Source organism: Durio zibethinus, chromosome 11, assembly GCF_047325235.1.
Source record: "Durio zibethinus cultivar Kanyao isolate XHJ-2024 chromosome 11, ASM4732523v1, whole genome shotgun sequence".
NCBI lineage: Eukaryota > Viridiplantae > Streptophyta > Magnoliopsida > Malvales > Malvaceae > Durio > Durio zibethinus.
The window spans coordinates 22,967,737-23,039,825 of NC_143172.1; the positions used below are offsets into that span (position 1 = coordinate 22,967,737).

General features: G+C 27.9%; 4 protein-coding genes and 1 pseudogene across 5 annotated transcripts; 1 reads left to right on the top strand and 4 right to left on the bottom strand.

The window, feature by feature from the left end:
* Window positions 1-9,966: 9,966 nt before the first annotated feature.
* On the bottom strand, window positions 9,967-10,932 carry LOC111290784 (snakin-2-like). The gene is made up of 4 exons (XM_022882253.2): window positions 10,809-10,932; window positions 10,685-10,732; window positions 10,531-10,582; window positions 9,967-10,304 (listed from the first exon to the last, which is right to left on the bottom strand). The coding sequence occupies exons 1-4, from the start codon at window positions 10,860-10,862 to the stop codon at window positions 10,120-10,122; spliced, it is 339 nt and encodes a 112-aa protein (XP_022737988.1). The 5' UTR covers window positions 10,863-10,932; the 3' UTR covers window positions 9,967-10,119.
* A 14,907-nt stretch (window positions 10,933-25,839) lies between these two features.
* LOC111290518 (peroxidase 31 pseudogene) lies at window positions 25,840-27,145 on the top strand (annotated as a pseudogene). Its single transcript, XR_016346514.1, has one exon. The product of XR_016346514.1 is annotated as a peroxidase 31 pseudogene (transcript).
* A 965-nt stretch (window positions 27,146-28,110) lies between these two features.
* LOC111291096 (putative DNA glycosylase At3g47830) lies at window positions 28,111-34,957 on the bottom strand. Its single transcript, XM_022882679.2, has 4 exons — window positions 33,232-34,957; window positions 32,649-32,849; window positions 30,411-30,467; window positions 28,111-30,335 (listed from the first exon to the last, which is right to left on the bottom strand). The coding sequence occupies exons 1-4, from the start codon at window positions 33,703-33,705 to the stop codon at window positions 30,087-30,089; spliced, it is 981 nt and encodes a 326-aa protein (XP_022738414.2). The 5' UTR covers window positions 33,706-34,957; the 3' UTR covers window positions 28,111-30,086.
* Window positions 28,196-29,492, bottom strand: LOC149516194 (uncharacterized). The gene is made up of 3 exons (XM_089768734.1): window positions 29,370-29,492; window positions 28,954-29,031; window positions 28,196-28,855 (listed from the first exon to the last, which is right to left on the bottom strand). Exons 1-3 carry the CDS (start codon window positions 29,490-29,492, stop codon window positions 28,196-28,198), a joined length of 861 nt encoding a protein of 286 aa, XP_089624860.1.
* A 232-nt stretch (window positions 34,958-35,189) lies between the features above and the next one.
* LOC111291117 (U-box domain-containing protein 38-like) lies at window positions 35,190-37,455 on the bottom strand. The gene has a single exon (XM_022882708.2). It carries the CDS (start codon window positions 37,107-37,109, stop codon window positions 35,472-35,474), a length of 1,638 nt encoding a protein of 545 aa, XP_022738443.2. The 5' UTR covers window positions 37,110-37,455; the 3' UTR covers window positions 35,190-35,471.
* Window positions 37,456-72,089: the final 34,634 nt, after the last annotated feature.

Here is a 72,089-nt window from a genome sequence, read left to right on the forward strand (position 1 = left end):
TATATTAGAGTAATTTAAGAAAAATTTTTAATATTAAATTATTTGGTAAATTTTAAATATATTTTAAAGCTTGAATAATTTGAAATCAGATTGATACTATCTTTTGGATGGGTGCTGTGGGGGTATTGTAGCCTTTCTCATGTATAGTCGTACTCCTAGACTTAAATTTTAGTTTCGTGGACTAGAATATCCTATTTAAATATACCTAATTTAACTTTGAAACTCTTTTTTAAATGGGATAAATTCTGTCAGATGACCAATCACATCTTAACAAGAATATTGGTGATGACTCTTTTAGTTTATATATAGCGGTAAGTCCATAGATTTATACGTTGTAACAGTTTGGTGACTCCTCTGAGAAGATCAAAAGTAAAGTCAGTAAATGATTTCTTGTTATCCAAGCCTAATTTCTTATTTGTATTTTATTTATTTATTTATTCATTCATTTTATATATTTGTCATTTATTTATACATGCATAACATGAACTTTACACCCACATTCTATCCCTTATGAGGGAATAAAGTATCTATGCCTTCATGAAATTTTATGTTTTTGTATGAGGTAGCAAGAAACTTCCACTTAAATTAAACTCTTTCCGCTTGTAGCCTATAAGGAGTGAGGATTGAGATGCTTTACTAGTCTATAATGGATAATGACATAAGGAACAATTTGAAAATCTATAGATTGTCAAACATTTGAACCTAGCATGTAAATAAACCTTAAGAGTTTGAACCTAAATTAAAGCCATGCTTTCATTTGTGATAGAAATTCCTAAATAGGACATATGATGGAAAATTTATTCTATTTGTAATTTTATGTAATGTTTTTATATATCATTTGTATAATAACCCTTTATGTTGTTCTTTGCATTTATATATTATTCTTTGTATATATTATATGTCTACTAACCCCTTTTCTTTTACCATGCATACATTCAAATTATTAAGTTCATCATAAGGAGTAATTATCACAAAATAATTTTTAATAAGGAAAGTCTCAGTTACATCCATGAAAAGCCTAGCAAAGTCTTCTAATGGCTTGAAAAAGGGTGTTTGACTAGTTGAAGCTTGTAAACAAAAGGCTAAAAAGGGAAGTTCAAGCACTTGAATAGGAAGAAAATGAATGAAAGAGTTTGTTCATTGACCTTAACACAACATGGTGATCCATTAATCGAGAACTGACCCAACTTTTGAAAAAAAATGGACAATTGCAAGCAAAGTTACAAGAAAAAGAGGTGGTGCTCTCTAAAGTACAAAAGCACATCTAAAAGTTAAATGAAGTGGTGGTAGAAATTAGAACTTAAATAGAAGTTGTGAATGAAGAATATAAGCAATTAAAAAAGGCATATATAGGAAAACATAATCAGTTGGAGTCTCTACTTGACCAAATCATCGTGGTTGTTTATAAAGCCAAAAACCTGGTAGAAAAGGTTGAAGAATGGAAGATAAAGGTGCTACTAGTAGGAGCACATGGCCAAGAATTGCTAGATTTCCTTAATGAAGGGTAAAACTAGTATTGACAAATTAAAAATTTTTTTTCTCAATAAATTCTAGACATTTCGTGGATGTAATATTGGATTTGGTTAGAAATAACTTTAATTCAATAAAGATTTTTTTTAATAACAATTGTTATGTGATAAATTCTCTTTATTGCATTCATGTATTTTTCGCATTCATTATAAAGCACAAGCTAATGGTTCTTTAAATATCATTTTTAAATTTACACTCTAATTATGGAAAATCAAGGTTCAAGAATAGTTCAATATCAGTATTACACTCGAGTCCAAGCTAGAAAAATGAAATAAGATAATGCAAATCATGTTAAAAATTTAAAAAAGGCCCAAGAGAAGATTAAGGGAGAGCTAAACAAAATCCTTAAGGCATTGGACAAGTTGAATAAAAGAAATGTAGTAAAAGAATATGTTTCACATGATGTTGCTAATCCTCTATATCTTTTGGTTTATGACCCATATCAGGCCTAATCCATTATAAGCTTTCCATCACAATAGTTTGCATTTTTGACAAACTATACTTATTTAAAAAATGCCACCTGCACCTAACAAAGGAAATGTCTAAAGCTACAACAACCTTAGCCTTGTTGAAAAGGCAATTGAACAAGTCTAAGTTCCTAATTTGAAAGTCCCAAAAGAGAAATTGAAAATGAATGAGGCTTTAAAACATTCATAAGTTGACTATAAGATGAACATGCTAAAAAAAAGGTTACGAGCTATTGAAGGGATATATTTTTATAGCTCTATGGATGCTACTGGCTTTTGTTTGGTCTCAAATGTTGTGATTTTTTCAAAATTTAAAGTTTTAGAGTTTGATAAATACAATGATACTATGTATTTGATAACTTATGTTACTATATATTATCAAAAAATGACTACCTACAACAATGATGAAAAGCTATTGATGTATATATTCTAAGATAACCTTACTAGCTTATCTGTAAGGTGGTATATTCAACTAGATCAAACTTGCATCCGCTTTTGGAATGAACTTGCTCATGCATTTATCAACCAATATTGTCACATCATTGACTTGGTTCTCGATTGTCTTTTTTTACAAAGCATGGAGAAAAAGACAATAGAGTCCTTCAAAGAATATGCCTAAAGGTGGAAAAACATAGTTGCTCAAGTCTAGCTACCATTGATCGAAAAAAGACAAGAGTTCTGTTTGTATGTACTTTGAAGTCATTTTATTATGAAAAGATGATAGGGAATGCAACTAAAAATTTTATTGACATGGTAATCTCAAAAGAGATTATTAAAAATACCATTAAAAATGGCAAGCTTTAAGAAAGAGAAGTCAACAATAATAAAAGCGAGGGATGCCAAAAAAAGAAGAAGCTGAAATCCAAGTTGTAAGTTTTAAAAGGTAACAGTTTAGAGGTTATGCTCCATATCCACCATATGTTCATTTTGCTTATTACCCTGCAATCAATAATATTGTACAACTCCCTTACCAACCTCATTACCTAATCATGAATAACATCTTCCCAAAACTTTTATCAACCAACTTTTCAAGAACCTGTATATGGGTTTAGTTTTGTCTGTACACTAGTTTCAAAGCTTAATAATCAAGCGAGTGGTTTGAAAAGATCTAAAGGCAACTAAAAGAGAGCTTACATTATTTTATTCTCATAACATACATTAAGCTATTCCCAGAATTGGTTAAGAATGACTTGATATATCCAATTCTTTTAGAACCATTAAGGCCACCCTATCCCAAATAGTATAATGTTAATGCCATATGTGATTACCATAATAGAAATGTGGGTCACTTAATAGAAACCTATCATGTTTTCAAGCATAAGGTGTAAAGTTTGATCTGAGTAAGCTTAGTAAGCTTCAATGAATTAAGGGAATTGAATTTCAACAAAGGCCTTTTACCTAATCACCCAATGGCATAATTTTGAGAAGATTGATTTGAACTTCTTGTCATTTTAAGATTTTTTTAGAATAATGGACTTCTTTCATGCACTTGAATTTCATTTTATTTTTTATCATTTTAATAAAAGTGACAGATATGATACATTTTCATGACACGCCTTTTTTTGTGTGAATCATCATCATACGCTTTTGTCTTTTTACATATTTTCCTATTTCTTTTCCTAAATTTCAAATAATAAGGTTTAAACAATCATGACAATAATTCAGGATTTGATTTAAAAACATCACTCATGTTGATAAATTGAGATTGTTAATTCATTGGGATTGTTGAATAAACAAAGATAAATTTGGTAAAGAATTTTACTTATTGAAAGATGAAGTTGATACAGAATGCAATCTTTGTTTTGGTCAATGAATATTCTTCATTGAGAATATTCATATTTGAGATGAGAAATTGCTATCTTTTTTCTATTCTTCACTAAAAAAAAAGTAAAATTATCTCTTGCTACCTCATTTGAGCTTATTAAAATTTTCTTTTAAGGAACCTTAACCAAGGACACCTCCACACTTGGGGCATAGTTTGAGAAACTTGAAGAGTTAAGATCCTTAGTGATTTAAGGGGAAAAACCCTTTTGTGCTTAATTTTTTTTTTGAAAAATAATGAAAAATGAAAAAAAAATAAAAAAAGAAAAGAAATTGATGGGGTAAAATATCAAGGTGCTTTATATGAAAAGAAATGATCCTTGATTTGATTACCTTTTAAATAATTTTAGGCCTATTTTATCTATTTCTTTCATAACCCCTTATCCTAGCCTATATTATGTCTTTTAAAAATCTATTTTAATCGAATATGAACACTCGAATTGAAAAATCATGAATTGAACCAAGACAGGTTTGCTATTGGATTATTTGAAAATTTGATCAAAGTGACACTGATGGATAAAGGGAAAAGAGAAATGAAAAGAAAAGATGAGAAAAAATGTGCAAAAAAAAAAAAAAGCAAAAAAAAAAGAGAAAAAAAGAATACCTAAATAGAAAACCTGAAAGGGCAATTTAATTAAAAATAAAGATTTAAAAATTAGTTTCATTTGAAGATCTTAAGAATATGGATGATGATTGGCTCAAAGATTGAGAATATCGATAGAATGTGTTTTTGAGAAAAAATTTTGAGTTAAAGTTTTGAATTATTTAAACAATCATTATTATGAATGTTAATACTCTATTTCCATAGTATTTTACTTTTATTCATCCTTGATTTGTTCTTGACCAGATTTCTTTTAATGAATACTCATTTTTCTTATTTTTTACCAAGTTTGCATGCTCTGAATGAATTGAAAAAATGTATCATATTTGTCATGAATTAGAATGATGATAAATAAATGAATGACAATGTTCATAAAAGATTTTTTCATTCTTTTAAAAGAAATTCAAAATGAAAGAAGTGCAAGAAGCCTAAAAAAATGATTTGAAAAGGGTAAATAAGGTGATCCAATGGTGAATACAATAACAAATTCGTCGATAAAACCTATGAGTTAAGACGAGATAAGAAAAATAATATGGATCAGTTGATAGAATTTTGTTTGAAATGGATACTACTAAAAAGCTAAAAAGGAATAGTAGAGTCTTGAAAACGTTGTTATCACAATTGACATTTCATGGCATTAATGTAGTGACTTTTACATTACATACATTATATTTACATTGTATTTAAATCCTTGATAATTGTATTTGCATCATTATTAGGGCATGCATTTGCATCATGTAGGGAACATTTAAATAATTGTATGACATTTGCATTTACATCATTTAGTGAGACTATAGGTTGTTGATTTGCATCATTTAGAAGGCATTTGCATTATTAGCATGTCATTTATCTTTGTTGAGAGAAATGTTTGACTTTTAATTTCTCAAATGAAAAAAGATTTTTCATGTGGAGATTTTTGGATAAGGAAAACTTTTCAAACTTTTAAAATTATAAAGCTTTTATTTAAAAGAGCTTTTCAAATGAGAATCTTTAAAATTTTGGATGCAAAACCCTAAAATTTTTTTGAATGAGAATCTTTGAATAAGAAACCATAAAGTTTTTGAAAAAGGACCTTTGAAACCTTAGATGTGAATTTTTAAAATTTTTTGAATGAGAATTTTTGGATGGGAATTCCTAAAATTTTTGAATGTGAATATTTGAAATTTTGATGTAAAACCCTAAAATTTTTCAAATGAAAAATTTTTGAATTCTGAACGTGAGCCTTGAAACCTTTGATGTGAATTCGTAAAGTTTTCAAATACGAAAATTTAAATTTTAAATGTGAATCACTAACAAAAATCCTTTAAATGTGAATATTTGAATCTTACATTATAGTTTGTGAATCTTTATAATGACAAAGTTGAATTTATTACAAATCTAAAATTCTTGCGAATCTTAGATTCTTGCAAACCTTAAATTCTTGTGAATCTTAAATTCTTGCAAATCTGAAGTTCTTGCAAACATGAAATTCTTGAAAACTTGAAGCTCTTGTGAACTTGAAGTTATTGTGAATTTGAAGTTCTTATGAAACTTAGATCTTTACGAATATGAAAGTATTACGAATCTTTGAAATCTTGTGAATCGAATTCTTATAAATCTAAAAATTCTTGCAAATCTTTAGATTCTTGTAAAACTGAAAGTCTTGTAAATTTGAAACATTTGCTAAACTTGGAACTTTTACGAATTTGGAACCTCTGAAAAATTGAAATTCTTGTGAATCTAGAACCTCTGTGAAACTTGAAACCTTTACAAATTTAAAACCTCTAAAAATCTAGAAAATCTTGTGAATCTAAAACTTTTACGAATCTGAAACCTTTGAAAATTTGAAAAATCTTGCAAATCTGAAACCTCTGCAAAACTTAAAATTTTTATGAATCTGAAACTTTTATGAAACTTAAAATCTTTGTGAATCTAAAACTTCTGAGAATCTTGAATCATTTACAAATCTTTGAAATTTTTGCGAAACTTGGAATTCTTGCAAAAGTTTATGAACCTTGACTTTTGGTGAATTTTGAAATCATTACCAAGTTTTTACGAATCTTGGAGTACAAAAATTTTTTAATTTTTGTTATGAAACCTTGCAAATTTTTACAATTTGTGGACCCTTGAATTTTCAAATTGTGAATCATTGAATTTCAAGCTAAAATGTTTTTAAACCTGGGTGAATGGATGTCTTTTGACATTTCCTATTTAAAGTTTTTAAAGTTGTTAGCCTCTGTATAAAGAAGCTCATTTCTTACTTTAAAGTTGTTTAGTGTCTATATAAAAAAGCTTATTTCTTATTTTAAAGTTGTTTAGCCTTTATTTAAAAGAGCGCATTTTCTATTTTTAAGTTGTTTTAGCCTCTATATAAAAAAGCCCATTTATTAATTTTAAAGTTGTTTAGCCTTTGTATAGAGAAGCCTATTTCTTATTTTAAAATTATTTAGCCTCTTTATAGAAGAGTCTATTTCTCAATTTAATTTTTTTTGCCTCTGTATAGAGGAGTTTCATTTGTTGAACCTCTGTTTAGAGAAGTTGTCAAAGTTTTTAAGCTTTTATGCCTCTACTTAGAGGAACTCTTTAAAAATTTTTGAAAATCACATTCTTTTAAAATTGCTTGAGTTGAACCGAACTCAATAGTTGTCTATGTCTTTATATCATTTCTGTTTCATAGGAATGTGTAAAGAGGGATAATTATAGACATCCCATTTTGTCTGGGGTGTGCATTCAAGTTTTCGATTTGATTTCGTTGAGATTATTGGGCTTTGAGTCCAATGCATGTTACTTTGATGTGGGTTTTGCCTTAAGATATATTTTATTTTTATTTTTATTTGTTTGTTTATTCTTTAATAAAAATCAAATAAATAAAAAAAAGAAAGAAAAGAAAAGAAAATCAAATAGAATTTTTTGGCAATCCTGTACAAAAATTGGGTAAAGAGGAATTTTTGAGATTTTTTCTTAACCTGCATGATATAGGAAATCAAATAAAAAAGGATCAAAGAGCTTCAAAGCAAGGGTTTCTATTAAATTAATTTTACCTAAATTAAAGGATTTAAAAAATCTTTTTCACGCATTAACCGTACTCTTGGATCTAAATTTTAGTTTCGTAGATTATAATCTACTATTTAAAAATACCTAAGTTAATCTTAAGACTCCTTTTTAAATGGGATGAATTCTGTCAAATAATTAATCATACCTTAACAAAAAAGATTGATAATGACTCATTTAATATATGTCTAGTAGTAAGTCCGCGAATCTATACGTTATGATATTACCGACAGAATTATTATCGACATAATTTACCGACAAAAAATTTTATTAATAATTATCAATGAATTTTATCTATTACCGATAGATTACTATTATCGACTTGTCTAACAACAATGAAAATTTTCATCAATAAATTTTGTCGATAATACTATTATTGATAAAAATCATACTATTACTGACGTAAAATTTCATCGGTAAAAATTATTTTTTTATAATATTTTTATCCTAAAACTATATTTGATAAAAATAAATAATAAATAATAACTCATAAGGCAAGATCCAACTTATAAATAAATATGGTTTAAGTAAGAGCTTAGAAGCCACTTATTTTCTTGGCTAAATTTTTATCACAATAGTGGATTTTTCAATCAATTTATAGACGAGTTTATTTACTACAAAAGCAAAATTCAGGTTTTAACTTTAAAAAATTTAAAATTTTTAGATTATATGAGAAACAAATATAAACTTTTAGACAAAATTATAAATTAAATTTTTTTCAAAAAGTGCTAATTTTACTAAAATTTTTTTATATTCTCACTTGACTCTTCAATAATTTATAAAATTTTATGAAGGATTATATTATTCCAATTTTTTTCTATTCTCTCCAATTTTTCTTTTGATTTCATTTGTTTTTAAGTATAATTAAAAATATCTTTTTGTTTTATTTATTTTGGGTAAAAACTTGTGATTTAATTTAGTAAACTTTTTTTTGCGAAAGCATTTAGTAAAATTGACTATTTTATTTTTTTATTAAAATATACAAAATAAAATAATTTCTAATATTATACAACATTACTGTATAAAATTTATCAAAATTTATTTTAATTTTTCTTTACAACTTTTTAAAAACAACTCTGCTCCAACAACATTTCTTATAAAAACTCTTAAGGGACCTATCACACCTATACATGCAAATATGAGTTTATTTTTATTTTTTGAAGTTTGAAAAATCAACATGGTGGAAGGCAAGAGATAGGTGTTAGTTAACTCAGGTAGGTCCATTCGGTCCAAAGCTATCCTTATGGGCCTGATTTATTAACAAACCTATCCTATGCAAATTTAACATCGTTTATACCATGAAAATAAATGGGTAATGTACTATTTTATATTTTTATTACCAAAAAAAGTTCGTGCAAGTAATATGTTCAAAATAATATAATGGCAATAGACGTGTTAATTCTAATCTGAAGCCAAAAATCTATTCAACTTACCCAATTCAAAATGCAACCCAATTTAATCATAAAAAAATTTATAAAATTTTCAACTCGAAATCAAAATTAATCATAAAAACTTTTATAAAATTTTTAATTCAAACTCAAAATTACCTAATTCAAAATAACCCTAATCCAAAACAACTTAAAAAAAAGGTAAATTATTCTAATTTAAAATTAACTCAAAATTTTAAAATCTAAAATAACTCAATCTAAATCTATCTAAATCCAAATCACCGGATCAATTGACAAGTCTAATAGTATATTATGAAAGAATATCATATACAATTATTATAATATAATTAATCAATTATAATTTAATATTATGTAAGATCCTTAAAAAATTATGTAAAACCAACACTTTTAAGTGATGATCTTTTATATAATATTTTATTGTAATTAATTAATTATAGAATTACAATAATATAATTAATTATAAAATTATAATAAAAAATTATAGATGATATTCTCCTAAATATTACTCACTAAAAAAAATCTCTTTGTAAACCATAGTGATTAGATTTTTTTGAACAAGATAAAAAATTTTATTTATAGCAACTTAGATAATGTTTGGTATATTAAATTATGATAAGATAAAATAATATTATGAATAAAATTAAGTTACATAATATCATCTTATCTTATATTTGATATATATATATATATAAATTAAAATAAAATAATTTATTTACTAATCAAAATTATCTTTTTTTAAAATTTATACAATTTAAATAATTAATGTAATATTTAAAAATATAATAAAATATGTAAACTTAATCATATGAATTAAAAATAATCTGTCTTCATTTTTAAAAAATTGAATCAAATGATATTTCTCTTTATAATCCTATGCTTAAATATAAACTAATTATAGTACTATCTAATCCATCATCCATCAAACACATCTTTACTATTTTCGGTAAGAGTTTCAGTTTCCAATTAACCAAATGTGCAAAACCAATTTTAACACCGATACTTAGTATTGCTGTTTGTTAATCCCTGATTGCTTATGCATACACTTAAATTCTGTTTGGTTGATTTTTTTCTATTTAATATTTTTCATAAAAAAAGAAAAAAAAAAACGTATCAACTAAATGAAACTTGACTCATTATTTGATATACGGACAGATACATTGGCCGAACCAAAACATACATATTACACAAACGAACAATTTTTTTCCCTTAAAGCTGAATCACATTTTAGGCCCAGAAATATTAGGTCGCTGTAGGCAAGAAGCTAAGGGCACTTGGTGACATTTCCATGGGTGGTCATGCCAGTGTAGCATGTCCCACAGACCTCCCTGTTCCCTGAAGTCCCTGGTGGCACGCACTTGCACCTCATGCAGCAAGTCCCACACGCCCTGTTACATCTGTTTGGCCTTGAGTGCAGGCTGCATCTTTGCTTACACAATCCTCCACAATCTGCAGCCAACCGCACACAAATTATAAGATTGAATAAACAAAAAAATTTAGTACTACTAATCTTAGTTTCCCAGCTTGTTGACTGCCACTTATAACTGATTCCATGACATTCTTGGATTGGTACATCTAAAACAGTTTTTTTTGGGCTTTAGCTTGTCATACATGAAAAATGTATCGTCAGAACGAGAACGGTTAGTCAGAAAATCTGAGAAATAATTATACCCACCAATCTCTTGCATGAGCCTTCTGTTTCCACCTCTGACAAGCAAGGAAGCCTCCTGTAAGAGGTTTAAAACAAGAACATTTTCACTGAAAATACAGAAACAAGAAAGAAAAGAAGAAAAAATTTGTGAACATTTTCTCTGGTCTGTTACATATACCTCATCAATGGTGGTTATATCTTGTTCCGTCTTGACATTAGATGAAACCTACATTGAAGATGAAACCAAACTTCAAAACGAAAACCCAACATCTGAAACTTAACTGTAAGAAATCGATGCTTACCTCTGCAAGGCAGAGTAGAAGAACAGAAAATGCAAGAAGCACGCGGACTGCCATGACTGCCACTGTATTTTGTTTAATATAATCTTGGTACAAAGTTGCCTGAACATGGCATTGAACTTTATAGCGGTGTAGTTAGTGTGAGTTTACTTAACTGGGCACCAACTTTATTGTTATTACGACAGGACTTGTCATGTTGGGCTACCTTGGTCTTTGGATATCCAAGAACATAGAATAGTTAAGGCAACGTGAGAAATGGAGTTGGAAATATTTAAAGCCTCAAAGCTGACATGCTTGTCTAACCTGGAATAGTAGTGGTTGATACTGACTTGTTTGATAAACATTACTGCTACTCTTACATTATTATATCATGAATTTATGATTCATTAAATTTTGGATAAAACATATCACTAAGTCTTTTTTAATTATGATTATTATTTTAAAATGGTGATTTAATTATTAAATTTTTTATTTAATCATTAAAATTTAAGTAAATATTTTTTATTACCAAAATATTAATTTTTAACATATTGACGTGATTATCAAATACATTTAGTATTATCATGTTTATAATTCCATATTATTTATTAGATGATGAGATAATATTATATGATATTTAATAATTAATATAATATTATCATTATAATATATCATTAAAAATTATAATAAGATAAAAAACATTTATTAAAAATTTAATAACTAAATAATTATTTTAAAAATGCAATTATAATTAAATAATCAATTATATATTTTACCCTTTAATTGCTTTCATCATCAAAACATGGGTAGGAGGTAGGAGAAAAATATCTCCATAACTCTCATTTTCAAGCAAGGGAAGGAGCCGAATATATGTGTTAACCAAACAAAGCGCAGAGCAAATCGAGTTGGGTGTTATTATTGCAGACAGCTGTTTATGTTCTGTACTCCAACAAACATCATCTAAGTACTTTATGTAGTTTACATGAATGAATCCAGTAATAATATCTCACGTCATTGTCTGAGGAATCGGAGGACAGCTTCGCTTTGGCTTTAGCAGTGGACCCCTAACCAGCTGTCTACTACACTATTAACGAAACGGCTTCATCTTCTCATACAACTGGCGTGCATCGTTTTGGGGTAAGGGGCTAAGGCTAACAAATTACAGCCTCGGGTATTGATTGAGTTTAAATTAATATAATATTAAATTTAAATTTAATTAAATTTTATATTTAAATTTAAATTTAATTTAATATAAAATTTAAATTATTTAAATTTATTTAATTAAATTTGATTAATATATAAAAATAAATTTAATTTTTATATTTAATAAAAATTTAATTATTTATGTTTAAATTTAAATTTAAAATATTTTATCAATTAAAATATTTAAAATATATTAAAATATAAAAATTTAATTAAATTCGTAAGTTATTAAAATTGAGTATAAAAATATTTAAATTTGATTCGATTAATAAATCAAATTATTCGAACTTACACTCGATTTGATAATTTAATAAAATTTAAAATTTATTCTAACTTAATTCGAATAAATTATAAATATTAATGTATGATTTACATTTTTAAATTTGACACATATTAATTGAGATTAGCCTAAGTTTTGAGTTCTTTCTTTTTTATCTTTTATTTAGGTGACGTGTCCAATTCCGTCCAGTTTTTTTAATTAAAATTAGTATAAATGATTTGAATGAACGTTAAATTTAAAAGAAAGTATGCTTTAAATAATAATTTTAGAAAAAAAAAATTTGTTTTTAAGTTTACAAAGTGAGAATTATTTTTTACAAAAAATATTTTGTGTGATTTATTTTATTTGTGTCAATTTTATTTGATCCAATCACAAAAGTGAACTGTTTTAATATCAATCTTAAGTTGAGTTTTTTTTTTTTTTTATAATATGTATTATTAAAGTTTTAAAAATATTTGATAAATATAGCATTATTCTTAAATCGCTAAATTTTTATCACTTTAACAAGCTGAAAAAGAAAGTGATTGAAATTTAGGTATTTAAAAAAATACTAATAAAAAAAATTACATTTACAATTATCAATTAAAGCCCAATAAACCCCGTGATTCAAAAAACCGAAGGACTTACAAAACTGTCTAAAAAACGCTGACTGTCAATAGAAAAAGTGTTGAAAGATACTTTTAATTTATAATTTAATAGATTTTTAATGTACATATATAATCTTAGAACAAATATTTCAAATTTGAGAATTTTTATTTATTCAATACATTAAAAATCATCACATCAAAAATATGTAGATTTTTAATGTACATATATAGTCTTTTACATGGTGAAAAAATGTTCCTTTATGTAAGAGAATGAAAAGCAAACTTCAATAATTACTTCACCATAGCATTCACACGTGCAATGCCGCTACATAAACAAACAATCAAGCAATACTTTTGAGAAAATCATATTTTTCCAAAAGTAAGATAGAAGTAACCAAAAGTTTCTAATTTGAGACATCACCGACACGCTATGTTAAATTTTAATTCTAATAATTAAAATTAAAATATTATAATTTTAAATATAAACAAACATGCGATGAATTGATAATATTAAAGAGACACACATTAATTATTATGTGATATTAATTTTGTTGATATGATAAAATTTATTATTTAATTATTTAGATAGTGATTTTTTATGATGTAAATTTTTGTAACCTAAATGGACCAGATAGTGAAATTTTCTTTTATTTTTGCTTTCTTCCTAATTTTAATTTTATTTTTCTTCTTATTTTTTTTCTCTAAGTCTCACCTTTAGGCTTTAACAATTAACACTAAAGAACAACCATCCATCACCATTGTCTAACTCCATAATCTAGCATCCAACCTCCATTTACCGTCGTCACCCAACTCCAAATAATTTTAAGTTATAATCACTTCTAAATTTCTTTACCTCGTATTTGTTATCATATTCATGCAATAGTTCCCCTTATCTCTAGTAACGGCCTTTCTTTTTTGTACAAAATTCAAAAGAAAAATAAAAATAAAAATTCGTAACAAAGCCATGCTCTTTCTAGTTGTTTGTTTTTTGATTTGTAACGAGAAACCCAAAATTTAAAACTTTCTTTTCCTTCATTTTATGGTTTTCTTAGTTTTTTGTTCTTCTTTCTTTGATCTGATTTAATGGAGATTTCTAAATCTTGACTTGGGTCAAAGATTGTCAAATCAATTATCCAAATTGAGAGCTCCATAACTAAATTAATTCAACTCTAGATCAAAGCTTGTGTAATTGGATCCTTTTACCTATGAAACTTAAAACCAAACTATTATTTCAATTGATGTATCTTAGATCAATTTTCATTTGGGTTTTGTCGGATTTGGACCCGTTAAACTCTCTGTATTGTTGGTTTTTTTATGGGTAAACTTCATAAATATATATATATATATATATGTATGGTTAAAGGTAAATTGAAAGTGCCTAAAAAATTTTACACATAATCATCCTTCATTATTTTTTTTCCACCATATAAGTGAACTCAAATGTATTTTCTATAATCTACAAAAAATTAAAGATTGAATAGTAAAAAATTATGTTATTGTGGTGAGAATCACCAATAAAAATTTCTTCAACAAGTGGCAATTGTGGATAAAAATTACATGGTTGTGAAAAATTTGAGGTTAGATTTCATTAATTGTTGATATAATTTCTAGGTAAGAAAAAAGTTTAATATTTGGGGTTTTGTATTTATAGAGAGTACAAAAATATGAATTTTTTTTCAATAGGTTGATAAGATGCCATATAAGTGTTGTAAGAAATAGATGCTAAAATTGAAAGAAATAACGATAAAAATGATAAATGAGATTTCAAAATCAATTATAAGGAAACAACAATTAATTGAAAATTTGACAATATGTTAGTTAGAAAGTTGTTATTGCAACAATTGCTAGTCGAAGTAGAAAAGATAAATCTAAAATTGAATGAAGAACTTGTTGAAACTCGAAATAATGAACAAGAAATTCAGAATGAATTATTGGAATCTTATGTAAGAGAGTTACAATAAAGCACCGTTTATTCATATTTGACCTAAGAAAAGGTTATTTGCTTTATTTGTGGTAATGTTATGATATTGTTGATTTTGATTTTGTGTGATCCTTTTGGTAGAAAAAGCTTAAGAAATAATTTTCTTGAGTTAATGAATTAATGTTAGTAGTTTATTATGAATTTGTTATGGGCAAAAAACATGGTATTTTTTAGTTGTAGGGAATATTGTAATGGTTATTAAGATGTAATGTGTAATAGTATTAAGTGTTTGATGAAATGTCTATGTGAATTTGTTATAGTAACTATTGAATGAATGTTTGTTTGCCTTTTGTGAAACAAGCCTTGTAGTGGCATTTCTTTCTAAAATTTTTGTCTTGCAAATTAGCATTGTACTACTTTAAACCAAGTTGGTAAAATTTTAAAGGTACTGAAGAACAAAATTGTAAGAATTAACACATCCATTTATAAAAAGTACAATCCAAAATACAACCTTAAAAGTTAACATTCTTAATGAACAAAATAAGGCCATCAACTATTTTGAACAAAATTAGACTATTAGTTTATAAGATCATTACCAAAATGCACAGTTTTTGACCAAATAACAAAATAAAAGGCCCATATATATCAGTTTATAAGACCAATAAGTCAAATAACATATATAAGTTCAATGCATCAACCTAGAATAACATGTATGAGTTATTTTCGAATTGCATCCAAACACCTTAGCTACTAGTTGCTTGACTACTAGCTGCATAGGTGTTGGTTGCTTGGTTACAAGCATTATGATTATTAGATATTTAATAAATAGCAACTTGACTAACAAGTGCATACTAACCAACATAAATTAAAGTATTACTTTGACCCCTTTCTCTAATTGAAGCAACTTTGGCCTTAGATCACCTCTTTTTTGCTAACATTTCCAACATTTCTTTACCCAATATTTTTTGTAGATTCAAAACCTCTACCTTTACAACCAATGTCATATGTTCTACCTCTACTGTCAGTACCAAAAGCTCTTTCTTTTCTAATAGGAAATTCTCTTGAACTTGTCCCAAAATCTCTTACTAAACTAATAGCTCTTCATCTTGAACTTTTTTTAGAATCCCTTCCTCTAGTAGTACTTAATTGTAACTCAATTCCAATAACAACAATTTTCTTTTGGAATGCATCATTTGTCTTTTGAAAAACTTGTCAAATACACCTCATTCATGTTAAATTTAATGTATGAAAATTAATTTAATTGAAAATGACCTAATTATCTAAAGATTGGTAAACTGAGGAGGAACTGTCTTTAATCCCTTCAATCTTATCGTTCTTTGCCATAAAATCTCTTTTACCATTGATACCTTACAACACCTAACATTGTGCCTAACCTGACCACAGTTGCCACGTCTAATTGACTTGTTCTTTCATTACATTTTGTATGGTTCATTAAGTGCTTTTTTTCTTAACTTTCTTGATCTGCTTGGTGATTTATATTTTATTAGAGAGGCTAGAGTAGAGTTACTACTTGTAGTCCATTCATGTTTTCCTAGAATACGGTTAATAATGGTATCATATATAGCCATGTCTCTTTAGAATAGTAAGAATGAACACAAAATTCTAGTTTTTTTTATTATTGTAAAAAATAAAAAAATACTTATAAGGGATTTCAATCAAAATCTTAAACCTACAAGTATAACTCTATTTAGCTAAGTTCATAATATGAGAGGTTATGCCATATTAAACTTTATAATTCAGCCTATTAATAAAAACAAAAAGGAAATAAAAATAATTTATTTTAATCTTCTTAAGCTTGTCTTGAATATTTGGACATATAGGCCCATTATAAGACCTCATACCAACATTTTTAGAATGGAACATTTTTATCAATCTTTTCCTTATCCATTATTCATTTTAACATGCTAAGGATAGAAAAACCCATACCTTTCAATGTATAAGCATTGAAAGATTCACTAAGATTATTAACCACTAAATGAATCTTTGTTCTTAATATAAAATGAGACATTGCCTAAGCTTTTAAATTTAATTTGCTCACCTAAGCATTTACTGCCCTTATTCTGTCAAGTCCTTTTAGCACCAATATAGCTTTGTCTCATTTTCCATTAACTACATGCTTGTTACCTTTCAAAGAGTATTTTTATACTCCTTTCTACTGAGGTATGCTTTGAAGTTTGAATACAAATATTTCAAATAAAATCTATACCTAACTTGAAGATACACTTTTTCAAATGTTTAATTTAAACCCTATAAAAATACAAAAAGATATAAAATATATATAGGATATAAATTACCCAAAATATAGTAACTAAATACAGTAATATTGATATTTTTTGTTGGTTAGATATAAAACTCTAATTCTAGTTCAGTCAAGCCTTTTGAACATTAACATAACTTCTTTCATTTTTTCACTGACCTCATATTTTGCTTCAAAAAGCTTTTTTATACTCTTTTTCCTTAAGTTATGCTTTGAAATTTGTGTACAAATACCTCAAACATAACTTATGCTTAACTTAAGAGGTACACTTCTTCAAATGTTTAGTCTAAACTTAAAAAAATAAAAAAATAAAAATATATAAAAGATATAACATACCAAAAATATAGCAAATAAATACATTAACAATTGATATCTTTTATTGGTGAGATATAAAACTCCAGTCCTAGTTCAGTGAGATTCTCAAGTTCTTAATGTAGTAAATTCATAAACCATAAATAGATTTTTTATTTTTTTATTTAACAATTACATAACGAAGTGGAAAAATGTTGTCTTTCTTATTTCTAGCAACAACACTTAATAACTATCCTCCAAAATGGCCTTTTAAGTAACAACCATCCAATCCTATTAACCTTCTATATCCAATCATGAATCGTTTCTTATATAAATTAAACATGATGAATATCTTTTTAATCCTAAGAATAAAATATCTAGGAACACTAATATCTGCATCAAAATACTAACTTTTCATTTTCATCAATACAGAGCTATAAGGTTTATCTTTTGAACCAGTCAAATTAATCAAACAACTTGGCATACCTAACTTGTAATGCCATTTCATCATTTCTTTAGTTTTTTTCTAGCTCTATATACTTAAAGGATATTGATTTCAACATTCAATTCTCTGGAAATCTTTCTTATTATTTTTTTAGTTTTTCAATTAGGTTTATTGTTCAAATCATTAAAAAACTTCTTAATCAAATAACGTATAATGACTTGGTGAATTTTGAACTCTTTTGAACAACAGTGCTTTGGATGAAAAATCTTTATTTGAAAGATGCGATTCTTATTTAAGTTAAATGCATATATTCTCCATCTACTGTTCTTAACACAAGTAGCACTAATTTTATCTCTATCATTCATTTATAACTTATAGTCATAATCTTTACTAACATAGTACCCTTTCAATGCCTTTCTATAAATAGTGCCATTAATAAATTCCAATCCAACCTTTAAATGTGGATTCTTCATGTCAACCTCTTTTTTTAACATTAGGCAATGGTTTACCTTTTTATCAAATTCATGAACACTATGTAAGTCACCATCACTTATCATTTTATCCTTCTCTAAAATAACGTTTTCAATTAAAGGGTTTGAACTAGGTTGTCTAGTTTGAAGTCTTTCTCTTTTTTCTAAAACCATAAATTTTATTATCCTCAAATATATCATTAGGCTCTATAAATTTTTCATTAAACTAACTAGGATCACTATTAGAATAACCATCACTATCATATTCACTACTTATATGATAATCACTATCATCCTTATCATAATTTTTCTTATCCCCTTTTTCATTATTTTTAGCATATTTACCAACATTTCTAGCATCATTTTAGCTTCACTTACACCATTGTCTTTAACCAAATTAGCAATACCATTATCAACCTCATTTGCACCGTTTTTTTCTGTCAAATTAACAGTATTATCTTCAGTTACAAGTTCTTGAGTAAGCTGGCCTATTTCTACCTTTTTTTCATTTTCAATTAGTGTACATGAATGAACAACAAGAAAAAGAAGCTCACATATTAAACATATATTGGAATGGTTCTTTTTATTTTGATGACATAGAAATATATATTCAATATGGATATTTGAATGAATTCATTTCAACCTTTTATCAAATGATAGCCCAAGAATACAATAAAACATGTCACTTATTGTCTCGCACCCCATTTCATAGCCTAATCTTACAATTGAAAAAAATGATAACTTATCTAGAGGATAATTATCCACCCATGCTCATCACTTTATACCCAAACCTTGTTAAAAATATGCATAAATGACCCATCACGATAAAACTCAATAGTTTGGCCAGCATTCCACATTTGTAGCAAAATGAGAATTTTATTTTTTTTTAAGTGAAATTATGATTTTTTTTTTCATCATGCTAATAACATTTTGAACTTGACAACTTCAAAACTTCAAAAACCTTAAATTAATTATGATATACAGTCAAATATAAAAAATCTCCAAATGTTTTTAAAACTTGTTAACCATAACAATTATTTTACAATCAATCTCAACAAAATTAATAAGAGAATTATATGCACCTTGTTTAATTGTGTAAATCCAATGAAACATCTTTAAGCATGCCCAAATTTCAATTCAATCGTTAGCCTTCCACCAATTTAGCATAAATCCAACCTAAGTCTTGATTCGAATCACTAGCTTAAATACTTACTCATCATAATAATCGAATAATTTTTATAATTGATTATTAAAAGAAAAGTTTTGATAGAAGAAGATTAGATTAAACTAAGTTTTATTCTTTTTTTTTTTGTTACATATTTGGCTACTTTTATATCAATTCGTGGCTTGTGTTATACGAATATTAATTTGGTTGTTTTACTTCCAATAGTGTTCAATGGGTGATAACAAAATAATGTCATATAGTTGTTGTGTGTCATATTTTAAACCTTATGGATACTTTCAATCCACCCTTAACCATAGGGTATATTTTTTAAGCTTGTTTTGCTTCCTCATTTGTCAACGATGATGTTATGTTTTTTGGTTTTTATTAGGTTTTTGGGTTTCAATTTTTAACGAAGGCCTTTTCAATTATTGATTGTGTATTTTTTTATTGTTGTTCTGTATTTATTAGTAAGATTTTTTTATTGATTGAATTTGAAATGTAGATTTTAGTTGTGATTGTGTTGGGCTTAGTTATCTTGACTAATGAAATTTGAGTTTGGACTTTGAATTTTTAAGAAAGTGTTTGGTTTATGGAAACAAAGGTGTTTTCCATTTTCAATTTCATAAAAATGAAAAACAAGTTTAAAAACTTGTTTAGTTGAAAAAATTAAAAAATATTTTTAAAAAATGAAAATGAAAATAGGCCTAAATTAGAAAACAAAAAATAAAGCTGTTTTGATTGTTTTTAATGAAAACAATTTGAAGGAAATGGAAAAGTTGAAAACACGAAAGGTTTAAAATTTTTGTTTTATTTTGAGACAAATACCTAAAAAGTCCAGGTTCGAACCATTAGATCTTCAAAATAATAAATACCTTTACAGCCATAAAAACCAAGGACACTTTGGCTGCAAAAGACTTTGTTATAGACTTCTTCTTTTTCTCTCTAAAACAAACCCAGAAGTTTGAACTTCATTTTCAGGTATTCTTTTCCTATAAACCATGATCTTTTTTTTTTATTTGCATTATGTTAATATCATTGTTTATTGGGTTTTAACTATTTTGCTTTTACATTGCACCATTGTTTTAAATCTTTTTGGTTCTTTGACTAATTGGTACTTTTTTCTTTCTTTATTTTGATGATTAAATACATAGGCTTTGCTGGTTCATTCTCAGATGTGGATTAAATTGAAATTCTTTTATGCTTTTTTTTTCATTATATTAGGTTTATCCTTATCCTATATCTAGCAAGCAATAGAAAAAAAAATAGGAATAAACGATGGAAAAAGAAAAGGCTTATTATTGGATTGCATCGACCAATTTTTGTGAAAATTTTTTAGCATAGATTTCTAGTCTTAGTTTTATCTGATGCCTTCTTTGGCAAAAAGAATAGAAGATTGAACATCTTTTAATAGTAACTGAAAGTATAATACTTATGGCCAATGACACACTATGACATTGCTTAAGAAGGTCTTAGGTTCTGTCTAACCTCTTTGTGTGTTGCTTCTTCAATTTTTCAATTATTTTTTATAATTTTAAATTGAATTTTGTTTCCCTTTAGATGTATTATAGTAACGCTATTAGCCAAATTTAGGGACTAGTAATTTAATTGTATTTGTAAACTGTACTGGCTATCTAAAAATGTGTTGTATATGTTTTAAAGATCTCTAATTAATATTATTTCCCTCAATATAATTGATCTTTATGCATAAAGATATAATGGTTTTTCTCATCTTATTATAAAGGAACATTTGTTGTTGGATTTATAGATTGAGTAAACTGCCTTTGAATATGGTAGATTAAATATGAGATGGAATGAGTTTGGGATCTTTGTCTTGAGGGCATAAATTGAAACTTAGTGATTAAGAAGGATTAACAATTGCTTTCAAAATAATTTAATATAAAAAAAGATTATAGATTTTTGTTTGGACCATGGATAATGTTATAACGATAATGGAAAAGATTTTGCCATTGTGATAATAGGTTTAATACAATCAAAATCAAATAGTAGCACAACTCTATAATAATTAAAGGTTTGAAAGTGCACTTGTGGGTTGAAATCATATATAGTAATGTACATTATATATTTCATTCATAGTAAATAATAATAATAATAATAATAATAATATATAGCTAGTAATTACATTGTTAGGAATCTTCTGTGACAATCTTTTCTGTTGCTTAACAAATATTTAAGAGCAAAATATATTGAAATCCATAGTAAGGACCACAATTTAAATTTGTACACATTTATTTTAGATAAAGGTTTAGAAAATAGCTTGTCTTATTTGGAGAAACATTGTCTTTTTGGATATTAACTTTGGTGTAGAGTTTATCCTATCTATAATCTGCTTATTTTAGAGATTTGTGAAGCTTATATAGTACACTATTAAGGATACAATTTGATGATTAATATTTGTAACCTTAAAAAAACTGTTAAGAGACATGGTATTTCCTTAGTTCTAAGGATTGAAGTTACCAATTACAAAAAAGGCTCTGTCACGTTACATCCCTTTTTTAAAAAAGGCATTTCAATAAATCTCTTTTTTTATATTTCCTTTATTTGTTACAATTTATTCCCTTTAGTTTTATTAATTCATTTAAGTTTGGAGTTACTTATGTTTTACAAAATTTAATTGCTTTATTGATGATTGATTTGTATTACAAATAGTATTTAAATAGGAGGAAAGGGTAAAGATGTTGATGATGCGAAAGATTGGCTTAAAGTAAGGGAGGCATCATTTATTCATCTCTTAATTTAAAAAGTAAGAGAAGGAAAGTTGCAATCATTTACGTTTAAGAAAGAAGTATGATAAGAAATAAATAATGAGTTGCATGATACAACTGGAGTAAATTATGGAATTGAAATATTGAAGGATTAAGTTCAATCGATTACATACAAAGTATCATCATTTTTCTAAATTAATTAGATGACATATTGGAGTTAAATGAGATGTAGCATCCAATACTATTAATGTAACACAACAAGTTTGGGAAAATTTTTTTAAGGTATAACTAATTTATATTTTCCTTTTATCTTATAGATTATAATATATATGTAATTATCTTATACATTGCTTTTTTATGGCATAGAAAAATAAAGATTTCAAAAAATTCAAAAAACAAGATTGTGTAGATTATGAATTACTTGGTGAAATATTCAACAAAACAACTACAACTAGAAAACTTCAACAATTATCCATTAAAGAACCATTATCTCCCATTAAAAAAAGGTGCTTGGAAGAAGAATTTTTATTTGGTACCATGCATATTGATTTTGGTGACAACAATTCAGAAGGTGAAGAGGATCAAAAAAGTAAATGCGTAATATTCATTTAATTCCTGGTGAGCATCGATCTAGTAAGGTGAATAAAATGGATAAAATGAATTTATTTTTGGAAAAGTGGGCTACTACATTGAGTGCAAAAGAAGAAGTTGATAACACAAAAACTAAAAGATACAAATAATCTACTAGTGGTGAAAGTACCACTTCTATTTTTTTTTCTTATCCTTATTCAGTAAGTATATGCATAGGTTTTTTGGAAAAAATGGAAGTTATTTCTTCATGTTCTTATAATAAAGCAATAAAAAAATTCACATTAGTAGAATGGAGATAAATTTTTGTTGAAATGTTTGACGTGAAGTGAAAAGATTGGGTCGATTGTCTTGCTTAATCTTAGTTTTTTTTTTTTATTTATCAATAATTGACTTCTATTTTTACGTTATATAATAATATTCTAACATTTAAATGTGGAATGTACGAAGTATGTAATAATCTTTTATTATTATATTATGAAATTTATGGTTATTGAATGACTAATAAATATTTTTTTACTTTGTTATAGTAACTAAAATTGTTATAGCAAGTATAATGCATTAATAGAACATTGATATTCAATATTTATGCAGGTAATTACAATGAGTACTAGCTCTAGTTCAAAAACTTCGTTTGATTTAGATGATGAAATGGGGTAATTTATACTTATAAATTCTATGAGTACTACAAGGCCATCTTGCCTAAGATGCTATGTAAGACTTCTATATTAAGTGAAAAGGCATATGTTATGGAGATTTTAGATGGAAACCCTATAGTATGTAATGAAATGTTTCATATGAGAAAACATGTTGTTTTAAAATTTTGTGATAGGTTAAAAATGGAACATTTTTTACAAGATGAAAAATTATTTTCTATGGAAAAAGTAGTTGCAATGTTTTTATATATAATCGGTCAAAATGATATACAAAGAGTTACGAGCGATCAATTTCAATATTCAATTGAGACTATTTTTGTATGGCTTGAAAAAGTTTAAGTTGTTATTTGTAAATTGGGAACTAAAATTATTTATCCTAGAAATCAAGGTGAGGTTCAACAAAAAATTGCTAGAAATCCTAATTGATTCCCTCATTTCAAGGTATGTTATATATAATACTCTTTTTATATATATTTTTATTTTTTAAAAATTTAGTTTTTATGTAAAATAACATTATTTATTTATTTATTTTTAATAATTAAGAATTGTATTGGAACTATTGATGACACTAAAATATCTGCTTGGGCTCTTGCATCGAAGCAAGTATTATTTCGAAATAGAAAGCAAAATATTTCACAAAATGTAACGGTAGCTTGCTTTCATAACATGCTTTTTACATTTATGTGTACTAGATGGGAGGGAACAGCTCATGACACGAGAGTTTTTGTTAATATGATACCAAGTAATTCTATTGTACAAAATTCTTTTCCAATGCTAAGTGTTGGTATGTTTTAATTGATAATTATTTCTAAGAGCTACTTAATTGGTTAATGTTGTTTATATAATTTTCATATTTCTTATGATATTGTAGGTAAATATTATATAGCAGATGTTGGATACCCAAACATACCTAAATTTTTAGCGTCATTTCATAGATAAAGATATCATGCACGAGACTTTATAAGTAAGCATCAACCAGAGCGGAAAGTAGAATTATTACTATAAGGCATTATTTTGTTCGTAATGTGATTGAATGAAGTATTGGAGTGATAAAATAAGATTTGCCACATTGAAGGATATGCCTAGCTATCATCTTAGAAAACAACATCATATACCAAAAGCATGTTGTACCGTGCGTAATTTCATTAGGTTAGAAGTTGAAAAAAATGAATTACTTAAAGAGGATGAAAGATAACACATGCAAGAATTTGATAACACAGAAGCAACTTCTACTAGTTTGAACAATGAGCAAATTGTATTTAATATGTTACAAATAGCTAAAATAGCTCAAGTTAGAGAAGAGATTACTAAATTTTTATCGAATAATTATAGGCAAAATTGAGATTTCAAAAACTATAACAATTAAAAGGTGATGTTAGTTGTTCAATATTAAAGTACATTTTATTATTTTTTTTATTAACATTATGAGTTAATTTTTATTTGAATTTTTGTGCTTATTTTAATTGCAATTTACTTTTATTATTTAATTATATTTTTAAAAAAATGTAATTTACTTAATTATTTAATTATTATTTTCATATTTTAAAAATTCACATATGAAACACATTTTTATAATTTTCATTTTTGAAAATAATTTTTCATTTTATGTACCAAACATATTTTCTTAAATTCAAAAAATTAAAAGTTAAAACTATTTTCAAAAAATAAAAATAAAAATAAAAAATATTTTCATTAACTAATCACAACCCCAGTGTTTTATTTGAATAAAATACTTTAATTTTTTTATCAAATTTTTATTTAATATATTTTATTACAAAAAATTAAAAAATAATTTAAAAATAATAGTAAGATCAATTCAAAACATGCCACATGACCTTAAAAAAAGTCACATGACATTTTTAAATTTTAAAAATTTTCACTTAAGCACATGCTAATTTCACGACAGCATGATCAATATTACATCAACAATATTAATGTCCCGCCATTGATCAATGTCCAATTCAGTAGACTCAAACTGAGAAAATTAGACATTCTTATCAACTAGACCAAAATCTCAAATCTAAAAAAATATAGATAGTGTTAATATTGAAATCATTAAAAAAAAAAAAAAAGACTAAATCTGTATTTTAATCATAGTAGAAGGACCGATGGCACAACCTGATCTAAATCAAACTAAAACACAAAAATAATTTTCTTCAACTAAATTCCCATGGAAGCTATGTTTTCTCTTCAATAATTTTATTTAAAAAAAAAAATTCATGTTGACGCACGCAACAATTACATCTTTGTTTGGTCTATTTTTTACTCTGGTCAACTCGGTGCCTTGTTGCTCATTTTCTTGAAACAGATTAAGGCCACATTAGCCTTGAGAACTGCAGGTTGTGCACACTCCACGCTGAATAGCTATGCCAATCAAACAAAATTTAGCATGCGACAACTTGATAACAATTAACAAACAAAATTAGTGACAAATAAAGCCCTTCCTACTAACAGAAAGAACAGAAAATTGCTTCTCCTAAAACTCCTCCCATCCATGAGACTCCCCACATTTTGTCCATCTCCCGCTTTGCCTTTCTCCTTACAATTTCATCTCTTTTTCTTGTTTGTTTTTTTCTCGTCCTTCCCATTGGGGAAAAAGCCCTTCAGGAACAGGAAACGGGAAGCTGCAGGAAAGGCCTTAATTTCTGTCCCTTCACCATGGCTTTTCCTTCCTTTCTGCTCCTCATTCCCCTCGTCATCTCCTTCCCTTTCTCGGAATCCAAGCTCTCCCCTGACTATTACAAAAACTCATGTCCTGGCTTGGAAAATATCATTCGAGAAGTCATCACCAGCAAGCAGATCAGCAACCCCACCACGGCCGCAGGCACCCTCCGTCTCTTCTTCCACGACTGCATGGTAGGAGGCTGTGATGCTTCCGTCCTTGTCTCCTCCAATGCCTTCAACAAGGCCGAACGTGACGCAGACATCAACCTGTCTCTTCCAGGGGATGCTTTTGATGCCATTGTACGTGCAAAGACAGCTGTCGAGCTATCATGCCCTGAAATTGTCTCTTGCGCTGACATCCTCGCCCTTGCCACACGTAACGCCATCAGCATGGTTGGTGGACCCTTCTACACCGTTAAGCTTGGTCGCAAGGACAGCTTGGTGTCTAATATCTCCAGCGTCGAAGGCAACCTGCCGAGGGCTACCACGAGCATGGATGAGATAATCAGGATGTTTGAATCCAAGAAATTCACAGTTAAAGAAATGGTTGCCCTTACTGGTGCCCACACCATTGGATTCTCTCATTGCAAAGAGTTTGCTTACAGGCTTTACAGCTACAACAAAAATACCCCTACCGATCCCAGTTATCATCCAAAGTATGCTGCGGCTCTAAAGAAAATGTGTGAAAATCATGAGAAGAATCCTACAATGTCAGCTTTCAATGATGCCCTGACTCCATCAAAGTTTGATAACATGTATTATCAGAACTTGCAGAGGGGGCTGGGACTATTGGAATCAGATAATGCACTATTGAAAAACTCCAGAACCAGGCCTTTTGTGCAATTGTATGCTTCTAACCAGACTGCGTTTTTCAATGATTTCGCTCGAGCAATGGAGAAGCTTAGCCGTTATGGGGTTAAGACTGGGAGGAAAGGAGAAGTGAGGCGGAAATGCGATGTTTTTAACTCAATTCAGACTTAGATTTTTTAATTCAGTTTCTGGGTGATGGCCATGTATGCGTGAGCATAAAAGAAGAGATTATATTTTACTATAATAATTATAATTACTATTTTCGTTTTGTGAAATGATTTATGTGAGGATGAGGATCGATGGATGGATGACTTTTAATGTTGTTGCAAATGGTGACAACGATTAATTTCTGTTTGACTAAACAATATCATGATTTATAAGAATTTGTAGTTTTAATGTTTAAGGATGTTAAGATTTGAACTAGAAAAACACTCTATAATTGCATATTGACAAGGATGTTCTGCTTCATAATGCTCGAGAAGAATCATTGAATCAAAAGTTTTATTCATTCTCATTGCAAAACAGTGAACAACAATTAAATTGGATTATATGAGAGAGTTTTTTTTTTTTTTTATTTCCTCAGGGAATGGTGCGTTTTTGGGTTGTCCAAATCCATCTTAAAAGGTTATACTGCACCGCCAACAGCTGGGAAAGAGGAAGCCTTGAAGTTGATGATAATGAAACTAAGAAAGTCCGAGTTTTTCCCCTGCCTTTTTGTTCCTCTTTCGTTTTGGGGCCTAAAATATGGTAACAGAAAGCAAAATTGAAATCAAGGCCTCTATAAGAACAGCAATTCGTGCTTCCTCTGGCATTCCATTTCTAGACTAAGATTGCAGCCCTTGCCAACTTTTACTGTCACCTCCTTTCATACAAGCAATTGAGTTGCAATACCCTTTTCTTATGTACTTTTAAGAAAAAAAATTATGGAGGTTCTAAAGTTTGAAGTTGAGCTTATCTGAATACCGTTCAATACACACCAGCAAAAGATAGCATAAATGAGACTCTGATGTAAGCAAAACGTGTCCTGTCTTGCACCCGCACAAACACCCCATATCTCGATGGAAGAATAATTCTCACGCATAACATAAGAAAAGCAACATAATTATTGTTCATGAAACGGAATTTGCAGTCGATAATTGATCATCCGGCTGAAAACAATAATAATAGTTCACTCGGAAAATGTTTCCTTTCTGAAAGGAAGCTACATGGCAAGGAGGAAAAATGGAAAGAAAGCAATCAAGAAGCTTGCGAGAAAGAAAGCAATTTTATTGTATTCCCTTCATCCTCCAGGCTAGAGAATTTGTAAACTGATGAACGGTATTACAGAAAATTAGAAACTCCTATCATTCCCATTTCTGGAGGAGCTGTGAATTGCTGGTGGAGCAAGTCCTAACTGATTATACAGACTCTGACAATCCTTTGAAATATAAGATGGAGACCGCTTGATGACAATGTGCCTGCCGCAGGCGCCTTCCTCAATGTGATCATGGGAAGGCAAAGGAAAAGAATGACAGGATTCAGCCATGTTGCAGTATAAATTTTGGCTCTGATCAAGAGACTTGAAGTTAACTAGAAACTCCTTGAACAGTGTAAACTCAGGTACACAAGAAAAACAATTAGGAGATGGAAGAGAACAATGCTGACAGACATCACTGTGATCTTGGGAAGGTTCATCCGTGAAACTCAAGTTTGTGCTCTTTGTCTGGAGCTGCATTCTTCTCTTCTTTAGCTTCTCAGACTTATGGCCATTTTGGCGTCCCCCAAGAGCCTGTGAATTTGTAAACTTCTTGAGGCAAAACTGACATTCATACTTTCTCTTCTCCAGTTTCCTAGTCACACTTTTCTCTTTCACAGTTTTCCCCATCTGAGACACAATTTTCTCTGAAGACTTTCTCGAATCATTCACTTCTTCAGATTCCCCCACACAGTTTTCATGCCCTTCATGAAAACTAAGCTCAAATCCAAATAACCTCAATTGCTCCTTTCCCATCTGAATTTTGCATTGAAACCATCAAATATGGCCTTTACAAGCAAGAAAAAGGCAGGAAGCAGCAATGTGTATATCTTATTCTTCCTACTCTATCATACCGAAAGTCTAAGACATCCTAGAATGCTTCTCTGATCTCTCCTATTTATAGAAAGCTGATTTGGATTAAGTGATGCAAGCTACAATCGGATTGGACTTTTTCCCCCAGATATGAACAGCAGAAAGATACCAAATAAAGTAATGGAAAATAAGAAATGAAAAAAGAAAGAAAGAAAGAAATCAGATTTAAACTCAGCAATAAAAAGTTATAATATATTCCTGCAGATATGCATCATAGCAGTCCATTTTGATTCCACTTTTTTTTATATGAAAAGTCTTAATGAACGGCAATACTTCAGCATGCAACTACATAAAAACTTGAGCATATTAAAATTCATATATGATGATAATTAAAGTGATAACATTTGGTAAAGATTTAAAGCAATGCCAAAAGTCCAAAAGAGGCGAGGATGCTAACTAGGACAGCACAAACTTCCAAACCAGTTGTATCCCAAAAATATCTACATGCTTCTATGTATACACAGTATCTGCAAATTGTGACCCCCGTAGTACTGTGACTTTGGCTCCTAAACGTTACCATTTTATAACAACTATTCCAGCAACTGAAAATACAATAGTAGTTTGCGTAAGAAACAAAAAGAATAATAGAAGTGGACAATGATGTAAGCATATCTACTAAGAAAGGATAACAAAGGAGATATGAATACATCTTTTAAAATCGTGCAAACACCAAATTCTACACAAATAAGGAAACTTTATAGCAATGTTAAGTCATTTGCCACTGACTTTAGGAAAACAAAAGCCATGCATCAGATTATTGGGGAATACACTTTTAACCTTTTGGGACAAGTATAGACTATTGGATTGTGTTCTCATCCCACTCTACTTTTCTTTCACAAAGTACTACAAAATTGGTTTTTTGCTTTAGGAAGAACGCATATGCACTATGCAGGCACTATATTTATCCAGGTGGCCAAATGGTGTCCCGTCATATCATTGTTAATACTCATCTTGTTCGATGTCACCACATGCAACTTGTTTCTTGAATTTTTCTTTCTAATCCGGTGGTCCAAAATCTCAAAACCAATAATTAAGAGCAATACTTTCTTTGCTGTGCAGAGAAAAGAAAAAAAAAGGTGAAGTTAATTATGGCTCTGAGATTGAAGTACAAAAATTACTTGATTTTGTTCATGCTCGAGTTCTTGCAGTAGTCACGTAGGGGACAGGAATTATCATTGGGTGCCAACTTTTTCTGGCTACTTCCTTTCATTGTACATTTGCGGCAAAGTTTACCATGTGTATACAGAAGACAGTTCAGATCAAACTTAAGTTCATTTGGGATCCTTAGGTTGAGATGAAGGTATGTGTTATTCTTGTCCGCTATAGTTGGGACCCAACCAATGGCCCTAGCAATTTCAAAGACCTGCAGAAATATTTAAGAGCTAATAAATAGTTCCATACATTGATGTCAAAGCAACCAGAGCAATCTACTACTCACATGTGTGTCAACTGGGAAATCATCTTGCTGAAGATTGAACATCAATACACAAGCCACCTGCCATGCACCAAGTATTGAGTTTTTATATGATTAAACTGGTGAACTGAATGCTGAGAATACTAAGTAATTCACAGCAAAAACCAAGAAGCTGAATCATAACTTCAACAACAGGTCACAATCCAGAAAAGTTTAAACAGATAAAATATTACATCTAAATCAGAAACCAGTATTACAAATCTTTAACATACTACCTAAACCTAGTCAGTTTGATACAAGGTCCAAAAAATACAGAGTACTGATCAAGTAACATATATGCTGAAATTCCACATCATGATCCAGTTCTCAATCTAATTCTATGAATAACATGCACACTAGCACAGATTTGTTATTGGTTAAATTTTTTTTTTTTAATTTATCTCTTAATTGCATATCAATAACAAGTGAATGAGCATATGAATTCATGTCAAATACAAATGAAATAATGATAGTAAAAAAGAATATTACCATATTTTGGTGATTGTGAAATTTAACTCAGATACCATGCCAAATTAAATTACTGAAGATGAAATTTATGAAAAGATATAGAAGATCTGGAAGAAAAAAGCAGGCTTGAAAATGAATGACAATGATAACAAAAACTTAATTTGAATTATATTCTACTATAGGACATTGGCAAATTCAATGAACCTCTCCATTAACATCATACTAAAATAGAACACTGATTCCTTTTTTTTTTTTTTTGGGATAATTGAAAAACACTGATTCATACATCAGTCCTAGCACACGCATGCAATTATGTACATGAAAGTACATATGGAATTCATCAAACATAAGCTCAAGATCCTGCAGCTTGTCAAGCAAAGAAATCTGATAGGTAGTTCAATTTTCTATGCTACGATATTTCCAATAATTTTTTCCATGGGTAGAAATCAGAATGCACTTGTAGCACTTTCAACCCTTATACTAAGCAACCAAAGAAGGCACCTAACTCTATTCTATACAACAAATTGTGAGGCATTCATACATTGAAAGAGACTTGATAACTCAACACTGACAGCTTGAATATGTCCAATCATGCGGGCATGAACTCTTGCCCTTATCATGAATACACACAAAAGTCTTCTAGACCTTTTTGAGGTTCACATTATCTTTCTAGTACTCATACATGAAATATGAGACTAAAGATACCTCTTCTTAGAGGGCTGATGCACTTAATATATTTTCATGGGACCAATGAGTTGTCATTTGGGCTTTTTTTTTTTTTGAAAGGGGGGGGGGGGGGGGGGGGATTTTTGGGGGTTAGAGAGATGAAGTGTAAGAAGAACCATCATTGTTGATGGGTTAGGTTCCAACCAGGGAAAAAATGAAACGGTGAATCACTGTCCATCAGGGATGAAGATGGAAGTAGCTTTTGATCCAGAGTGAGGAGAGATGCAGCAACATCTAAATCTTATGCAGGAGTGGGCTCCAAAAGCAACATTGCAGCCACCAGCATTGAAAGGTGCATATCCCTTCAAATTCTTCTGTTTTCCTTTTGCAACTAAGGACAAACTAATATATCTTGGGTTAATAACATGTTCAGATAGAGTAAATATAGTATTACATATAGTATTACACGTCAGTAAATATAGTATTACATATAGCATATTCCAGTAGGTCACACAATTAAGCATTCTGCTGGAGTACAGCTAAACTACAATGACCTTTGGTTGAGTAAAACAACCAAAGACCAAACTGTTTTTTGTTCTAGCTTGAATAATGAGATGAAACTTTGGATCTAAATAAGTGAAACTGTAATTTAGCGGCATAAAGATTCTATACAATGATGTATGGAGTGAATGATCACACAGATACAATCACGAATAGAGAAAATTTTCCCTCAAGGCTAAATATAGGTGATTGGTGATGCCAAAAAATATATTATTCTTGATTGCTTGCTGCATAAAAGGAAAAATAGACTGATTTAATGCTTGCAGGACTATATGCATTGAAACCAATTTGATCATATAAAAAGATATGCAACAAAAGCAAACTTGCCATTGATGAGAACCCGATAAATTTAATCATTGGCATACACATATACATTTATATGAAAATAAGATTATCCAAAGTGCGAGCATTCACCAATTTCCTTCAATGCTAAAAGGGAGTAAGCAGTGCTATATTTCCTTTCCTTAAGCAAAGCATTGGATTCAAATTATTTAACGTATTTATTGAAGTCCATTTGTGGAAACTTACTGTCTTAGGGCCAACCCCTTTAAAATTGGAGAGCTCAGCCTTAATTTCATTAACTGATAAATCTCGTAAGTACTCCAAGCATAGTCTGCCTTTTCTTTCGTGTAGACAACTCAATACATTCTTAATAGAAGAAGCTTTCCTCGGTGCTAAACCTCCACATCTTATTGCATTTTCCAGACTTTTTGATTCAGCGGCAAGTACCTTGAATAAAAACCAAAGTTAACAAAACATAAACCAAATCATCTCATTAAAATGCGACTCATTATACCACTCAACAAATCAAAATATTCAAACTCACCCTTCAAGACTAAATACTCCTCAATCTCACGTAACTTAAGATGCCTTTTAAGTTAAAAGAACACAATTACATAAAATTCTATTACAAAAAAAAAAAAAAAAACCAAATATATAAGAATAAACATTAAAAAAAAAAAAAAGAAAAGGAAATTCTTGTTATTAAGTGATAAACCACGAAGGCAAAAATGAAAACAAATCAATGAAAACTAACTATAAAGCTCCAAATTCATAGATACCCATGAAGCCAAAACAAGCAAAAAGAAAAAGAAAAGCCCAGAAAACTTACATCTTCCCAGGTGGGAAAAGTAGACTTTAGAGAAGCAAAAGCTTTTTGGGAATTAACCTCAGTAGTATTCTGAGAGAGCACAGTTTTCACCAGACCATCCAACACACTCTCTTCCACATCTACCCCGGCATCATTGTTAATCAATGGCTCTGATTTTGCTTCAGAGGGGGGATCATTTTTTATGAGTCTGTGATAGCGGTACTTGAGGAATTCTCGAGGGAAACCATGGAGAGCCAAGAGCTCGTCTCTTACGGTTCTGCATTCTTCAGGGGTGGGTCTATGGTGAGATGGGTATGGCTCTTCAATGGTGGTTTTGGGTGTTTTGGAGCGGCCATAGATTTCAAGCTGCTTCCTTTTGCGGGTTTTCTGCATTTTGATCTGGCAGGTGCAGGTGCAGGTGCAGGTGCAAGGGCAGGGGCTGGGCTGTTGGCTCTTGGTTAAGGAGTAACGACTTAACGCGCAAAGGAACGACATGCCGTTTTGGAGGGAGTACTAGACACAAATAATAAATTAATTTCATTTTATATGACTAATTAAAAGCTTACCCGAATCCATGCAGCAAAGGGCAATCAATTAGTATTACCGAAAAAAAAAGTTAAAAGATTAAAGTTGAAAAAAAAAAAAAGCAACAAATCTAATTTATCTGATTGATTCATGCATTTTATTTGATATTCAATAAATTAAAATTCAAATTACAACACATATTATCTCCTGAATGAAACTACTTTTATTGCCACCTTATGCTAAATTCTCAGGTTGTTTTTTTCCTCTTCGGCTTAGCCCACAACAACAAAAGAGAATCGAAGCAGAAACCCATAATCCTAGACTGTCAGAGATTATCGCAGGTTTTCTTTTCTATATACTCCAAATAATTAAATCAAACATGAGATGAAAGTAGTGAAAAGTGAGTTGTGGATATCATTGTGCCATTGTGGCTAGTATTTCTCTGATTTGAAAAAGATGTTTTATCAGTCATTATGATCCAAAATGCCAATTCTAAAAACAGACTAAGACTAATACAAGTCAAACGAGGATCTTTCATAGAATTGACTTGCTCGACATTTCGAGCAAGTTAACGTCGTCCATGTAATTGTAGGACTAATGACTAGCAGATTTTTCAGTAGTTGATAGCCCAATACACAAAGAGCAAGACTTCACTGTGAGCCGCCCAACTGGTACTGAACCGTTGGTCATAACCTCTGTTTTTATTGGATGATGATGAACCCAGCACCACGGCAAACTATCCTAAAGTTAGAGCTACAAACATCGACAAAATCACCTTGCTGCAACTGATATGATGTTTGATTTTCATTCTTGTAGTGAGCAATGCATCATTTCAGATTAGTAGAATGCCTGAAGCTCCAATGCATAAATCTTCTCCTAGTCTGTTGATAATTGACACAACTGTATATAAACTGATTTCTTGTTTTCCCAAAATTGAAAGAGAATCAGATAAAGGATGAAAAGAAAAATAAAGAGATTACGGTTTTTCTGGAAGAGTCCCATTCTTTTTCATGGACACATGCTACAGTCCCCACATTCAAACAAATTATTGCCATGAAAAAGGCCAAAATTAATTATTAAGAAAACCAAAAATGTTTCACTTCCAACCCAACAAGAGAAACGCCCAAATGGCTAAAATCCAATTACTTACAAAACAATTCAGTTATCTTCACTTGGTGCCATGTTTGGCAGGAAATATTCATTATTGAGTATCAAAGTCTTATCTCCTTTTAATCATTATTATAATTATAATTAAAAAAATAAATTTTTCATAAAAATTTTTATTTAATAAATTTTTCTAAAATTAACATTTGAATTCATTTAATAATGTGATAAACTTAATCATATAACACCAAAAATTGGATGAAATCTGAACCTTGCCTTAATGTTTGAACAGGAAAAGAAATTTTCTAACGAGCCACCAACACAAAAAAAAAAAAAAAAGAAATCCTAACTCACCACATAAAATTGATTTTTCTTTACAGCAAAAGGATTTTCACTGACATATTCCATAAACATTTTCCTTTAAATACAAAAATCCAATATAATCTAAAAACCTAAAACCCCACCAGAAATTTTATCTGTACACATTCACATCCCAAATCATCGATAAGAACCCTTTTCTCACCTTATCAAAAAAAAAAAAAAAAAAAAAAGAGAAAAACCTTTTCTCACTAAAGTAAAAGTAAATGTCAGAAAAAATTACATTTACAAAAGCCACAAGAAGTCAAAAACTACTAAAACATAGTTGAATTCGCACCAAAAACATCTCTACCAACTCGGTGCCGAGTCCGACTGAGTCCACCTGACTCCAAAGCTACTTCCCAATCAATCTCCTCATCTTCCTCCTCTCTTCCTCTCATCATCTGCAAAATTCTTTTCGCTTTCTCTTTGGCCCTTTCGCTCCCTCGCTCTTCCACTTCCCTTAAAACCTCCATGGCTCTCGCTTCTTTTGCCAGTCCCTTGAACCTCATGCTACCATGACTCAGCGCAAACAACGCGGCAACGCAGTTCTCCCGAGTAGCCTCGGATACCAACTCTCTTTCCCTCAACATTCCCACCAATATCGCTACCGCATTGGCGTCCAGCATCGCTGACTTCCCCTCCGTGCACGCAGCTAAATTACACAGTATAAGTAACACCCGACTCGCCAAATCCCCTGATTTCACCATCAGTAACAGAGTCGAAACAGCGCCGAGCTTCACTAATTTAACTCGATTTGACTGAATCAAAGAAAGATGGTAAAGAGCGAGTGCCGAATCGTGCTGTGTACGCTCGGAGTCCGATCTCAGCGCGTGAAGCAACGGTTGCAACGCGCCCAAAACCCCAATCGCCATCTTATTTTCATCTTCTAAAGCTAAACTGAAAAGCGCACCAGCAGCATGCTCCTGCGCCTCACTGGATCCCGCCTTCAAAGCATCGATCAAAAGAGGAACAAATCCTGACCGTACGATCATAACCTTGTTCGATTTTTCCAAGGAAAGATTAACGAGCGAAGCAATGGCGTTGGTTTGAACAACGCTGTATCTGGAAATGATCAAACATCGGAGAGTTGAGAGTAGCCGAGGAGAACAAAGAGAAACCCTAGCCTCTTCTTTAGTCCTCGTGATTCTCCTTAACGAAATCAAACCTGATTCTTGCTCGGAAATATCAGAACTTTTAAGCTTTAAAAAAAGCTCTTGTTCTTCCCGCGAAGAAGAAGATTGGGAATTAGGGATTAGGGTTTCAGATTCGGTGATTTCAATAGAAGAATATGAAGAACCGGAATTTGAGAAACACGCGGGGCGGGTGGCTAGTGGCAACGGCGTGTGGGGACTACTGGCTGTTACGATAACGGATTCATCGGAAGAGGACGAGGACGAGGTGGAGCAGAATAAGTTGTTGACACGTGGACCTAATTCGGTGGCCGCGTGGGAGAATAAAACAGGCGGGTTTTCAGCGACTGCTTTCAAAAGTTCACGTTCCGAGACCCGAATATCGGGGGCGGAAGAAAGTCTGGATGGACTCTGCTGTTGAACCTTGGAGCGGACGATTTTCTCGACGGAGGTGTAATCGGGCGGGGTAGGGTCTTGAGTTTGGTGGTCGCGACACCATGTGAGTATGGTAGTTTTTATGGCGAGGTTAGGGATGATGGTGGAGAAGTCGGGGGTTGAGCCGTCTGGAAGAGTAGGGGTGACGCGGAGGTCGCGGCAGACTTGGATGGAGGTTCGTTCGAATGATTGACCCGAGGTGACTACAACGGGATCGAACATCAAAGAGCCAGAAATTGGGCAGAGGAATTCAAGTGGAGGTTGGCTCTTGGGATGCTTCGGAGATGATGAACTCGAACGATGGTAAAATAAAATTTTCCATCTGTGCTTTCCATTTCCTCCCATAACTAAAAGAAGAAAGCTAAAATTAGTTTAATTTTTGTGAGGCTTTAATAGCAGAGGTGAAGAAGGAGAGAATGTGAGCTGGGAGGATGAGGCAGAAGCAGAAGCAGAAGCAGAAGCGGAGAGCTATTAAGCCTGCTATGCTGCCTTTTCTTGGAAGGATTAGGCTGGGTATGTGGGGAAAATTACATAATTGGCCTTTTTTTGGTGGACTTGCTTTGGGTGATTGGAGTTTTGTTATTTTCATGCATTGGGTCAAGGTATAGCAAAGTTGACTGGTCATTAAATGAGACGACGTTGTTGGAAATGGAATTACATCAATTATGACATGTCTCTCTTTTAATAATAATCAATCATATGACATATTCAGCTGATTTACTTGAAGCTAGTTTTACATCGTCGTGGTTAAAATTTTGAGATACAAAATTGCGTTTAAAAATCATAATAAAAATAATATAATTAAATTTTTACTTGTTTATTGATATAAAAATGTAAAAAGAGTAGTTGAAATGTTTAAAAAGATATACATAAAATAACAAAATATTAAAAATATAAAAAATATAATTTTTTATTGTAAAATTACTTTTTCATCTAAAAGTACCTTTTGAGTTTTTTTTTTTTTGTTTGAGTTATAAAATCATACTTTTAAATTAAAAATTTTATTATTTAAAATTGAGTTTTAGTTAAAAATAACTCTTGATCGCAAAAATTACTTTCATTAACAATGTGAAACTGACGTAAATTTGTTATTGGATTTTGTATAAAATTTAATTCATGTACAAAAATTAAATAAGCAAAACAAAAGAATGGACTAATAAATATTTAATTTGTTATTGGATTTAGTATAAAATTTTTAAATATAAATGATAAATGTAAAAAAGGTTTGACATTATTAGAGATAGATCAATCCATTTTTTAGAAACTTTGTGTTTAAATTCTTAGTCCATAAGTTATCCTCAAATAGGTTAACTTTTCAAAATTTTAATATTAAAGAGGCATTTGATTCAAAAAAAAGTTAGATTATCTTGAAATCTTATTTTTTGTAATCTAATACTCATGTGTGGTTCATGGTATTTTATTCTTAAGGGTATTTTAAGATTTCTTACAGTGTCTAAATATCCAAAAATTAGAAACCAACCTCTCGTTGTGGTTTTTAAGATTTCGAGTGAAAAATTAAATTTTTTTCACATTTGACCTTAATAATAAATTTTTTTATTACATTTTACCTTTGAAAATCAATATAACTACATGATAAATGATGACTCATTTTGACACGAAAATAAACATTCATAACCACACAATTAGGCAAAGATACAATCGTAGCCACACAATTGGAACCTAGCACATGATTGGACACCTAGTATATTACATATAATAAAAACAATGTTTTTAAAAGAGCAAACGTAGTAGATAACAACAATTTTATGTTTTTGAATTTTTTTTATTTTAAAAAATATCTTATCTTTTATATTTGAAACGTAGTAGATCATAAAATAATAATAAAATAAAATAGATATTTTCATATCGATAACTTTTTTTATGGGAAAAATGTAGAAATTGATATAATATTAAAAAATATTTATGATACTTAAAAACATCATGTTTATTAGTTTTAAAATGTGATTGATAATTTATCAAATACTGCATTTTTTTTATTTCAAAATATGGTTGATAATGAATAAAAAAAGTTATATTTCAAAAATTATTTTAATTATTTTTTTATATCATAAACGTAGTATTTGAACTACGAAGACCATATTTTTACTATAAAAAATGTGATTGATAATCACTCAAATGCCACATTTTTTGCTTTCAAAACATAGTCTTTGAATACATTACAAAGACCATATTTTTTACATAAAAAACATGGTTGATAATCATTCAAATATCACTTTTTTACTTTCAAAATGTGATTGATAATGAATAAAAAATAATATAATAAACTTACACTTGAACAAGATATAACCTACTTTCTCTTTTCAAATAACATTGTAGAACTCTAATTAAACCCTTTTTTTTCTGTTTCACACGACATCAACTTCAACCATTGTGATTTCATTTTCGTGCGGTTTAGTTTAGCTTATCTTTATCAATATACGATCAATCTATTTTTTGTTTTGTATGATCTATTCTACATTATTTACATTAAATTAGATGTCTTCTTGTTATATTAGTAGATTTAGGTTAAATCTTGATTGAAAATTTATTGATCTATTATATGTGTTCTTACTATTGATTTTTTGTTCTTAATCCACAAATGTTTAGTTGCTATTTTTTTATCTAATAAAATGTTCCCTTACTATTTGTTTTTCATTTGATGTGACTTAGATCTTGATATACCAAATGCATATTTTTTTCTTTTGACACATATTTTCAACATTAAAAAAGTTTTTCTTGTAAGCAGTTATAGCTCGTTTATCAATAAAAAAGAAGCTACAATTGGTAGCAATGATTATTTCGCAAATGAACTAGATGGAGAGTATGTTTCAACTATTACTTATTGTTGCTGTAACATTAGTTACAATGAAACTTAGAAAAACACAGAATATCTTACGTTGATAAAACTCATGATAGGCTTCAAATTAGGTCATTGAACTTAAATAAATTAGTCTTTGAGAATGATAAAAAGAGTATGAATAATTGTAGAGTGAATAAGAGAGTTTTTGCCAAATTATGCCAATTGCTTCAAACACAAACGAGATTAAAAGCATCTAGAAATGTGTCAATAGAAGAAATGATTATTAGCTTCCTTTACATCATTATTCATCATACAAAAAATAGGATTATGAAGCGTTAAGTTATCAAATTTAAAGAGATAATTAGTAGATAATTTCGTATTGTGCTAAATTCTACTACATTCCTTGTTATTTAAAAAACTAGAACCAATACTAGAGAATTCAATAGATAATAAATAGAAATGATTTAAGGTAATACATTAACCATTACTTACTCTGAATAAATATTAAATTTGAATTTTGTATAATGTATTAATCAAAGTTGTTGGGTTTTGGGTTGTTAAGTGCTTTAGATGAAACATTTACAAGGGTGAACGTAGACTCAGTTAACAGGCCAAGGTACAAGACTATAAAAAATAAAATTACTACCAATGTTTTTGATATTTGCACACTAGACATATAATTCATTTATATTCTACCAGGATGGGAAGGTTTTACAGTAGATAACAAATAACTCAAGGATGCCATTACACGTAGAAATGGTTTAAGGGTCCCGTAAGGTATTAGCTTTAAATATTTTGATTTTAGTTTTACATGAAACATGTTTTAAAATGCATATTAATATTGTGACAATGGAATAGGTTTTTGCAATTTCTATGATGCTGGATACACAAATGGAGAAGGTCTTTTAGCACCTCATAGAGGTCAAAGATATCACTTGAATGATAGGAGGTTAAGATACTAACCTACGACACCTCAATAATACTTCAATATGAAACACTCCAAAGTAAGAAATTATATCAAGAGATGTTTTTGTATATTAAAAGCTAGTTAAGCAATTTTAAGAGAGAAATCATTTTATCTAATTAAAACACAATGTATAATTATTTTTGCTTGCTGTCTTTTCCATAATTTTATTAAGTTTAAGATGATAATTGATCCTATTAAAGGTGATACTATTGAAGTGGGTAATAGCCAAGCAGAAAAATATGAGCATCAAGATTTAATTAGGTACATTAAACTAAGTGATGTTTGGATTGAGTTTAGAGACAACCTGAGTAAGAGATGTTCACAAATTGATTGTAATCCAATGGTTAAGGATATTATTTTATTTTTTTAGTTTAATTGCTGACATTGACATGTGTACGATATGGTTGAGTGTACTATTTAGTTTTTATATTTGTTTTATATTTATTTTTCTATTTTTTAGTGTATGATGTAGTTGACTATTATTTGTAATGATATTTATTTTATTACCATGTTTATTGGTTTTATTTATGCACTAATTATTGTTTCATGTTTATTGATTATTGATTTGATATGCATTGGTTGCATAATATCTAACTATATGATTAGGATATCAAAATGTCATCATATGGTGCCAATATAAGAAGTGCATCTTTAAGAAGAAAACAAACCTCATCAGTAAATAATCATACTTGGAAAAAGGTTGAATATGCGATACTAGTCTAATACTTACATGTTTTGGCTAATGATCATCGATGAAAAGCTGACAATGAAATATTCAGAGTTGATAATCTAAGATATCTAAAAAGCATGTTAGGGGCCAAAATTCTCTGAGCACAACCAAAAGTAAACTTATACGGGTCAAGAGTAAAGTTACTGAAAAGATAATATCATGCTATTTGTTATATGATAGCCAATGTAGGTGGATTTGGCTGAAACAAAAAAGATAAATGTGTAACTACTAACAGGGATGCTTTTGATTGGTAGGCTACACTAAGTAGTTAAATAATGTAAAAGTTACTTTAATTGTTGATTTTTTTATCAAAATATTTTATGTATATTTAATTTAACTTATGTGTAGATTTATTCTCATGCTAAAAGGTTAAAAAAACAACATTTTTCTCACTTTAATGACTGTAAAATTATTTTTAGATTCAACAAAGCTATTAGTCAAAGAGTTAAAATAGTAGTTGATGCAATGAAATCATTTAATACTAATGATAATACTAACTTTGGCTATAATAAGAATAAAGCCGACATTAATCAGGAGGGAGAGATTATAGAATGATAAAATTGAAGATTTAGCTTGTGCAATAACCCCGACAATAAGTAAAACGCTATCAGGTAAGAAGTATTCTAAGAGCAATGATGGATTAACTGAATTGGTTGAGCAAATTAGTAATATCGAGGCTTCATATTGTGTGATAGCATAAAAATCAAGGGAATTTCATTTTACTTCAAGAAAAGAAGCTGAAGACAATGATAGGTGAATGTCGTTCTTTACTAAAATCATGCAACTAAATGGTTTCTCTCAAGATAAAATACTTTTTGCTAGTAAGTATATATCAAGGAATACTCACAAAGTTTATTTTTTTTGCCCTACTACATGAATTTAAAAGAGTTACATACGAAAGCAATTGAATGAATGTAATGCTTATCGACTATTATTTGACTTTCCTCTTCCAAGATACATGTAATTAATTTGTTTTATTGACATCGTATTTGTTTTGTATTGTTAAGATATTATAATTATATTTTTTAACTTATGGATGTAGTTTATAGTTGAAATATTATAATTACAGAATGTAATAGTTTATAGTTTCATATTTTCAGACATATTGTAATGTTTTATAATTGACATTTTATAATTACTTTTTTTAAAACATTATCTATGTGTATCAAACATATGTTAAATTTGGACATGAGCCATTTATGAATGAAAAAAGTTAGACCTATATAAATGAAAAATTTTGAAATTATATAAATGAAAAACTTTGAACTTGTATAAATCATAAAATTTGGACATGTTTAAATAAAAAAAAATTTGGACTTGTATTAATCATAAAATTTGGATTTGTATAAATGAAAAAATTATTTACTTTGATTTTAGATAAATATACAAATTTACATAAACAACAAAAGGAAAAGACTCTTTCTTATCATGTTCTCACTATATAAATCTAGATGTATAGTCATACCACATGAATATAATCATACCATTCATGACGCACTTCATCTATTTTCTCTTATGTGAATTCTTCATTTTCAACCCACTGAAAAAAAAAATTGAATGAATGGCAATCAATATGCAATTCATAATTGTGTTTAAGGTAGAAACATGTTTGCAATTCATAATTGTGTTTAAGGGAGAAACATGTTTATGTACTTTAAATTTATGCTAACCTTATTTGATATACTCATAAAATCATTGTAAACTATTTCATTCATGAAAATGAGAACATAATACCCAAATTTTAAAGTTCTAGATTGATAAAGAAATTGTAGATTATTGTTGGGTTGTCAAGTGTATTGTCAAGTACTTTTCACTAAATCGTAAACAATTAAAGAAAATAAAATAAACAAACTTACCAAAAATGTAACTCACATTATTTTTTTCTTTTTATTACAGATCATCAATCCCATGAAACAACACAAAAAAAAAAACCATAAACCTAACATTTTACTAATAAATAAATTGTAAACATAACATAAATTATTTGACATAACTAAGATAAGTACTTATTTATCACATTTGTTAATTCTTGTGATGGTTTTAGGTTATCTTTTCTTGAGTTGAAAAAGTAAATTGTATAAGTTGTGTATTAACAACCAACTACCAATGACTCATGAATAAATATTATCAAGATCAATATAAAAATATAATGCTTTTAACAATTATCAAATCCGCATAAACTACGATAAAATAATTAACAAAGCAAACAATGAACACTAAGTAAATAATGAATACATACACAAGATTAAAAGGGGTGATAAAGCATTATGACTCCATTACATATACCAAAACAAATGCACGATCAGGTACATTACCTACACCACTTGATATATGACTTAGGTCAATGAATCTATAGGCATGAGTCATCTGTCTCTCCTTCACACGTTGTAAAGGAGGTTACATGATAAATATAAAATAATTATAATACCAATATATACTATATATGAATGAATATATATTATATATATTTAAATGAATATATAAGGGAACTTCATATACGCCAATATTTTTATAATTGAAATCTCCAATCATCGAATAAAATCTAATAATCTCCTATTGCCTAATCCACATCATCGATGGATAAGTAAATAGTTCATCATTGATTTTACGTTTATTAGTGATCCACCAAGTAAACTCTATTGCGCATAATTGAGAAGTGCATGCATACTAGATTCTGTAGATGAATTTTGGATAATCTCAATCTCAAAAATCTATTACATACAAAAATATATTTATATAAAATCAAATCACAATTATTAAAGAATCCAATTAATTAGTTCAGAATATGTATTATTGAAAAAAAAAGATTGGTCAAAAGCTTCAACCATAAAGTTATTTCCTATATTGTTGGTAAATGATTAACCCATTGTGTTAATTGCCATAGTTGCCAATTATGTCTTCAGTTCAACAATTTGTTCATTTTACTGAGCTATTATGAAAAAATATTCAGTAGTTTTAAATATGTGAGGTCTAGACTTTGTTTTGAAATAATTTGTTAGACAAAAGCTCCCAACAATCCTAACACAGTCAAGTCTATTTTTTGAACTGAAAACTAAGATCGACATATCTACACCATCACCAGATTCAAGTTCACCAGATGTGCATTTCATAACTATATCGTCTTAAAACGTAAAATGTATATTTTAATAAAAATAATAAATTAACATGCATAAATAGATGAAAGTAGCAAACAATATATAAATCTAATATGAACTTACTATCTTTTTAGCCATTTCTTTAGTTACTTCGTCAGTATACTCTCTAGTTTTTATAGCATGTGCCTTTTTCCAAATATCACATATTGATATTTTGTTACTTGATCTAGATATTTCTTGAAACCATATCAAAATATAAGTTTGCAACTTGAAAGTAATTGAATTTCAAATTCCTTAAACCATGTATATAATACATAATAAATAAAACTTACAAGTCTATGCTTCATATTTACATACCATTTTCTTAATGATCGACGATGATACTTTTTTGGGCCCTTATTTTATGTTGAGCTTCTTTTATTTTTTGTGACCAATAAACTTGAGAACATATGAAACAAACAATTTTAACACCACAAAAAACAAATAACACAACTTCAATAATTTTTAACTAAAAAAATTTGCTATGCATACATTGAATTCATCTTATAGCCAAGCTAAAACAAACTTTGTCCACTTTGCATCACTAATTACATTTGAATATGTGGTTGGGATATTAGCCAATAGTTCAAAATTGTCAATATTAGGTAATATATATTTTTGAGTCAATTTGCCTTTAAAATCTCTAAATTTCAACTCAACATATTGCAATGTAACTTTCTTATACTCAGTTGGGACGTCAAATCATTCTTATAAAGAACAAATTAAAACATATGAACAAGGCAGTGTAATTGCATTCCATAAATTAAAAACATATGAATAAGGTAGTGCAATTGCATTTCATAAATAATAGACATTAACGATCAATAATTTTAATTTGATTAATATAACTTACTATGATCGATTCTCATATATATTTCTTTTTATCTGTTAAAATATTCTTCTAACTGTTGTAGTTAATGAATATCATCTCTCGAATGAGAAATCCAATATGGCTAGTCATCTTTAACAAACTACTTAAAACAAGTTGGTCATCGGTATTGAACTTAATGTGTATTTTCTTCCTAATTACTTGAAGCAATTTAGAACATCCCTTACCTTTTATATTTTTTTCGAACATGATGTGTTAACCAAATGTTCTTCTTCATGTTTGGTTGAGGTAGAAATGTGTTTTTCAAGATCCAAAACATCAATTAATTTATACAAATAAATATAAAATAGGAAAAACAAAAATAAAATAAAAATATTTATTTCTATTATTTCATAACATATATTTATATTGTTTATATTGTTCATAACATATATTTATTAATTCACAACAAAAATACTATTGATTTTTTTTTTGTTTCATAACATAAAAACATAGCATGAAATTAATTGCTATCTGAAACAACGACGATGGAAACGATGGCGTCAATGATGAGGTCAACAACGACGACAACGATGGTAGAAGAAACTTGACAGTGAGTAGATGGCATAAGGTTTTTGGTTTTGGGTCTATGGAAATTCAATTTTGGTTTTATGGTATTTTGATGAGTAGGCTAAAAAGTGGTTATAAACAACAACAAAAGGCTATGTTTCTAATTCATAAACATAATGATTGTAAATTTTTTTTTCAATCAAATACTATACTTCTACTTTCATAAATGTAATGATTGTAATTTTTTTTTTCAATCAAGGACTACGTTTATTCTTTCATAAACGAAGTGACTATAAATTTTTGTTTTCATAAAAGACTACATTTTTACTTTCCTAAATGTAACGATTGTCAATTTTTTTTTCAAACAAAGAAAACTACATTTCTACTTTTATAAAAGTAGTGATTGTAAAAGTTTTTTTCAATCAAAGGTTATGTTTCTACTTTCATAAACATAATGATTGTAAATTTTTTTTTCAATCAAATATTATGTTTATATTTTCATAAATGTAGTTTCTACTTTTATAAACATAGTGATTGTAAAAAAAAAAAATCAAATATTATGTTTCTACTTTCATAAACATAGTGATTGTAAATTTTTTTCAATAAAAAACAATGTTCTTGGTTTTGTTATATATATATATTTTTGTTTGTAATAAACCGGTTTATTTTTAACATTGTAAAAATGAAAATCTTATTTATTTACTTTTATAAACATAGTGATTGTAAAAAAAAAAATCAAATATTATGTTTCTACTTTCATAAACATAGTGAGTGTAAATTTTTTTCAATAAAAAACAATGTTCTTGGTTTTGTTATATATATATTTTGTTTGTAATAAACCGGTTTATTTTTAACATTGTAAAAATGAAAATCTTATTTATTTTGGTTATTTAATGGTTATCACAAATTTAATTTTAATAACATAATTGACAGTTGAAATGTTGATCACGTACTATTCACATGTAATGAAGATTATTATAATAAAAAGCTTTTATTACGTTATCTAACTTTCTTTCGAATCAAATATAAAAATCTAACAATTTTATAACATAAAGAATCACCTATTATTTGAAATTCATATTTATTCGAAGATCACTTTTCTCTCAAAATATAAGATTTTGCAAATCAAATGCCCCTAAAAGTTAAAATAGTTATTTTGTGATATTAAACAATTGTAACATAAGATTTTTTGGATTATTTTAATACAGAGTTATAGATTTTTTTTATTTTTATTATTGTTGAGATTTATATACTTTATATTATAAAGATGTGAAGGCTTTGATTGACTGCTTCTTGATCATGGCAATGCATGCTTATTCTAATTATTATGTGTACTTCTCATTTTCAAGAAAAAGCACTCATTAAGAAATGTAATTATTTTAATTTATCAAAAATTACTTCATTAGATATCTACTATAGCCTATAGAATTATATAAGTATAAACTTATGTATACGGATAAAATTTTTAATTGCATAGTATAAGAAAGTCAATTAATCATAATTTCTGTTGTAAATTCATCATTAATCTGTTACTGTTAGGCGATATTACTTATTAAATTGTGACATATACTTTACCATTGCAGCTGCAACATTTTGTGATGGTGAAATTTTGTTGTCCATCAAATATAATATATTCTTGGGCTAAAATCTAGTAGTATATATGTTATGCCATCAAGAAAGAAAGGTTTCTTCTTCCACTCCTAGCAGATTTGATGTGAAAGTATTTTTGTCTCATGGGCTCTAAATCCCTTTTAATGACAATGTATATTATTGGTGTTTAAATTTTTAACGGGAGGGATCCAAACCGAAGTTTCGAACTCAACACTTTTTATTTCAATTTTAAATATGATATTAAACAAGCTAAGTTGGAGGGAATAGTTAGGTTGAGTTGGTTTATTGAGCCAAAGTTTTACCGTTGGCTATAAAAGAAAGAGTTGTATATGCATTGAATAAGAAAAAAGTTGACATAATTGTTTTATGTTAATGCTAGCTTACTATCCATATAATGCATGAATTATTTTTATTTTATTTAAATTTAAATAAAAATATAAAATAATATTATTGAATTATTTTTATATTCAAAATATATCTAACATCCCTGAATTATTTCTTTTCAATTTTATTTTTTATGAAAAATAATCTATTGATTTGAGTTTATATTACATGTTTCACAATGAAGATATGAGTTGAGAAATTATTCACTCTTTAAATGTACAACTGGAATATAGTTTTTTGTTTATGGCACATAATTCTATTATATCAATTAATCAGAACATCATTTTTATTTTATACAAATGGGAGCTATTGAATAAATAATCAATTAAAAGATAAAATATATGATCTGATTGAGTGAAGAATCCATGAAAAAATAAAAGGTTTGCAAATAATACTGATAAAAATATAAGAATATATGCGTTTTTGCAATTTTAAAAAAATTATTTACAGTAAAAAAAATATTATAGCTAATTTGAAAAAAAAAATTTCTAACTAATTGAGTGAATAGTATGTTTAGTGAAATAGTTCCTCTTACCTGATGGAGTTAATAATATGTTTAATGAAGTAATACATAATATGTTTAGTGAAATAATATCTATTATCAGAAAAAGTATATTAGTTCTTGTAGTAAGAATAGACTAATAAAAAGAGAGACTAAATTAATAGCAGGAAAAAATGCATTTAGCTCAACAAGATATTGAAAAAGTTTATAACTAAGCATTATCAACAATTAGGGTTTTCTTGAAATTGTTTTGGTATTTATATTTTTTTTTTCACATTTCCTTTGTGAAATATATTTAAAAATTGAAGATAATGCAACAATTATTTATAAAAATATTAAAGATGATAAAAAATATTTTTAAAAATTGTGATAAATTTAAATACTTATGTTAACTGTAGATAAATTGAAAAAAATATTTTAAAATTAATTTTAAATTAAGATAAGGTGATGTATAGGAAAATTTTCCTAAAGTTATTTTGGTATTTATATATATATTTTTACATTTTCTTTGTGAAATATATTTAAAAACTGAAGATAATGTAATGATTATTTATAAAAAAAATTAAATATATTAAATAATATTTTTAAAAGTTGTAATAAATTTAAATACTCATGTTAACTGTAAATAAATTGAAAAAAAATAAATTGTTTTAAAATTAATTTTAAATTGAGATGATATGAGGTATAAGAGAAACTTTATTGAAGTTGTTTTGGTATTTATATTTTTTTCATATTTTTTTTGCAAAATATATTTAAAAGCTAAAGATAATGTAATGATTATTTATAAAAAAATTAAAGATATTAAATAATATTTTTAAAAGTTATGATAAATTTAAATACTCATGTTAACTTTAGATAAATTAAAAAAATAAATTACTTTAAAATTAGTTTTAAATTGAGATGAAGTAATGTATAGGAAAAAGAAATTTGATTAAAATTTAAAATTTTAGATAATTTAATAATTTTTAAAATATATTTTTTATAAATAATTTAAATTTAACAAATATTTTATGTATCATCATAATGAAAAATTTTAAAAATTATCTTAAGTATATAAAAAAAAAAAAAGTTATCCACGTCAACAATTGTTATCCGATAACTATGTATATTATAATATAATATATATATATATGATTAGTTAGGAATAATGTTATATGAATAATTCTTAAATATTATAAAATATTAAATATGATATTTTTGTTGTTTTTTCAATGCAATGTTTTAATTTTGAAAATTATGAATTTATTAATTAATATAATATGTAAAAAAACTATTTATTATCTATTATCATTTAAAATTAATCATTTAAAAATAAATATCATATTAATTAATAAATTTATAATTTAAATATTATATTAAAAATTTTTTAATATAAATAATATATTAAATATTTTATTATAATTTAAAAATCCTTCTTAATATAAATCTTATTAGTTAATCTTTAATAGACAATGACCTAAGTCATACCTTACAGCCAACCGATTTGATATGTCTTTGCAAGGGTGTTAAGTAACTTCCATAAAATACTAGCACGTGGAATGACCATTTCAACCATATCACATCACAAACTTCAGGCGATTCCCTCCAATATATATATATATATATATATATATATATATATATATATTAGTATTATCTGGTTGTTAAAAAAAAAAAGGGTCAAATCTTAGTGTGAATGCTCTGCATGACTGGGATTAATCTATATTTTGTATATATACTAATTTTTTCAGTGACATCACATCAGGTCGAATCGATTAGCAAAAAAAAAAAAGATATGAGAAAATAAAATTTTTAGCAAAGAGAAGTAAATGAAATGAGAAGCTTTGCAAAATTAATTTTTTATTTTTTAGAAATATTTAATATATATCATATTATTAATTTTTTTGTAAAGTTATTAAAATATATAAATAATATATTTGCTAATTTTTTTATAAAAAATTAAGAGTAAATAAATTATTTAATTCTTAAATTAAAATAAAATATATTATACTTGATAATTTAAAATAAATTATTAAAAATCATGTATTCGATATGATTTTAATAAATGATCATTAATAAAATTTAAATTTTTTATTAAAAAAATATAAATTTTAATTAATTATAATAATATATTTGATAATTTTTTATAAATATATATATAAAGCAGGTAATAGTACATTGTATGCACAAATTGAAATAGTATGAGTTTGATGTTACCTTTAAACTTTTCAAAGGTTTTAATGATTCTTTGAGTCAGGCAACTGACAGTAATACCTTTACTTTTTTAAATTAGAGATAAAATTTATAAAGTTATCATAAAAAAAGTAAACACCACTTTTCATTTTTTTATCCTTTGTTTTTTTTTCCAAACAAACAAATATTAGAAAAAGGACAACTATATTAAAATGAAACCAAAAATATTGATAACCTTGAAATACTTCCAGTGGTACAATATTTAAATAAAAAGGTAACAGCACGAGGTGAAACAATCTTACAGGTAAATATGCCATTCTAAGTTTATGACTTAAAAATAATGTGACTGTAATTAGTTAATTTAACTAATAAAAAATTTACTATTAGAATCCAAAATTTAACCATTTAATTTGTACAATTCAATAAATTTAAATTTCAACTTTTAAAATCAGTCATTTTTTCTTTATCTTTAAGCTATGATATATTTTGTAAGAAAAAAATAAGTTAAGCATGAGGATTAGTGTTTTTAATAGTAATTAGTACAAATAATATTGATTAACTGTATAGTTTATGTTTGAATTTCTTTATTGGGAAGGGAATCGCGTTAACTGTCTTTGTTTTGCTGTTTGTTAAATGGGGAAGAGAGAATCCGAGGTAAAGAAAGTGACAGCTACTTAATGCTCAGTCAACAATTCAATATTTTACAATTCCCAAACCAAACTTTCATTTCATCACGCTTGCAAATTTAAAAATAATTTAAGATAATAAATTTTGATTTGATTAAAAAATGATAATAATAATAAAATTAATTATTATAATATTAAAATTGAGTATAATAACGATGAAAGTAAAATTAATATTAAAATAACTAATTAGATGAAAACATAATGATACGGTAAATGATGTGTTGTTAGATTTGATAATTTTAGACACAATAAGATAATATGATATAAAAATTATATGAAAAAAATTTTATATGTATTTTTAAAAAATATATTTTATATTTATTTATATTGATATAAATTTTGATATGATATAATTTATATCGTATATGTATTGATTTATTTAAATATTTAATACGATATGAATAACACATTTAATTTAATATTATCATATGAGTATACATTTAATGTATTTAATATGTTTAACACATTTTTTATATTTATTTTAATTTAATATAAACATATAAATATTATTTTAATTATGACATCTAATTAGCTATTTAATATCATATAAAAGTTATTTTAAACATTAATTATGATACTCATTTAATAATTATTATAAAATTATTTTTTATATTAATAATATAAATACAGTATAAATATTAATATTAATCGTATACATTATTATTTTATTTTTTAATATTTAATAATTTATCATTTTAAATTTGATATTAAAAATTAATATAGTTATATAATATAAATTAAAATTAAAATATATATATATTAAATACATATTAAATGTGTATTAAATTTTTTTATTTTTTTAATATATAAGTACTTTTTTAGATTATTAATGTGTCAAGTTTATTAAGTTGTAAATTATAAGTTACTTATAATTATTTATTATTTTAATCGTGTTCTTATATATTCATATTAGTCATATTTATTTATATATATCTGTATTATTCATGTTTATTTATGTCTTATTTAAATAAATTAATTATATACATATTAATTATATTGTATCGCGTAACACGTATATTAAACATGTCATGTTCGTGTTTAAGATTTAAACATATTTTATAATTCGTGTCGTGTTCGTGTTTTAATAATTTATATCGTATTATTATTTTAATAATTCGTATCATTATACGTGTAAAATATTATATAAAATACGACACAAAAATATGAATTACCATGTCTATGTATAGTAAAAACATTATTATTAAAGATATTAAATTAAAATTTACATATAATGATTGGAAATTTATTTAATTTTTTGAATTTATTTATATAATAACTTTTATATCAAAATAAAAATCATTTCTTAAAAAGATTTAAAAACATTTAAGTAAAAAATGAAAAAAAATTAACATATAAAAAATCCATAATATAAATTTATTTATCAATTAAATAATTAAATAAGGGAAACAAAATTAAAAAAAAAAAAAGCAAGTGAAAAATAAGGGGTAAAAAAGAATAAAGTGACAGTGAAGGAATGAAGAATTTTCACTAAACCTTAAATGGATCGTAATATCAGTTAAATTTAAATATTAATTTTAATAAATTTTTTATAAATTTTTTTTAATTATAATTATAATAATAATAATAATTTTTTTTAATTTTATCAAAATTAATTTTACTACCCTTTCAAGTAAAACCTAAAATTCTAGTTTTGTTGAGGTGCAAAAGTTTCCGATTACACTGAAGGGTAACATACAAATGATTGTTTATTGAACTTTTTGATGAAAAACGTGTCTCACCGTAATTCCGGTACAATCCAAATAGCGCCTATAAGGTATTGAACTTCCTAAGACATGACGCCCAAGCTTTGGTACAAATTTCAGGGCACTAAATGTTGAAGAGCTCCATGCGTTTGCCTTAATTTTTTGAAAATCAGAGCAAAAATATGTTTGGTGAATACGTTTTTGTTTTAAAATAACAAAAAATAGAAAATAAAATTTTGAAAAACAAAAAATGTTTTCAATATTTTGGAAACATTTCCAACATGTTCCTGCTACGTGAACGTATCAATTTTAATGTCAAAAACCCCAAATAATCCAACAAAACTGCCAAAATTACAATCCGAGCCCTTCCAGTTGTACAAATCATCAACCGCTTCGCTTTATGATCCTTGTTTTCAAATTCCTACAATAAAAGTTTCAACGAAACATGCTTTCAAATTCAATTAAATAAAACAAAAAATTTTCAAAATTTAAAATATAAAACATAAAATTGACCACAATTAAATGTTTCATCGGTGCCGTGCATTACCAAATGAACTTGATAAGCGACACGCAATAAATAATCCACCAGGCAATTTAAAGAAAGGGTGCATTTGGATGAAGGTTCAACAAAGAATTTCATTTGTAAAGATATTTTTAAAATTTAATGTGAGATTTTGGAGGGCTTAAATTCTCTTTTCAAAATTCCATAAATGAAATTTATGAAATTATTTAAATTTATGATTTATTTTTTTTTACATAATTTTTATTCAACGCTAACAACAAAATATCATTATAAAATTTACTTTTTTATTTTTTTTCATAGTATTAGTAATATTTAAACATTTTTACAAGCCTTAAGTATAAAACTAATAACTCACAATTATAAAGAGACAAGGTCATCACGCATGGAATTAATTAGGCGATTTCTTTTTTTTTTTTTTCTTCCTGAGATATTCCAAAGAGGATCTCTTACGTCTCCTTAAGTGTGATGAAGCTTTACAATTAGACATTATATATACCCAACTTTTCCATGTTAAAATTAATGTATATTCCATGCATATGTTGTAACCAAGTTTTATTGAATTTATAATTGAATCCAATTAATTTATATAATCACCATTAATAGATAATATTTAAAAAATTTAAAATTTTAATTTTAATATCTATAATTTATTCTTTTATTCCTAAAATGTGGCTCCGATTCTAAAAGAAAAATAAAACAAGCTTTATTCTCATATATTTACCGCAAAAAGCACCCATTTTTTTTTCTTGAATGGATAACAAAGTAACATGTCCTCCCCTTGCAGAATAAAAAAACCAACCAACTTCTTTGGAGCGTGACGGATACAAAGTCATTTGTCTCTTGTGATGAAAGTGTTTCAATTTTAGAGGTATTTCATCCAAAGTAAACTAAATTTAGTTTGGATACAAATACTGTAAAGCAAACATGGTGAAAACTATACACAATTAAGTAGCCGCCATCTTTAAGATTGTTGCTTTGGATTTGTGATGAATATTCTAGCTTTCTTACTCGATAAGTAAAATAAAGTTGCATTGTTTTGTTTTGTTTCAATTGAAACAAGCAGAGAGATTGAGGCACAATTTGCTTAAATTAAGTAGCCTATGACCTGCTTTTAAAGTTTTCCAAGGATTATAAATAGGAAATGAAGAGCACTAGCTATAGATTGGGTAGCATTGTTTGTTTTGTTTCGATTGAAACAAGCAGAGAGATTGGGGCACAATTTGCTTAAATTAAATAGCCTATGACCTACTTTTAAAGTTTTCCAAGGATTATAAATAGGAAATGAAGAGCACTAGCTATAGATTGGGTGAAAAAAAAAAAAAACACCATGTAAAACATTGATCATATTTTTCTCATTAGACATATAGTCTAATATAGAGGTGTTTATGAGTTGATTGACACTTTTACGGCTATCTCAAAGACTCGTTTAGAATCGTTGAGTAGTCAACATAATATTTACGAACATGCCACCAAAGCTGTAAACTTACAACAAGGGCGTAATATTAAATTGTTTGATGAAATTAGGAGAGTAGTATTGGGCTGGCCCATTTTCCAACCCAAGAAAAAGCATTGTTGCTCTACTGAGCGCTTTTTCTTACGTCGTGGTGGGCTGGCTGAGCAATGTATGTGCGGTGCTCATTGGGTTGGCAATTGGGCTTAAGGATAGAAGACACCGATTTGATTCCGGAGTTTAAATTTAAATAGCAGATTACAATATTTCAATACAAAACAATATTTAGATGATAATCTTGGCTTGGTTGGAGTCTGATCATTCACATATTGTTAGCTTTTTCAAAGGTTCGTTAATTAGAGCCAACTAAAACTCACATAAATTTTTTTTTTTGAAGAACCTAATAAACAAAGTCATGATCTTGTAAAAAACACGTACAGCCACCATATATATATATATGAAAACTTGGCAATGGATGCTCCACGGAAACACCAGTGGTGATAAGCATAATATGGAGTAATATAACATCCGACTGAAAAAAGATTATATGAAACAGTTGCTCCACATTCTGATAGCCTGTGAACTATTATATTTTTTGAAAATGAAAAAGACAAAGTAAGGTGGGATATGTAGCTCTCAAACCTGATATGAACAAATCTTACGATCGGATGGAGTGGCCCTTTCTTGAATTTCAATGATCGGTTGGACAAATATGATAATGCAATCTGTAAAATGTTGAAAGTTTAGAATGTAATGCATCTCGCTTTGAATAAAAAGAATAAATTATTGATGAATTAAATTAATTTTTGTAATAATTTTATTCATATTTTAAATAATTATGTTTGAACACAAATAATTATCATATGATAAATTGTCATAACTATTTGAATATAAATAGATTATTATTCATAAAAATTATGATTATATAAAAGATCATAACTATCTGAATAGAAGTTTATGTCTGTTCATTCATTATAAATAAATCTTTCAAAATAACTATTTTTATTACTTTTGATTGGAGAGTTTAAGGTTTTGTTATATCCTAAATACATAATTACCTTTAAGAAAGTGTACTTCACGTCTTAAAGCCAATTTTTTTTATTTTTTCTCTTTTTTTATTTATTTATTTTAATAATTTAAAGGCAATTATGAGAAATTTATATTTTGCAAAAGGAAAATACAAGAAAAAGAAATTGACATGATTTGGAGATCAATATTAGAGGCAGCTCAAGGTGTCAAACAATTAATGTTTCCATGGACCAAAATATTAATTTTTAAAAGATCTTCATTAAAGGTATGTATTTTATTTTTTGCATAATTACTGGTAAAAAGATTGATTGAATGAGACAAACACGTAAAAAATTAATTTCATTAGTATGTAAAATCAAAACACAATATGCAAAATATTGATTATATTGCATAAGTTTATGCATATACTGAAATTAGCTCTACAATTGGGTTTAATGAATTGTATTATATCTATTTAAAAAATTGATGCTTATAAAGATTGGGATAAGAAATAGCTTGAAAACATAAAAAAGAAAGACATAAATGGATCTACAATCAAAAGAATTATCACTTATTATAAAGTAATGAATTAAATTGGATTCTAATGAAGTTGCTGATTATTTAATTGTCATGTCTTAGTTATATATAGAACAGGTAAATTGTCCCACCGTTTCTATGAAAACAATCGAAAAGGTAAAGGTATTTACCATAAAAAAATTAAATATAAGTGGAGAATATATACAGAAAATAAGATTTGGTTGCAAGATTAGTTTTATTTTTAAATCATGGCACCAAAATTGAGATAATAAGTTGAGTCTAGCTATTTGTATGGTTATATATTTGTTTGTCGTTTATAAATCAAAGGTTTTTTTTTTTTGTAAATTTATTGTTGCTTCAAATTTTGACTAGTGTTCAATTTTCATGAAAACCAATTAAAATTAAATTGATGTATATAAATAATTATTAAGATTTGGTGTTTCATGGATTAATTGGTGGATAATAAACCAAATAATTATTATTATCAGAAACATGGGCAATGTGACATATATTTTATCTACTGGGTGTATTACACTAAAAGTGATTTTACCAAATAAAATTTTAGTGTGAACAATCACAAAGTGAAAATCATAAATAGCTATTAAAGAGTTAATCAATAGTTATAAAAAGCATTGTTGCTTTTCGCAAATGGGATGTTGATTAAAAAAAAAAGAATGTCATTAAAAATATTGAAGCATTTATTGGTTACTAGTATTTTGATGGATGCTCATCAATGTTTAATTAGCCATGTTTATAAATTAGAAAAGAATATGCAAATTCAATGTTCCAAAAGCACCAATACATGCATGTATTTAATTTTATTTTGTGATAGCATAGAGAGCATTTGTACAGTTTGTCATATATTATGAAAATAAATTGGATGGGATGGAATTTTTTTTATATGCATACAAGAAAGATATGAACTATGAAGATAGAGTATTATCATCCAATTAATAAATTATTGGTTAAAGATAATAAAGTTATTTTTACATTTTGTACCCGAAAAATGGCCTTTTGTAGGTTGTTAAAATAAAAAGTGAACAAGTTTTTGAGGTTTTTAATAGTTTCATGACAATGGCAAAAATGTAGATAGTTATACACCATACGTATGGGCTTAGATAATAATATTGGTTTGTGAAAGCCGTAAGCTTTAGAATGAGCCAATCAATGATTTAACCAATGCAAATTCAACACGAATTTTTTCATGAAATATGAGTAAAACTCATATTATAATTATTGTTTATACTATTTTATGAAAATAATTGTTTGGATTCATGTTTCATTACTTGCATTGATATGATGATCTAGATATGAACATATTGATCACAAAATGATTGTGAAAGTATTTGAAATTAGAGTTAAATATACTATGAATTCTTATTGTACATAGGCATATTGATCCTATAAGTAAAGTTTGAATTTATTATATAGCTGAAAATGTTATGGCCAATTAAAAGTGATAAATAACAAAGATATATAGGCTGCACAATGGTAGAGAAATAAAGTTCTCATAAAATTTTGAAATCAAGTTTAGTGGTTTTAATAGTCATGAACATGGAATTGCCCATTGGGCAATTAATATATGCATTGAAAACTCATGATAACATTTAAGATAGTTAGTTTTCACTAAAAGTCATCACTATAAATGAGATAATTTCAATAGTCAAATCTACCTGATTTGTAGGTATGATGTGAATTATTAAGGTTGGTTTAAACTAGCCATAAGCCAAAATTGATGCCACAATCTCGATTACATTGTGATAATTTTGTTATGTATATGGTCTAATTCATGGATTGTACAACTGATTTATCATCTATGATTTTATATAGTGAAAATTTCAAAGCATATTTACTTTGAAAACCATGAGTGATTCAAAGATCTTGTGAATATAAAAACTTTTATAATAGCAAAAGGAATGTTATTTGATTAATTTGGGTGATGAAAATGACTTTGTACATGGTAAAATATATATATAGATATATATAGTGTCCATGATGAAATAAATTCATATAAGTATTTATGAATTGATATAAAAAGTCTTAAAAAGAGACTATAGAAGCATGATTATATTTGAAATCTGTTTATTGATGTAAACTCTTATATTGAGTTAAAATATAAAAATTTTGTAATTTTTATGAAAAAGAAATATTAAGATATAAAATATTTGCTATTTATCGTTTACTAAGGGTGGATTTGGAGGCCTCCTACTTAAAAAAAATCACCAAATAGTCAAAAGATAAATGAAATGGTAACTTAATTAAATATATGATATCTTGATAATTGAATGAAACATTTTTTAATAAAAGAATGCATACTTGCACATAGTGGGGGTGATAAAAATAAAAAGACATAAAAATTACCATTATAGTGTTGTAAGATTTTAATATAATTTTATGAACAAATTATACAAGCTAATAAGTTTAGACACTTATTAAAATAAAGTCATAAAAAGGTCTTTAAAAATCTTAAAAGGACTAAAATGATTTGGTTTATTCATTGAGTTTATCCAACTGTACTAGAAGTATACTTGTATTAAAGATGTATAAAAGTATGAAAATAAAATGGTTAAAATTTATGAATATAGAGTTGTGGCCATAACCAAAATTAACTATTTCTTAAAATGATAAAAATAAGGCAACAATGTCTAGAGCATATAAATAATATGCAAAATGAAAAGTTTGGACACATTAGCTTGAAGTGATTATATTAGATATTCAATTTCAAGTGAGAATAATTACCATAAAAGAAAATTAAATTTCAAGATATTTGGTTAGTAGCACTACAAGTAGAATGGATTTAAACCCTTACTATTAGACATTAATTATGGAAACCAAACTTTGAATTAGCAACCTCTAATTACAAAGTTTAATGAATAAAAGCAAGTTATTGTTATGTATCTGTTAAGCACTAGTAAAATCCATTCAAATTTAAAAACTAGTGTGATCCATTGCATGGAGACGATGAGTTTTTATACTCTTAATGGAGTTTTAAATGTCTAAAGTAATGAAAACATAATGAAAACTCTATTTATATAAATATAGAAGTGGTGTCACTTTAAAAAAAAAGAATTGGGATCTCTCTTGTAAATATTTATAAACAAGATAAGCATATGACTATAATAGTGTTAAAAACGGTTATAAACCTCTGACAAAAGAACAAATAAGTATTATGTGTGTTATATCTTCAATTCTAGCATTAGAAGTTGAGGTTTAATCTGTGGACACCAATAATTTTATTAGAATTCTAAGATATATACACTAATTAAAGGTTTAAATCGAGAGACATATTCTTATATTCATAATATTTATTTGTGTGAAAGATAAAAATTAAACACCAACATTCTAAACTAATTGGAGATTGTTGATAGTTTACAATATGGTGTATCCTACATTAGATAAAAAGATTTAATTATTGATAAATAAAATTAATTTTTGTATTAATTTTATTCATATTTTAAATAATTATGTTTGAACACAAATAATCATCATATGACAAATGATCATAACTATTTGAATATAAATGATTATTATTCATAAAGATCATGATTATACAAAAGGTCATAATCATCTTAATAGAAGTTTATATCTGTTCATTTATTATAAATAAATATTTCAATAAAACCATTTTCATTACTTCTGATTGTTTCAATAAAACCATTTTCATTACTTCTGATTGGAGAGTTTGAAGTTTTGTTATATCCTAAAGGCATAATTGCCTTTAAGAAAGTGTTTTTCACATCTCAAAACCAAAAATTTTTTTTCTATTTTTTTTTTATTTTTTTTTTCTAACATAAAATTAGTGTTTTACTATGTTGTTGTTAATGGTAATCTCTTTAATAAGTTTTACCTATGGCATAGCCTACACTAAGTGGATCCTTTTTTGTTATACCTTTTCTTAATATGCACAAAAAGCATTGCTTTCCAAATACCAAATGGAAGGATGGATCATGGTGTGAGGGCATGCTAGAATGATTCCAAAATCAATCATTTGTTTTTTACGGATGATAGTATACTTTTCTTTAAAGCAAACAAACTAGAGAGTGATAGGTGAAGTACATATAAAGAAAATATAAAGAAGGTTAAGGACAACTAGTGAATTTTAAGAAATCGTTACTATTCTTTAACACAAACACCTTTGCGGGTTCAATAGAGAATATAAAGCAAAACTTTGGTGTTCAAGCAACCAATAACCTAGAAAAATATTTAGGATTACCAACAATGGTTAGAAAAGAGAAAAAAAAAACCTTAGGGACATTGTCAATAGGATAAAAATGAAAATCTAACATTGGAATAAAAGATGTCTTTCGTAAAGGAGGAAAGAAGTGTTTATTAAATCAATTTTGTAGTCTACTCTAGCATATGTTAAGAACTACTTTGTTTTTCCCAAAGGACTCCATGAAGAAGTAAATAGCATAATAAGCAATTATTGGTGAAGTTCCAATACAAACCAGAGAAGAATGCATTAGATAAGATAAGACAAGTTATGTTTATAAAAAAAAAATGGGGCATGGGGTTCCGAGACTTCGAACGCTTTAACCTAACTTCACTTAGGAAGTAGGGTTTAAAGCTATTGAAAAGCATAAACTCTTTGGTGTATAGAATACTTAAAGCCAAAAATTCCAATATCATCATTTTTTAAAACATCCCTAAGGTCGAAACAATCCTTTACGTGGTAAAGTATTTAGACTACTACAGACATACTAAGATGTAGATTGTGTTGGTGAGTGAGGGATGGATCCCAAACCAAAATATAGCATGGCAAATGGTTGTTAGATGACATGATGCTAATGTTTCCAACCAATTAAAATCAACTACATGAAACTATGTTAGTTGTAGAATTGATAGAGCACCAAAATAGACAATAGAAGAATGAGCTAATTTATAATATTTTTTAAAAAAATGAGGCAAATCTAATATGTAGTATCCCACTTAGCTGTTTTATACATCATGATAAACTAGTGTGAGGTATCGAAAAAAAAAGAAGATGCATCATGTAAACCTTAACAGATTGAAAGGGACACCAACACTACAAGCATAAAATGATTAGGTACACAAAGCAAAAGAAAAGGGATTTTTAGACCATGTTATGGCATGTTAGGATACTAGCTAAAATCAAAATGTTTGGATGAAGGTTGAATCATGGCATCCTATCTGTGTTCAGCAATCTTAACAAGCAACATATTGAAACCCTAACTCTATGCCCAAAATGTGGACAAAAGAGAAAACAATGTTGCATACAATCAAGGATTGTGAAAAGGTAAAAAATGCATGGGTAGCAACTAGTATAGATAGTACGTGGACAAGTCAAGGCCATGCAATAGACAAAGGTTGGCTGACCAGCTTGGTAGAATCTATAAATAAAGAAAGCCTTGAAAAGGGACTAACATTGTGTTGAGTGACATGGCACAACAAGAATTTGTTAGTAAAGAATAATGAATTGATGAATGCTCATGTTACAATAAGCTTTGCCATAAATTATCTTGAGGAATTTAAGAGAGCCTAAGAGACCAGAGAGCAAAAGAAGGAACAAAGGAAATGGATATCGCCGCCACCTGACATGATCAAAGTCAATTTTGATAGGGTATTTAATGTGGTAGAGGCAATAGATGGAGTAATAGTGATGACAAAGAACAATAAAAGGGAAGTTTTGGGAACAACATCAATATACGTAGAAGGGGTAATGGATGCTTTTATGGTAAAACATATGCTACAAAGACATCGATCACATTTGCAAAAGATTTAGGCCATACTTCAATCATACTTGAAGGAGATGCCTTTGAAATCATCAATATGCTAAGATCATAATTAGGGGACTTATCCATAATTGGTTATATTTTGAAAGATATGAGGATCCTGAAACAAAGCTTCAATTATCTCAGAATGGACTACACAAGGCACCAAGCTAATGAGGGTGGACATAACTGTCTAGACAAGCACTTGAGACAGAGGCAAACTAGTACTAGATAGAGGAATGTCCTTCCATCATACATGACACTATTATCACATATTGTACTATTTCTTGATCAATGAAAACTCATTTTCTTAAAAAAAGAAAGAAAGAAGGAAAGAATAAAATAGTTACTTCACATCAATACGTGTATTTTCTATTAAAATCATGCCATGTAATCATTTATTACATATTACATGCATAAGCCTATTGAAATAAATAATTACTATTTAATTATTTACATGTGATATTTAATAAATAGTTGATTTTTTTCTGATAACATGATTTAAATGGAAGGAATACATGCTAACATGGAGTAACTATTTCATACAATCCTTTTTCGAAAATTTTTTTTTTTGCCAAAACATTGGAAATATGTTTAATTGGTTGGTGCATGATATTTGTTAAAAAATAGAATTCAAAAATTTTCTTTCAAATAAAAAAAGATAAGCAAAATATATATAATAATGAGGTAGTGTCCCACACGTTGTGACGGTTCAACAATAATAACAATTAAAAACATTAAAACATATTTATACATACATGTTTTATTAACTTGTGAAATATTAAATTTTCTAAAAACAAATATGAAAATCCGTCATGAACAATAAAAAAAAAAATGAAATGGGTTGAGAATTTTGAAGCACAAATCAACAATTTCATAATTAGATTTTTTCACTACCTTTTGAATTTGTAAGTTAGGTCTTTTAACTAATGGGTTCTGCAAAAAGAAAATGTAAATTAGTGAGTATATTTATCAATAAATCATAAGAGCTTAAATAAAATGATAAAAAAATACTTACAAATCAACGAATATTCTTTTAGAGAAGCAAAATTTAGATGAAAACTAAAGAATAAAAAATTGGATAGTTTCTTATTTAAGGTTTTCTTATAAAGACTTTTGAAAGATCAACGACATTAAATATATTGACAAAAAAATTATTAGATAAGGAGGAAGAGATTTCATCATTTTTGGATCTAATGAATTAAACTTTTCTCTTCCTTTTCATTCAATGAATGAATTAATTGATAATGGGGTGAAGAAACCAATAATTGTTGGAATTAAAGACTTGTTGATTTGAATATTCTCTTTAATAATTGTAGAACTTTAATTTACAAGTTGAAAGGTCAAACTGGTTTGTGGAGTTGTATAGTCAAACAAATAGAAAAATTTCTCTAAAGATAAAAAATTTATTTATTTATAAAGTTGACAAGTGGCATGTTTTTTGAAAATTGTAAATTCAAATAGAATTATGTTAGATTTTATGCTTTTTTTTTTTTTTGAATTTAGCTTATAAAAAAAATATTATGCTTTTCTAATGTGACATATATATAGCTATATACTAATATATTTATATATTTTTATTTTATATTAATGTGTGCATAACACACTTATTTACATTATTGTACCTCTAACACATTTTGAAGAAAAATTTTACATGAACAAATTAATCATATATTAATCTGTTATATGCACAGGTTTGAATCCTGATAAAGTAAAATTTGTTTTTTCAAACGAAAACTACAATGTGAAACAAAAGAAATCAAATGCTTAATTTGACTCTGATTAACACGCATGCGAAGCCTGCTTTGGAAAATCTTTCACATGCGGAGAAAATAATGATCTTTTGACTTGGACAATTCATGAAGAGAATGCAAAGAAAATCCCGAAGTGAAAATAATAATGAGAAAAAGACTTAACAAAGATGGGTAAGACAAGTAGAAACATGATAATTACTTGCTGGTGTTTTTATTTTTTTACTTTTGCCGCTGTTGTTGCAGCTGCAGGCATAATCCTCAAAAGCAGCATCCTATGGAAAACATATGCAGATTATTGCAGGCTACATATGTATATTTTTGTACTGCCAGTTTACTTGGTATTCATCCTTGTCGGCCAATTCATAACACATTGGAGTTCTCGCTACTCTTAATGCATTATAAATACTAGTATATGCAAACATAATGGAAAAGGTTTAAACGAAATTAATTAAGTGAAAATTTTTATTAAAATAATTAAATAAAAATTAAGATTAAAATTATTGAAGCAGATAAATTAAAAGGTTTTATTGAATTAAAAAAATTATATTTGATATATTATTAATATATAAATTTTATATATGAATTCGATGATATATTTTATTAATAAATAAATATTAATTTTTAAAATAAATATATAAAAATTAATATTTTTTTAAAATTTACTCATTAATAAAATAAATATTATCTGATTTACTTATCATGTACAAAATTTATAAACAATGAATCAAACATAAATCCATTATTTTGAATTCACTAACTATATTTAAAAACCTTCTTCTAAATATTACCACTAGCATAAATATATATTTACCCAACATTTATAGGAATATAAAGTGTAATAAAGGGCTCTAGTATTATGGGTCTATCACAACCGTATATACCAAAAACATATGTATGCCTTTTTAAGGCATTTTTCATGTACATTTATGATGCATCCAAGATGACTTCCCTTATGGCCATGGATCTGAAATTGTAAATTAGTTTGGTGATTAAGGAATTAATAAGTTAAATATGATAATTTAATGGAATCTAGAGAAGAAAAGGATATATAATAAATTATTCAAGTTATGTACATAATGAAAAAATATTGATAGCTACCTATCAAACCCTAGTTTGAGGGATATTGTTGATGTAGTAGGCTAGTCATTCCCTTACCAACGGAAACTCTGTCAAAGTTACTATATGCCTTAAAAAGATATATGGCAGAAGAATATTTATTGCATAAGCCATGAGGAATAATTATATTTGCATCAAACAACAAAGTTCGTTCATCATATCATTGCACCAAACAAACAAAAGTGAAGAAAAGATCATGGAAACATGTTTGGGAAAATTGAGAGAGAAAGAAAGAAAAGAACAAACACAAAAATAATTAAGCACGTACAATCAGCATCTTCTTCGTCTTCTTCTTCTTTCATAAATGGTCTCGATCGAACACCATACCTAAAACAGAAAGTAGAGCGTCCATATGCAAAAAAAAAAAAAAAAAGCAAAGCTAGCTACAGCTATACCGTTTACTAATTGAGGGACCAAAGTGATGAAAAAGGAAGAAACCCCATGTAGACAAAAACTTGTATGATTTGCTTTGATCTAGCAGAATAATCGGACCGAGCAGCTTGATTCCCCGTATAGAGTTGTTGGATCTTTTGAAAAAAAGACCCTTCCACTCTTGACATGCAGTAGTAAAAGACTTTGTTCAAGTGAAAAGTACTAGGGTTTTCATGATCAGCTTGTGAGCAAACCCTGCTGCTCTTTTTCTTTTCCTTTTCTTCTTTTTCTTCTTCTTCTTATTCTTTCTCTTCTTCTTGGGTTTCTTGTTGTTGTTTTGGTTTTGGTCTTGGGATGTGAAGTTGGTGGATATTGAAAAGGGGGAGCAGATGATCATGATGACGAGTGGTGGTGGTGGTGGGAGTTAATGATGATAGTATTGAAGAGTCAGAGGTGGGAAGGAGAAGGAGGAGAAGCCTATGATGATTGATAGCTGTTGAATTTAGATGAACAAAATTTCAAGGTATTGCGTGCCCTCTCCTCACTCCTCACCTCTTTGATAGAGAGAGAGAGAGAGAGAGACTAAAGCTTTTTCTTCCCTTTCTCTTTCTATCTCTATATGAGGGAAGAATTATGACGAAACCCATGGTGGTAGCTTTTTCTTGCCCCCATCTCTTGCTCTCAAAGAAAAAGGAAAGCCCCACACTTTTTTTTTTATTCTTTTAATTAATTTGGATTTATTTATTCTCTTATGACAATAGTCATCAGATGCAAACAGTTGCACTACTTTTTCTCTAATCATCCAATTACAAAGGTGCAAGCTGTCCCTTTGACAATTTTTGAGATTGATCTGATTTACCATGTCCATGATATATCAGCATCCCAACCACCAAGATCAAGATGACTACTAGTTTCACACATTTAACCTTAATACTTCAAGAAGAGTAGATTAATTCCTATATTATAGATGATTGAATAGGATATGATTGCAGTACAATTGGGGCAGCAATAAAAATGTTGCAACAGATTGTTTTTAGTTTTTTTTTTTTTTAATTTCTTCTAAGTTGGGTTTTTTTTTTATAATGCAAAAAACAGTAAAAGGCTGTTTGTGACTGTATATGGAGTTGGATATATAAAATGAGGTAAGCTTTATTGGTTTTAGTTAAAGAGAGGGAATTTGGCAGGCCACAGGAATCGGTAACTAGCCTTAATTGTAAGAATAATTAAAAGAATATTAACGACAGACAGAGGAATCATAGAACTCAGGAATGACAGAGTGAGAGGATCGAAGAATTTTTTATTATTCATTTTTGTGAAAAAAGAAAAAGAAAGATCAAAGAGAGTAGACTTCACAATTTAAATTAAATTCGTACTTAATATTAAATAAAAATGATATGAAAAAAAAAACAAAAATAATACAATTTAAATTTTTTATAAAATCAAATTTACTAAAAATTAAAAATATATTTTATATTTTTTGTATAGATATGAATTATAAGATGAATTTTTTTGTATAAAAAAGAGTTTATAGGGTCTAAAAGAAGTTTGATTGTGGGGCATGGGGCCTTGGAGAGTATATTTGCTTTGCTGCAAAAGCACTGTGGTAACTGCTATCAGTGTAGAGGAGTAGTGGAGACAAAATTGTTCGTTTGCTGTTCCTCAAATCCAATTTTCTTTCTGTCAAACAATGAAAACTTATGATGCCTTTTTTTCACCCTTTGGTGTTCTGTTTTCCCCCTTCGAAGTTTGCACTAATATATATATATATATATATATATATATAAGAACAATGGATAAGATTCCCCGAAACAAGCATCAGAAGTATATTCAAGTTAATTATCTTCCCTTAATGTTTTTTGGTAACTGATCAGTGATCACAGCTGGTGGAAGCTGAAAAGGAGAAAATAAATAAAGTTACAGCTGTTTGGTCACACAGCGATTCCTCTAAGCTCAATCATAGAACAGTATTTTGACATTTGTTTACTTTTCCAAACACGTAGCAAAGCTGTAGAGAGGAAACGACTGCCATGGTTTTATCTATTTCCTGTTCATTTCGCCATGAATAAGGGGCCATTGTCCTGCAGCCAATATGAGATTATGTGAGCAAGTGCAAGCTAAAGCCTCCAAGACAACCCCACCCCACCACCGCCCCCCCCCCCCCCCCCCCCCCCGCGTCCCAAAAAAAAAAAGGTAAAAATACATATATGGCCACGCGGGGAAGGAGAAAGCAGATGCACTAACCGGGATCAAGATATACGAATCAATCCAGCTTCAGGCTCTAAAGCTTAAACACAAAGCTGAGAAAAACAGGCTTGAGAAAAAGCCTTTAATCAATTTATAATTCAGCTTTTTTTTCCTTCTACATAACAGTTTTGCCATATCCCTTAATCTAAAACCAATCCCCACCCACATGTTCAAACAATACCCAAACAGGCCCTTATTAATAAAATGAAAGTAGCATTCATAATCTTTTTGTTTTGAGAATATTATCAGGCAAAATGCAAGCTGTCATGCTTAGGGTTAGGTTTGTCAGGTAACATGTAAAACCATTTTTTCTCAATGACTTTTAAGTTTGACTCTGATAAAGTCACCCCACATGAACCAGCCTTTTTATTCCACTTTCTCCTTTACAAAGAGAGGGAATTTTTTTTTTTTTTTTTTTTTGTGGCAAACTAAAGTTGTTTGATGATCAATATGAAAAAGTGCAAACTCTAGAAAATTAAAAAGTAAGAAAAAATTTTTCCGGAGATTCAAATCTTTTTAGCACCAAAACAAAGTCTAAAACCAAAGATCAAAAGTTCACAGTATTTCATGTGTGTTAGCAGTGTCTTTATCGATGCTCTCCATAGAATTGTATTGCTGGGGCATGGCCATGTTCTTTTTCTTCATTGTTTGATACTTACATATCAACTTTGTTGGAAATTTTCTGTGACATGCCACATCAATCTACAGTTCTCATGTTTAACAAATGTCACTGGGGGTTTTGTCTAATACTAGAATTGTCAAATTTCGAATGATGCTAGATAGATTCCCAGGATGAACATTATCAAGAACACTCTAGTTTTAATATATACTATCCTATATTGCCATAATATTATGATGAAAGATACAATTTAAGTAACAACAGCAATTTAAATATGATATCTACATATGATCATTCATATATCTACATCATATTTATTTTATATTATAATTTGTATTAATTTATTAAATACAAAATATAATTGGTATATCTTTATTTTTATATTTAAGTATCTAATAGTGTATACTCTAGGTTTTTGATGTAATCTTAACTAATAACACCAATTTAAAACTAAATTAACGTTGACGAAGCAATTGGTGAATTGGGCCCACAACTAACTTTTTCCTGTGAAGGGGACCAGAGCAGAGCACCATGCTTGTGGTCTCCGGAGTGGGTAGGAGTTGGCTCGCATGGGTGTGGCCCAACACAGAAAAGCTCTCCTTCTAAAAATTTGTTTTGGATCCGAAAATTCTGTCACTCATCGCCATCATTGCATCCAGAAAGTGGCTTGACACTTGACGCCATGTTCTCTATCGGATAAGTGATGCCACCAAAGCAGCACCCGTGCAGTTTTCGGACTGCCCCGCACCGATCCATCTCTCTTCTGCCTCGATCTTGTCTCTATGATTCCAAACGACATTAGCTTATAATATTTATATTTATGAGGTTAAAATAAAAAAAAATAATTCTAAACTTTATTATTTTATTTAAATAAATTTTATATTTTATTACATTCAAATAAAAATTTACCTTTTAATTTATTTAAATAAACTCTTAAATTTTAATTTGTATTTACATAAATTCTTAACTTTTAATTTATATTTAAATAAACTTTTAATATAAATTATTTATTTGAAAAAAGTATTTATTAAATATAACTCAAAGAATAAAAATTTATTTGAACATAATAAAAATGTAAAAATTTATTTAAAAATAAAATAATTTGGAATTTTTTTTAATATTTTAATTTTTAGACTAGTTATAATTTGAATATATAGACACTCATTTTATTAAGACATTTTTAATTAAACCAGCAATTTTTCCAATTTTCTTGTGAAGTTTTTTGGATGTAATTTGAATTTGTTTAATTTGTGAAGTATAAAGTTCAATTTTCAGGATTCAGTTTTAAGTTCAATTTTGAGCTTTGGATTTAGCTAATTGGATCTTTAAATTTTGATTGGGCCTTGAAACCCAACGTGAGCAGGCTTGCTCAAATGGATAAATTTCCTTTTATTTCTTTAATTTTTAGTATTTACCAATTTCCATAAAATTACAATAAAAAGCCAAAATTTCAAAAAAAAAAAAATTGAGAATGCCATGAACATGTAAGAACCGCAAAACTAAAAAAAAAAAAAATCAGATCAAAAATAAAAAAGAAAGGAAATAAAAAATTAGAAATTTTTAAAAAATATTAAAAATTCAAAATTATCAGAGAACAAAACAAATGGAAAAAAGTTGCAAGTAACGAAATATAATCAGTTTGTGGAAAGAAAGGAAACTTGAGAATCCAATTTTAATTTTAACTAGATATCAATTTGCGCTTCGCTGCGGATAATTTTTTTTTTTTTGGTGCATATCATCAGTAGATAAACAACTGAAATGTAAAAAAGATAATATAAAGATGAACAATTTAGAGACAAAATTGTTGTAGTAGTAAGATGTTGATAACTTTAAATGTTAAGTAAATAAAGTGAGCATGAAGTGGTGTATTAATTAGCTATATGTTTGAAAGATTTTAGGTGAAAATTTGTTGTGGTTTGACTTTAGTTATAAACAACTAGTTTCACATTAATCTCATAATTAAAAAGACAATTGGGTGAAAAATAGCAAGACTAATTAGAAGTATATATTATTAGAAAAGTGGGGTCTAAGCTCATGGGTTATTTGACTATTCAAAAGTAATGGGCTTTGTGTTTTTAGGCTTCTTTAAGAGAGTCCTACATAATAAAATGTGAGAGTTGATTTTTGGTGAAAAAAAAAAAAAGAGAAACAGAAGAGGCGCCGAAAAGAGAAAAAGCAAAGCCAAAAAATTAAAAAAAAAAAAGGATAAGGGAGAGTTAATTGAACAGAAGTCAATCCGTAGTCCAATTAAACTAAAATTTTATTAGTAAGTTTATGATTTAGAGTTCTACATTCTGAACAATGAAGATCGGATTTGAAGCTCTCTAAGATCAAATCTAGAGTTTATTTGTTGAATCACCTGTTTGGTGAGATTTCTCTAATTGTCTCTCTAGTTGTTGATTAGCTCTAGTTTTAGCTAGAGAAGAATTTTGTATATCCATTATTTGATAGTATAGATTTTTTTTATGATTCGTGATTTTTTTCTCTACACTAGAAGATTTTTCACGTAAATCTTAGTGTTTTATCTTTCCTGCATTGTTGATTGTTGTCTATTACTATAGGTTTATTATGATATATTACTTTTATGTTATTGTGTTTATTACTTCAGGCCCAACAAAGTGGTATCAGGTAAGGGTTATTTTGAGACATTGATACAAAAGCAACCTAAGATCGAAGTAAATTATGTTTAAAATTATAAAAGGTTTTTCGTGATAAAATTGATAGCATCAAATTATTCAATTTGAAAGCCCATTATGGAAGACTATTTATACTACAAAGATTTGTATGAGTTTATATTAGGTGATTTGATTAAATTAACATATATAAAAGATGAAAGCTGAAACAAGTTAGGTAAAAAAATACTGGCTACAATTAAAAAATATGTTGATATTAACGTGTTTCATCATGTAATGTAGGAGATAAATGCCCACACTATTTGAAAAAAATTAGCAGCATTGTATGAGAGAAAAATATGTATGAATAAAATTATGTTTATTAAAAAGCTTACAACTTTACAGTATAAGAATGGACGATCGATTACAAAGCACTTAAGTGATTTTCAAGATATATTTAATTAGATGACTACTATGGAGCTTAAGATGAAAGATGCAATGAAAGCATTATTTTTTTTTGGTTCATTGCCAGACAATTGAATTGTTCTATTTGTGACTATTTTTAATTCAACTCTTGATTTCAAGGTGACATTGGAAATAATAAATGACAGTATGCTTAATGAAGAAGCAAGGTGAAAAGATTCAGACCCTAGGAATCAAGCTTTGGTCATAAAGAATAAGAGTAAAAACATCGACAGAGGTCAAAACTCAAAAGGCCATAGTAAATTTAAATATAGAATTAAGTCCAGAGATAAAGTGAAGTGCTTCCATTATGGTAAAGTAGGTCATATAAAATGATACTGTAAAATCTTAAAGTAAGAGCAAAAAGATGAGAAAAGTAAGTTTGAATGATGATATGTTACAGCAATGAATTCAGATAGTGATTTAGTTACTTTGATTTGTACACATAGTGATTGTAATCATGTTAATGATCCTGACATTAAGTGGATAGTTAACATAAAAGTGGTATATCATTATGTTTCTAAGAGGGAATTGTTTAAGACTTATAAAGCATGAGACTTTGGTTGCATCAAGATGAAAAATAAAAGTGTGTCACAGATTGTTAGGATTGGTGATATTATTGTACAAACTAATATGGGTTGCATGTTCACTTAGAAGGATGTTAGATACATTTCGGATATGAGAATGAACTTACTTGCTATCAATGTCTTTAATAAAGAAGGATACGATAGTCAACAAAAGAATGGACAGTGAAAGCTTCTTAAAGGATTTATGGTAGTTACAAGGAAAAAACTATGCTACACAATATATAAGACATGGATGCAATTGA

Bases quoted from the DNA above. Each gene is read 5' to 3' on its own strand.
- LOC111291096 (XM_022882679.2), bottom strand. From the start codon at position 33,705: ATGTCGTTCCTTTGCGCGTTAAGTCGTTACTCCTTAACCAAGAGCCAA. The intron at 32,850-33,231 runs GTAAGTTTTCTG...TTTTTATTCAAG, and splicing joins CTTTTCCCACCTGGGAAGAT to GTACTTGCCGCTGAATCAAA. The intron at 30,468-32,648 runs GTAAGTTTCCAC...GGTGCATGGCAG, and splicing joins AAGGGGTTGGCCCTAAGACA to GTGGCTTGTGTATTGATGTT.
- LOC149516194 (XM_089768734.1), bottom strand. From the start codon at position 29,492: ATGGTAACGTTTAGGAGCCAAAGTCACAGTACTACGGGGGTCACAATT. The intron at 29,032-29,369 runs GTTAGCATCCTC...ATCCGATTGTAG, and splicing joins TGGAAGTTTGTGCTGTCCTA to CTTGCATCACTTAATCCAAA. The intron at 28,856-28,953 runs GTATGATAGAGT...TGCAAAATTCAG, and splicing joins TAGGATGTCTTAGACTTTCG to ATGGGAAAGGAGCAATTGAG.
- LOC111291117 (XM_022882708.2), bottom strand. From the start codon at position 37,109: ATGGGAGGAAATGGAAAGCACAGATGGAAAATTTTATTTTACCATCGT.
- LOC111290784 (XM_022882253.2), bottom strand. From the start codon at position 10,862: ATGGCAGTCCGCGTGCTTCTTGCATTTTCTGTTCTTCTACTCTGCCTT. The intron at 10,733-10,808 runs GTAAGCATCGAT...TCTTCAATGTAG, and splicing joins TTCTACTCTGCCTTGCAGAG to GTTTCATCTAATGTCAAGAC. The intron at 10,305-10,530 runs GTGGGTATAATT...GGTTGGCTGCAG, and splicing joins AAGGCTCATGCAAGAGATTG to ATTGTGGAGGATTGTGTAAG.